The sequence below is a fragment of the Monodon monoceros genome, unplaced genomic scaffold (genome assembly GCF_005190385.1).
Source record: "Monodon monoceros isolate NGI ecotype Baffin Bay Population unplaced genomic scaffold, NGI_Narwhal_1 Super_Scaffold_16, whole genome shotgun sequence".
NCBI classification, from domain to species: domain Eukaryota; kingdom Metazoa; phylum Chordata; class Mammalia; order Artiodactyla; family Monodontidae; genus Monodon; species Monodon monoceros.
The window spans coordinates 94,000,409-94,062,619 of record NW_021703772.1 but is presented as its reverse complement, the minus strand read 5'-3'; the positions used below and the strand labels follow the sequence as shown (position 1 = coordinate 94,062,619).

The window sequence follows — 62,211 nt, the reverse complement described above, 5'->3', positions numbered from 1 at the left end:
TCCATTACTGTGATCTGTATACACAGTATAAATATGTCTTAGTCCATGCCCTTGCCTCATAGGGTTTAATAGGGTTGAATGTAAATAGGTAATTGCTCCGAAATCAGATACAATCATTCAGATTTTAAAGAATGCTGAAATCCCTACTAAGATTAAAAAACTAAACCCTACTTAAAATGGTGTTATGTTGATATACAAGTAAGTAAAATAAGGGACATATCCCTTAAATTTTTATCAAATATAAGGGAAGAACTCTGCAAACTGGAGAGAGAGAAGGAAGGTACACCCGCAAAGACCCTTCTAAACATGTTGGCCAAAGTAAAAGCTTTTATCTCAGCTGGACTGCATTTCACATTTATTTCAAAAACTTCTGAAGTAGCAGCTTGATTTTGACAAAGTCTGACAGACAACTGGTGTTGGAATTCACCTAAAGTTAGTTTGTGGTTGTGCCATCTTCAAATGACAGTAGCTAATAAAAAACAATCTGTAGACCTAGCTTAAGACAACAGGTGTCAGTGAAATTTAGTAGATGAATGGAGTCACAGCAACCGAAACCTTACCAAAAATACTCAGTCCACCAACTTAAGATCTTGTAATAACTCTGACAACTTGTCCCTGTTCATTTTTGCAAGGTTTTCCAATGTTCTGGGAATGAAAGTGAAGAGTGACCTTAGCAGGGGTGTCCTTCCTTCGGGTGAAGTGAGCAAAAGTGCCCTGGAAAAGTTTATGTGCTCACCCAGTCTCCGCTTAACAGATCAGTGAGCTTTTATCCCACCAGCTGGCTTAGGTTTAGCTGGTTCTCGATGCAGTAATTTTCTAATTCACGCTGTAAATACATGAAGACCTCAAAACACAACCAGTCACAGAGGAGGCAGACAGGTTTATGGAAGCACCTTGAAGAGCCCAATTTCTTGTAGGTGGAGACTTCTGAGGAGTTAGGGGACCCTCTGGTAATGAAACGCCAAGGCCCTTAGCTCTTCCTGTTAATTTTGAGGCCCCTATAGTCTGCAGCGTTAAGGTTGCTGCCTAAGTAAACTGAATCTAGCGTCTTTCTACTCCTTTTACCTTCTCACCTTCCTCTACTCTCCTTTGTAAGAATTAAATGTGTCTACCCATCAAGCAAGAAAATACATTTTATTCTTGTTTCTACAATTTAATGACATTAAAATTGACAGGCCAAAAATAAAAGGAAATATCGTATAAAGCAAGAGAGATTGTAGTTACAGGATAATCAAAACTATAAACACTGGAATAGGTTTTCTGTTGTTAACTCTTTAAGACAATTTTCTTATGTATATGGGTAATTGTGCCTGAAGCTTGAGAAGGCTAACCTGTAACAAACTTTTCAGTTAGTGCCACTGCAGGATCTGGTTAAATTGGGTTAGATTGACTTTCCAGTAGGAAAACAAGGGTCCCTTAGCCATCATTTCCGCAATGAAGCAGTAACGGAGTAATCTATAGTGGAGCTGGGAAGGAAGTCCTGATGTATGTTCAATGACTTCTCTTCAAGAAGGAGTGCTTCAGGAGCTGGACAGCAGAAGGTCACTCATGCTGGTCCCTAAGAAGGGGAAAAAACACATTAGAGTAAACAGCACCCAGTATCGTGCCTGCCAACTAGATTCAGTTGACTCAAAATGCCAACTTTAACAATGGAAGTACAGCCTCTGCCAGTCAAACAGATTTGGATTGAGTCCAGACTCCAGATTTTAACTGTGTGATCTTAGGTGAGGGACTCCAACTCTTTCCTCATCAGTAAAATGGGGATAACAACACCTAACTCACTGGGAGAGTGTGTTTTTAAATTTTTATTGCAGTATAGTTGATTTACAATGCTGTGTTAGTTTCTGCTGTACAGCAAAGTGAATCAATTATATTCGTATATCCACTCTTTTTAAAATTCTTTTCCCATGTGGGTCATTACAGAGTATTGAGAAGAGTTCCCTGTACTATACATGAGGTCCTTATTAGTTATCTATTTTATATATAGTAGTGTGTATATGTCGATCCCAATTCATTGAGAGAATTTTTTTTAATAATGAATTTAAAAATATATATATATTTTTTTCTTGGCTGTACCGGGTCTTAGTTGCGGCACGAGGGATCTTTTTAGTTGCAGCATGTGGGATCTAGTTCCCTGACCAGGGATCGAACCCGGGCCCCCTGTATTGGGAGCAGGGAGTCTTAGCCACTGGACCACCAGGGAAGTCCCCATTGGGAGAATGTTTAAAAATGCATATACAACTTTGAAACAGTGTCACATACTAATAATTCAAAAATTAGTACCTATTATGATTCAAAACCAGTCCCTCCTTTTCCATTGTACTTTCTATCAATTTGTTTGGGGTATAATCTATACACAGTAAAATTCACGCTTTTAGATGTACAGTTTAATGCACTTTTAGTTAGCATGAAATTTATTTTTTAAATTGAGATATCCAGGATTGAAAAACCTTTAAGAGGTAGACATTTAAATATGTTTTGCTGATTAATTTGAATAATTCCATTTGGGGCACTCTTGGATGAGCATAAAGGGAGGCAGTTACTTAATTAGTACTATTATGGCTTAGGTTTATTCCCCCTCAAGAAATCAAAAAGCTTTTGCCAATGAACTAGTCAATGAACTAATGAACCAGTCACTGTTTATTCCAAAGGCATTCTTTTCGTTAAACTGGCTATCTTGATCATTTTGGAAGCAGATGACCAGGTAAAAATGGAAATAAAAATAAAATACGTTAAAAAGCAAGTGACCGGGCTTCCCTGGTGGCGCAGTGGTTGAGAGTCTGCCTGCCGATGCAGGGGACATGGGTTCGTGCCCCGGTCCGGGAAGATCCCACATGCCGCGGAGTGGCTGGGCCCGTGAGCCATGGCCGCTGAGCCTGTGCGTCCGGAGCCTGTGCTCCGCAACGGGAGAGGCCACAACAGTGAGAGGCCCGCGTACCGCAAAAAAAAAAAAAAAAAAAAAAAAAAAGCAAGTGACCAAAAATCATTCTAAAATAAAAAACCTCTCCCCTTCTGGAGGCTCTTTCTCCTGCCTTCAAAATATGCAGAAATCTCGTTTCTCTTCAAAAAAATCCTTAAATGACTACCATTTCTAGCTGCCATCCTGTTTCTTCTATTCCTGCCAAATTTCTCTAAGTTGGTCAAACCTGAAGATTTCTTTTTCAACATTCACTAACCTAAATCCTTACCATTTGGCCTACTCTTCTCTATAGAAATTGCTCTTTTAAAACTAACCATGACCTTCTCCTTACCAAATTTAATGAGCTCACCCTCCTTGTCATCTCTGTAGCATTTGAAGTATTTCACTACCCCCTTTTCTCTGAAACAGTCTCTACTTAAGAGAAACTGTCCTCTTTGTTCTTCTCCCACACTGTGGCAACTCACCTCCCCTTTTTTCCAGTTGTGTACTGGACTTAATTCTATGCATATTTTGTTATCTTCTCCCATGAGCACTTTCAAAAACATTTTCCTCAGCCCTCTAATTTTTTCATGATTATAGCTACCAACCTTATGATTTTCAAATATGCACTTCCAATGTTCACTGATTTCCTGAGCAACAATTCCACAGCTTCAAATGTTTCCTTCAACTTCCTCCACTGTTCCTCTTTCACAACTTTCTATTACTTCTTCCACTATCCACGTTCAAAACCATGAGATCCTATCATCCTCTATCACCAAGTCCTGATTCACCTTCCTCTGAAATACTGATATATATTTTTTTAATGTTTATTTATTTAGCCTGTGCCAGGTCTTAGTTGCAGCATGTGGACTCTTAGTTGCGGCATGCGTGTGGAATCTAGTTACCTGATGAGGGATCAAACCGGGGCCCCCTGCGTTGGGAGCATGGAGTCTTACCCACTGGACCACCAGGGAAGTCCCTGAAATACTGATATTTTGGAATCTACACTCCCACTGCTTCCATCACCATCAAAACCCAAACTCTGGATTCCAGAATAGCCTCCATTCGAGGTCCCTCTACTGAATCTGCTGTCTGACCTGCCTCGCCAAAGACCTTTTTCTTCATGGCATTCTCTACCCCAAATCCTTTGCAGTCCTCTGGTCTTCACTGCCTATCTCAACAAAGTTAAACCCCTTGGCCTGACTTCCCAGAACTTCTGAGACCTGCCCATAGGAGTACCCCCAGCCATGCTTCTTACTGCTTCCCCAGATTGATTTCTGTTCAGTCCTTGTTCCTGATTTTTACCTAATCATCTCTACTTCTGAATCTTTAAGAGTGCCTTACCCCTTTATTTATGACTATCCACACCTCCAAGAAGTTATTGTCATAGACAACAGGCAAGATTCTAGAGTCCTTAGGGTCTCTGGCATAGAATTGCAGGCTTGCAATATGACACTCATTAGGTAAGGTGTATTAGTATTCTCCCAAAGGGTTGTTAACTGTTGAGCCCTAATTACATACCCCAAGCTGTGCTAAGCAATTTACATACACCATTTCTCTTACCCTTCACAACAACGCTGTTAATTGATTACTACTGGTGTGAGTTGTGTATTGCTTAGTTTATGAAGCAATGGTTCAAAAGGAGAGCCAGAAAAAAATATTCCACCCTTTCTCTCTAAAGCCGTGTGTGTGTGTGTGTGTGTGTGTGTGTGTGTGTGTGTGTGTAATGAGAACTAGAAAGAAAATGAGAATAGCAAGCACTTTCTGTGGATCAATAATAGATAATTGTTCAATTCAGAACAAAGCAACTGCAGTATGTTTAAGAGCTAAGACCAATCTCCAAGACTAGTACTGGTCTATATGATATTCCTAATACCTTTATGTCCCTTTTGTGAGGTGTTTATTTTTTGGTGGGGGGGCTGGGGGGGCAGCTCTGTGCCTGGAGCTCTGTCCGCAAAATCCATGCTGGAACGCTTACGGCATCTCTGCATGTAGGGGTGCCCAGAACTGCAACCCTGGAGTGTGCGTTGCTGCCCTGGCCTATGTGATCCCCTGAAATCAACCAGGACATGCTGATTGGTGTACACATGTGCTGGGAGAGGGAGACAGTCTAAAGCAGACACTCATCGGCAGACAGGGAGGCCTGCGGGTTCTGGAGGTTAACTGAGAAAGATAAAATGAACCCATTCAGGGAGCTGGAGGTTGCCATATATGTTTGCTGAAAGCTGGGGCACTAGAATTTTTCATCTAGCAATAAGAAAGCATACTTCCTTGAAAGGCAAGAAATTTTGTTTGTTTCAGGCCTTCCTCATTCTGCACATGCAACTGAATGTTGAGCCTCACTAGGTGGGTGGATTTTAGGCTGTTCTACATCATCGTAGAGGCCAGGTACGTAGGCTTGAGCACCCCTACCCTACTCTTTAGCTCTCCTCCACTGTACACATACATGCATATACATATACACACTTTAACCAGAGCCATCTCTCTGCCTTTATCGTTTATTCTTTGAATTAAGATTTCATATGAGCAGAGAGTGCCTGGATAAGAAAAGTTTGAAAACCACACAAATGAGTAATCTCTAAGCTCCCTACAGTTCTAACATTTTTTTTTTTTTTTTTGCGGTACGCGGGCCTCTCACTGCCGTGGCCTCTCCCGCTGCGGAGCACAGGCTCCAGACATGCAGGCCCAGCGGCCATGGCTCACGGGCCTAGCCCCTCCGCGGCATGTGGGATCCTCCCGGACCGGGGCACGAACCCGTGTCCCCTGCATCGGCAAGCCGACTCCCAACCACTGCGCCACCAGGGAAGCCCCAGTTCTAACATTTTACACAGAACTTTATTCCATAAGTACCAGGAAGCCTCAGGACAGGAGAAAACAGGCAACCTTCTGGGGCTTTTCTGCTTCCCCAAACACTACCCATTTGATGCTTGAAACACTCCAATTAGAGATTTGTTCCTTCGGCTCAAAATGCTTCCTCTCGCTTTAAATGCAAGTGTTTCTGGGGAAACAATACATTAACTCTGTCAATCATCAATCAATCAGTTCCTATCATTCCCTTGATACGAATGAATTTCTCATATACTCTCCTGAGAGCTGGTTTTAGGAAGGAATGAGAACACTGGTTCCCCGAGAGGGAAGGGAGGCTAAAGCATAGGTGATGTCATTTCACCATGGCTAGTCCCTGGGAAGATGTCTCATTGGTAAATAAGTAGATCCTTAACAATTTTTGCACACCCATTGACTTGAGGAAGTATTGTCTGGACCTGATAAGACATTTCATTGAGGCACTTCCCACTTGAAGCATTACCCCCATACCCTGGTACAACAAGGAACACAATCACCCAATATGGCCAATCATGATTTTTTTCAGCACAAAATCACTCCCTGCTTGATTTCATAACACAAGCTGAGCTTATAATGGGCCATAAATTGCAGGGGAAACGTCAGCTGCTTGGAATCTCTGGGGATTTATCCTCCTCCTGCTTTCAGTTTCTTACCCGGTGAGGCACACACGCACGAAGTCTGCTGCGTTTTCTGAGAAGTGTTCTGGTAAAGGAGGCATCAGCCCTCGGTGTGCGCCAATGTAAAACATGGCTGCCATCCTGTCCATGGAAGCTAGTGGGGGCTTCCCTGTGGCCATCTCAAACACAGTGCAGCCAATGCTTCAGATGTCTGACTTCCATCCATAGCCAGAGTCATTGATGACTTCCGGAGCCATCCAATACGGAGTCCCATGCATGGACTTCAGCATGTCACTGTGGGTACCATTTAAGCCAGCCCAGGTCAAACGCTTGACACAGCCAAAGTCAATCAGCTTTATTATTCCAGTTGGCATAAGCATAATATTATTTCCTTTGATATTTCGATGCACCACACAGTTCGCATGGAGATAAGCAACACCTTGCAGAATTTGTTTTGTATATTTACAGAACACCATCTCAGGCAATGGCCCAAAATGGTTTATAATACTAGAGATTGAGCCACCAGGAACAAACTCCATGAAAATGCTTACAATGTTCTCCTCGAAGCATGTCCCCAAATAGGCCACAGTGTTGACATGTTTCAGTGCTTTGAGCAAATCTACTTCTTCCTGCAGTTTCCTATATTCTTTTTCAGTAGTTAACTTATCAGAGGTATCCAAAGCCACCTGTTTTACAGCTATTAGCTGTCCTTGGCAAATAAGACCACAATATACCTAGAAGCAAACCAATGCCTTATTATTAAATGTAAATGATGACACTTGTTCACAAAATGCCTCCCGAACACTTGCCTTTCTCTTAGCTGATACATCCCTACCTAAATGCAAAGTACTTAAGCAAATTGAATGTTTCACTGGAGCCAAGATGGGGATAAATAAGTAGCATAGTGAATGTGTATCATAATGGCTTGGGTTCAGTCTTCTCTTTACCAATCTGTGTAAATACTATCTAAAGTGCTGGGAATTTAGATGATCTTTTATGCAATTCACAAAATGTAAGGAACATCTTTTGTTTTTGCCACTCAGCAATGATTCTTCCAACTTCTGGTAACATAACTTGAACCGTTGAACAAAGAGACTTCTTTCCCACAGGACTTGGACCTCAGAGAATTAGAGGCTTGAAATACAATGGCCATTGTACTACCCCGTGGAGCCTGAGAACCAGAGCCAGAAGGAGACACAGAGAGGCCAGATCCCCAAGGACATTGTTTGACCCCTGAAACCAGCTGTGCCCCGAGCCAGTCCTACTTCAAATCCTTCAGTTACATAAAGCTGTGGACATCCTTTTCCTCAAGCCACTTTAGGCTGGGTTTCCCATTACTTCCAACTGAAAGAGTTCTAAGTAAAAGAGTATACGGGGTGGGGAGGGCACTCAGGAAGATTAGGGAAGAGGGAGGAGTCGAGCAGGAGTGGAGACTTTTTATTTCAACATGTTTCGTGTTTCACTTACTGTGCCGTAGGCTCCCTTCCCAAGGGTCTCACCCTTGGGCCACAGGATAGGTTCTTCATACTTTAAACTGTTTTCAGAAAATGTCTTCTTTTCATGTGAGTTGAAAAATCTCTCCTCTTTGTCACATACCCCAAAGCCATTACTGTATCTCTGGAAGAATGAGACACAAAGAAAAGTCATCATTACATTCTGAGTCCTTGGGACGGAGAGAAAGGGTGGAGAGTAAGGTCTTCCTTTCTTCTAACTTAGGACCAACCAGAGAAGGCCAAGTATGCACCCCTAACCAATCACGTGGGAGGCCCCTTCTAGTTAGCTGACCTACAGCTTCCCCAGGACAAGAGCCTCCAATCAGGGCACACCTGAAGCCTTTTTTCCACTAAAAAGCTTTCCTACTCCTTGCCTGCTTTTGAGTCTCGGCCAAACACAAGTGATGGTGGTTGACTCCTTTGCTATAGTGAGCTCTGAATAAACAACCTTTGTTCTATTTCCACAACGTACTCATACACTCAAATATACACACAGGTAAGCACATATGCCTACACTTCCATACACATACACATTTACACACAAATATACATACAGATAGATACTGTCTCTCTTACACATACACGCACATACATTCACCCATGCACAGCCATGCAAGCAAGTCTAATGGTCAAGACCAGCTGCAATGGACTAAACATCCATGGTCCTCTAGACCCTTGCTACTCAAAGGAGAACCTACAGACCAGCTGTTAGACTTTCAGAATCTCAGGCCTCAGACATACCAAATCAGTGTCTACATTTCAGCATGACCCTCAAGAGATGTGCATCCACAGTAGACTTTGAAAGGCCTTCCCCTGGAAGTCAGGAAACAAGTATATTTTTGTACAGCTTAGACCATGTTTACCAATTGTTTGATTGGGACCAAAACTACTTTGTCTTGATCTCCTCTATGAGTTCTTAAAAATAAATGATGACGGTGATGTAGAGGCACGGTGACGGTCCTTAAGAATAAGACAGGGCTTCCCTGGTGGCGCAGTGGTTGAGGGTCCACCTGCCGATGCAGGGGACACGGGCTCGAGCCCTGGTCTGGGAAGATCCCACATGCCGCGGAGCAACTGGGCCCGTGAGCCACAACTACTGAGCCTGCGCATCTGGAACCTGTGCTCTGCAACAAGAGACGCCGTGACAGTGAGAGGCCCGCGCACCACGAAGAAGAGTGGGTCCCGCTTGCCGCAACTAGAGAAAGCCCATGTGCAGAAACGAAGACCCAACACAGCCAAATAACTAAATAAAATTTATTTAAAAAAAAAGAATAAGACATTGCACAGGATCTCCTTCCTCGGGAATGAGCACGGGTGCCTCCTGAGGGCCATTTGGGTTCCTCCTCCCCAGCCTCTCATGTTTCTGTCCAAACTGAAATTTAAGGATTGCTTAGAAATGAAAAAATCACAAAAAGTCAACTTTTGACTCTGTGATTGCAGGGTAGGGTTATGGGCTGATTGTATTTACTAGCTTGTTAGATTTTCTTGAATGCGAAATGGCAGGCTGGTGGACCCATCTCAGACACACAGGCATGCACACATGTACCCCCAACACCCAGCCAAGCCTGGCAGCCTCTGTGAATCACTGCCCACGTCCCAGCCAAGACCAGGTTCACCATGAGGGTGAAGCTGGCCTTTTACAACCAGGAATATTTCCCACTGTGTAGTAATTAAGAGTGTGGGGCTGTCCCCACCACTCACTACCTGCGTGACTTTCTAAACCTCAGTTTCCTCACCTGCAAAATGGGGACTTGTTATTACCTTTAGTATTGATCTCATGGAGCTGTTATGAAGTATAGAAAGAAGACAGTATGATGTGTCTCACTCATATGTAGTAAGTTCTCAGTAAACTTAGCTATGGTATAATTATTTACCTTGTGTATTCTTCTGATCAATTAGCTAAAATAATGATTCCTGATCCTGAAAGAGTGTGATATCACCTGAGTTAGTGTACAGTAAATAATGTTTCAGCTAAACCTACTGTTTGTCTTTAAAATTTAGTAGAACAGGGGCTTCCTTGGTGGCGCAGTGGTTGAGAGTCCACCTGCCGATGCAGGGGACACGGGTTCATGCCCCGGTCTGGGAAGATCCCACATACTGCGGAGCGGCTGGGCCCGTGAGCCATGGCCACTGAGCCTGCGCGTCTGGAGCCTGTGCGCCGCAACAGTGAGAGGCCCGCGTACTGAAAAAAAAAAAAAAAATTTAGTAGAACAGGAGGCTCATATACTTCAGTGAGAACTAAAACAAACGTAACCTTACTACCTGCTGATATTCTTCTTACCACCCCACTCCAGTGCCAAACAAATTTTTTCAAAATGTGTTCAGGATTGTTGTTTATGCTTCCCTGAGAGCAACAGCTAAGTCTTGTACCCGACCATGTCTTCAGTTCTTATCCCAATAACAAAAACACAGGAGGCATCAATAATATTTTTGTGTTAAAGTAAACCATTTGGGAACAAATGCTCAGGTGCAGGGAATCTTTGAGAAATGAGCTTTTCATGTTTTCATATGGTCTTTTGGAACTAGATGGTGAGCTACTTCGGGGGCTGTGTTAATTTCTTTCTATCTCACACACCACTTAGAGTAATGCTTTACCCATAATTACCTCCCTGCTGTTACTTGTTGATTGAAAACATCATCACTGAATATAATATCTACCTATTTCAATAAGTAGCTTTGCTATATTAATGTAACCAAAGTGATTCCATTGCAGTGTCAGGCTAGCTAAATTCTAGAAGTAAGGCAACATAATGAAAACGTCTTAGCACGAGAGTCAGGGGACCTGGATTCCAAACTTGCAACCAAACAATGAGATCTTGATGAAACTATTTAATTGTTTAGGGTTACTGATTCCTCATTTGAAAATAAGGGGTTTGAAACAGATTGGCTCTGAGATCCCTTCCCTCCCCAATGAATCTCTGATTGTAATTATACCCACCTGTATTTTGACAGTTGTCTCTCCCCCTAATTCTTGCATGGTATTTCCTCTCTTACTGAGGGCAAGATTTTGGCTTTCAGGATCTGTTTCATCTGCCATTATTTGGCAAGAGTTGTCATCTTTCTCATCAAGAGCTAGTAGTTCTGCAGCTAGACAACCTAACAGTTCATCTGGAGATTCTTCATTCTTTACAGGGTCTAGAATTCCTTGGGAAATTGAATCTGCATCATTTAAAGTTTTTCCAAATGTTTGACATGGAATTGACTTATTAGCCAAACTATCATGATCCAAAGAATGTGCCCAACGTTGATATGCTTGAGAAGATGCACTTTCTTGTTTCTCTTGGAAAGAGAAACTCATAAGTGTTTTACACTTATCTGAAACACTGTCAAACTCTACCTCGTTAGTTAAAATTTGATTGGCAATTAGTTTCACCAGGAGATACTATAGTCTGCTTTTCTTGCAGTACATGCTTGCTGGAACTCTTCTCACTGGGCAGTGCCCAGCTGTTTTCTGAAAGGACAAATGGGGTTTGGTGATTTGCTCTTCCAGTTCATGCAGATCTCTGAGGCTCGTGGCAAGTATCTGATTGCTAGAAATGTCTCCTTCGTCAAGACTTCCTCCACAATGGACAAATCTGAGACAGGAAGGAATTCGTTCTGTTCGGTGGACTGCTCATGAGTCTGATCCATGTTCATGGGCTGAACTTCATCTTTGGAAGATAGAAAGTCATTTCCTGAAGACTTTATCTGCTATTCTGGTTCTGAAATACCATCACCATTTTCAGTGTCATTGCTACTTACAGGCTGGCAACGCTTTTCTTTTTTTTCTTTTTTCTTGCGGTACGCGGGCCTCTCACTCCCGGGGCCCCTCCCGTTGCGGAGCACAGGCTCCGGACGCGCAGGCTCAGCGGCCATGGCTCACGGGCCCAGCCGCCCAGCGGCATGTGGGATCCCCCCGGACCGGGGCACGAACCCGCGTCCCCTGCATCGGCAGGCGGACTCTCAACCACTGCGCCACCAGGAAAGCCCCAACACTTTTCTTTAGAAATTAAACTTTTGTGCTTTTGTTTAATGCCAAGAGAAGACTTTGGGGGTTTAATATGTGGTCTTTTCTGAGAGAGTCTGGTTCGGCTCTTGCTGGTCCTCTCACTGTGTGTGAAGATCGACATTTATTGGTGATACATCTGCCCGATGAAGCTGAGCATATCTCTTGGAAATATTTGTTTTCATGCTGTTCAGCCTCTGGCATCTGACGATAAATAGGAGTCCTGAACGTTTCGTAGATTCCACGTCCATTTGCAGTTGAACTGATTTCTTTGAACATGTCACTGTACTTCAGATCTAAGTAATTTAGGCTCTGTTGGTTGAGCAGAGAGAGGAACAGAAGACTTTTTTATTCCTGGATTTTTACAGATGCAAGGGAGTGATTGCTTTTTAGGTTTCAAAGCCCGGTAAGTGGATTGCTTCTTTTCTATCTGTGGCGTTCTCTTTTGAAACGTGGGTGATTGCCGAGGTCTGGGGTCCACAAGCCCCAGAGCAGGAAAAACTTGAGTTTTTATGCTGGTTTTGTGCATGGTAGGCTTCATGGAACTTTCAGTGGAAACCATGAAATTCTGAGGTGTCCTGTTACTGGCCTTGGTCTTTGAATCCAACTTATTTCTCTGGGTTTTCATTTTATGCATGTCATTTCTTGGTCTGCAAGTATGTTGAAGCTACTGTTGTTATGAAGGATGCCCTTTCTTTTTTGGAGGCTTGGTTTAGTTGTTGCTGGTTCCTTGGGAGTTTCATCTCCAGGGAAAGTGATGTGGATAAGAGGCACCATCCCGTTCATTTCTGGTTTGGTTGCCTCTGCTACTGATATTTTTGTTTGTCTCCATGCTTCTGTGATCTTCTGGGAGCTTTTCAATGGGGTCATGAGGAACTATATTGGACAAACTTTTAAGAACAGTATACTCTTCTGAAATATGATTTGGCTCAATTACTTCCCCTTTATGTGCTGAAGCAGTTTTTGAATCAGCTTTATCATTTCTAGTCCCTTCATCCTGGCTTAGAGTCATTTCTGAATGCAGGGCTTCTTGGAACTTGACTGGTTTGATATATCCAGCTTCTGAATCTCGTTCATAGTTTCTTTCCTGATGAAAGAGATTGAGTGCTCTCTTCTGCTCTTCTCACTTCAGCACCATGGCAGTCAATATCCACTTCCCTATCGTAGGAAAATTGCCTTCCTTGAAATTCTCAAAGGACACCAAAGACTGTCCTTTTTCAAAGTGAGAGATTTCAATGTTGACACATCACTCTGTTTCCTTGGATTTCCTACTCTCCTGTCTCCAGGTGTTGTCTGTGATGGTGAGCCTTCCAAAAAAAGCACATGTTTCTGGACCAGATAGAGCTATCAAATGACCTGAGAGTCTGATCCCCTAACACCTTGAATGGTGCTTCCTTCTGCTTGTTTGATGGTCTAAACTCACCAGATCGACTAACAGGCTCTGAGAGCTTAGGTATGAAAGTTATGAAGCTTGGAATATTTCTTTCTCTCTCTTTCTGATCCTTATGATTTGGGGGTATAGTAAGAAGACAGGATCTCACAGGCAAGGGTGACAATGGTGGCTGAGGGAACTAAAAGGAAAGAGAAAAAGAATGAATGCAGAAACACATACGCATATCATATTAATAAAGTAATCTGAAGAAATTTCAAGATTCTCTTTAGGAAGTCCTTTAAAGTACAAAGTTATCCTGGAGATCACAGTTTTAAAAACTAAAATCTTATGCCTGGTGTTTTTTAAGAACCAAGGTAAGACAACACTTTTAAAAACCAATGTTAACATATATAAAGATTCATGGTTATATGTTTAAAATAAAGGCCCTACATTGTAAACAATAGAACTTTTAAGTTTTTTAAAATTTCTATTCTCTTTTCTGTTTACTTTCTGTTTTATTTCATTCTCTTTTCTATTTACTTTCCATAGAATTGATCTAAGATTTTTAAAATTCCCCCTTAGAACAGCTTAAAATTGCTGTTACATTTACTGTAATAGTGATCGTTAGGTTGCAAACCAACCCAGAATTTGTATTCAGAACACAACTGTTCCTCATTATTTGGCTGAATTGTTTTGTTGAGAGTGGCTTATAAATGTGCCTCACTATACACTTGAGAGTTAGCTCCCTAAATGGGTTTTAATTCTCCTTGGCCCTCCATTTTCAAATTAAGCAAGTTTATATTATTATCAACCTCTAGAGGTCAGTGTAACCCAATATATAATATTCAGCTTTTTGGTTGGTTAAGCTATAAGCTCTAACTTTACAGTTTTCACTGTGGCCTTCCCCCTCCACCACCCAACCCTCCGGGTATAGAGATTTGATAACTAATTATATCAATATTTATAGGCATAGATCACGAGTGGTAATTGAGAGCTTTATGTTTAATTTTCATTCTGTTGCCACCTGTGTGTAAGAAGACAGGAAAAGGAAACTGACACTAGAAACAGGCATTAGAAACAGGTGAGATGCAGTATAATCCCCTAGTTTCATTACCTAGATGACTTTCTTCCATCTCTCAAAATACAGATTCTCCCAGTGCTTAAACACCTCTGCAGTAACAGCCGTTATTTCATTTATTTACTTTTTAGGCCAATAAAGTCCTTTTTTCAACACTAAGCAGTACCTATGCATTTTCTCAAAGGCTCATAGAATACAGAAGAGTCAGTTGAGAGAATTGCAAGGCTCTTTCCAAACGCTTTACTTACAAATGAGACAACTAGGAAAATCTTTCTACCAATGGAAAAAGAATTACCTCATTTCTCAATACGTTAAAAGAAGAAAAATTAAATATGTCCAAAAGAGCTACTCACTTCATTATGTGGACAACGGGAAAACACCCCAGAAAAGAAATATACGTGTCAAGATATAATTTTCCCAGAAATTAGCTCCTCTATAAACTGTATGTGAGTTGTGGTTTTTCCAAGATATATGCTGAGGATTTGGGCTCTGAGGGTTTTTTTTTTGCGGTATGCGGGCCTCTCACTGACTGTTGTGGCCTCTCCCGTTGCGGAGCACAGGCTCCGGACGCGCAGGCTCAGTGGCCATGGCTCACGGGCTCACGGGCTCACGGGCTCAGCCGCTCCACGGCATGTGGGATCTTCCCACACCCGGGCACGAACCCGGGTCCCCTGGATTGGCAGGCGGACTCTCAACCACTGCACTGCCAGGGAAGCCCTGGGCTCTGAGTTCTTTGATAGGATTTGTCTCTAACAAGATGCTTTGGTTAATCCTTAAGTCAAAAATGCTCAAACTACTCTTACCTCAATTCTCCGGCTACTATACTTCATATTAGAAGAGGAAAACACTGTAACAAGAAAAATTATTATTTTTTAATAAGATTTTTTTAAAAAAAGATAAATTTATTTATTTCTGGCTGCGTTGGGTCTTCCTTGCTTCCTTCCTTTCTCTAGTTGTGGCGAGCAGGGGCTGCTCTTTGTTGCAGTGCTCAGGCTTCTCATTGCAGTGGCTTCTCTTGTTACGGAGCACGGGCTCTAGGAGCGCGGGCTTCAGTAGTTGTGACACATGGGCTCAGTAGTTGTGGTGCACAGGCTTAGTTGCTCCGTAGCATGTGGGATCTTCCAGGACCAGGGCTCGAACCCGTGTCTGCTGCATTGGCAGGCGATTCTTAACCACTGCGCCACCAGGGAAGTCCCCAAAATTATTATTATTATTATCAGATATTCTTAGTAGTAGAGTGAACACAGTCGGCCTTAAGCCAGGCGATGGCGATGGAGTGATCTTGGTGCTGAGGTTTGAGGAAAAGTTGTCAAAATGAAGAATTTTTCCAGGTGTAATCCACATGGCAGTGGGTACAGAATGATTGCACAAAACTACTGCCACTGAAGAGGGTTGTTGTTTTATATACAATGTTGTTTTTTATATATATCTATGTTATATATATCTCTCTGTTTTATATTTATAACATTTGCGTATATATAGTGATATTTATTTATTTTTATTTATATTCCTTTTGGAAGCACATGACCTCTGGATCAGAAAGCAGAGCACTTATCACCCACAGGGCATCCTAGTGCCAGTTCCCTGCAGCCCGATTTCCCACAGGTTGACACAAATGAGAACCAGGTGCTTACCTGCACCGGTAGTGAGGCTGCACCGTAGGAGGAGACCCTGAAATTATGAGACTCAGAGCTTATGTATAGAGTTCTGGCAGTTCAACCCATCTTCCCCTTCTGAGAAAGAGAGACCTTCACTATGAAATGTAAGCAAGTGTCTCCAGGAGAAGGGGGAAATGTGTCTCTGGGTTTTGTCTGTTTTTTACCCTATTAAGTAAGTAAACAGCTCTTGGCAAAGCCAGCTTCAGTCTTTCTGGAGCAATAGCTTATCTCTAACTTCCAAGGCATGTTTGCCATTCAGTCATCTTTCAACCTAGTCTCCTAGTGCTTTTTGCTCAGAAAACCCAGACTTTGCAGAAATGTGAGAGTATTTATGTATAATTGTCTCCAATCCGTTGTTTGAACTCAAACATGGGATAGATCATAAATTCTGAAGGAGTGTGGGGAATGGTGAGATGAGATTTACTAGGTAGGGTAAAACCCAGACGTTGTTTTCTTCTTACCAAAACATCAGAATGGTCCCTAAAAACCCCACTCACCATCATGGGTTGAAGCTGAAGCCAAAAGCTCCAATATGTTCAGGGTCAAAGCAGGCACATAAATGAATGAAGTGGGGTAAGTAGGGACAGTGGTGAACTGAAATTATGTGCCCCAATTACAGGGATATCCATTCCCCAGTTCTAGTTGGTGTTGTCCATTCCAGATGGGTAGTCCAGCACTGCTGGATCTTCCAATTGCCAAGAGAAGCCAGAGAGCTGGAGACTTTATGTGAAATCTCCTTCCCATCCCTTTTTAAAATACTTTGAAGGCCGAACAAAATATGCCTGTAGGTCCTTTTTGGCCACAGGCTGCCATTTTGAAATTTCACTTAGCGAGACCTCTCTGAGATGTACCACAGGTAGAAGCCATTCTCAGGTGAAAAATGGTCACCTAAGAGGATTCCAATAGGAGGGGGATGCGGACATTCCCCTTAGCCACAGCTGGCCAGAGCACCACCCCAATTCTTTTTTTTTTTTTTCTTTGCAGTACGCGGGCCTCTCACTGTTGTGGCCTCTCCCGTTGCGGAGCACAGGCTCTGGATGTGCGGGTCCAGCGGCCATGGCTTACGGGCTCAGCCGCTCCGCAGCATGTGAGATCCTCCCAGACCGGGGCACGAACCCGTGTCCCCTGCATCGGTAGGCGGACTCTCAACCACTGCGCCACCAGGGAAGCCCCACCCCAATTCTTTATCCATTTATTTAACCAATATTCATTGAGTGCCTACTGAGTAGCCAACACTGTCCCAGAAGATGGCAATATAATTGTGAACAACAAAGACAAAATTCTTGCCCTCATTGAGGTTGTATGCTAGAGGTTGAGATTTTCTGTTGAAAAGATATTACAAGTTAATACTAGAAATATAACTGAATATGATTTATAGTTGGGTGCTTATGTATAACACCCTGAGTTTAAAAAATTCAGGTATTATAAATATTTAGATGAGTAATATCCAGTATTGATAAGGAATGACGTGAGATATAAAGGCACTCTTAAACATTTCTGGTGAGAATGTAGAGGTAAGATCTTTCCAGTAGGTAATGTGGTAATATATATTGAAAGCCTTTTTAAATGTGTATAGAATTCCAGTTAAAAGATTAAATGTACAAGCTTTTCTCCACTCTCTCCACAAACCTCACTAAAATGATGGTAGACTAATTTTTTAAAAAGGTAAAGAAGGGAATTCCCTGATGGTCCAGTGGTTAGGACTCAGTGCTTTCACTGCCAGGGCCCGGCTTCGATCCCTGGTCTGGGAACTAAGATCCTGCAAGCCATGCAGCCAAACAAAAAAAATAAAAGGTGAAAGAACAGCAAAAACCTAGATGGTAAAATCACACATGCACGACATCAACAAAATTTTGGAAGGTGAAAACTATTGATGAGCTTCCTTGGTGGCGTAGCGGTTGAGAATCCGCCTGCTGATGCAGGGGACACTGGTTCAAGCCCTGGTCCGGGAAGATTCCACATGCCGCGGAGCAACTAAGCCCATGTACCACAACTACTGAACCTGTACTCTAAAGCCCACGAGCCACAGCTACTGAGCCCGCATGCCACAACTACTGAAGCCCGTGCACCTAGAGCCCATGCTCCGCAACAAGAGAAGCCACTGCAAGGAGAAGCCCGTGCACCACAACGAAGAGTAGCCCCTGCTCACCACAACTAGAGACAGCCCGCACGCAGCAACGAAGACCCAACACAACCATAAATAAATAAATTTATTTTTTAAAAAAACTGTATGGATGAATAATAACCAGCTTAGTAGTCAGCTTTCTCTGTTCTGCTCACTGCCTGCAGAGTGTAGAACTCAACAAGAAATAATAACCCCAGAAAGGAGCAGGAATTAAAGATACCAGGTACCTCTGAAGGTGGGCTTGCAGGTGAGTCTGAAACGGGTTGCTTCAAACTCTGTACAAGGAGTTGGTTCCAGATTCCCTGTCCTGTGTCCTGCTCCACTTGTCAGGGGTTGCTCTTCTCCATTCCTGGCTGGAAGTTTATTCTCTGAAGAGCTTGAAACAAAGATGCGAAGGAGCTAGGTACAGCTGAGAGCAGAAACCGGGTGCTGGAGTGAAAATGTGAGGATAAATGAAAGCCTCCAAATTGACATATGACACTCCAGCCTTATAACCTACAGGCAGGAGCTTGGATTCTCCTTCTCTCGGGCAAACTAGCTGAGAGAAAAGCCTACCTACGCATCCTGACACTAGGGGAATCCGTCACCCAACCATCCAGGTCTCTGTCCACTCCACAAGCCCCCTCGAGCCTCTGGCACTTTTTAGTCTCCCCCTCTTAAATACAAATAATCGCCAAGGATCAACTGATATATGGGAATAGCCTCTAACATGAAAATACACAGAACAAAACAGAAAGAAAGAAGAGAGCTCAGAGGAAATAGAGACAATGAAAAACTACCATTAATATCATTCATGTACCTTCTTCAGGAAGCTATGGGAAAATTTACCTTCCTAAAGTGAATGCATTAATCAAGAGAGAGGAAGCCGTGTACCCAGTACACAGGGGTTCAACACAGAGGGTAGCCAAGGGCATTTCCAGGATAATGATGAGGAACTCCCAAAGAGACAGCTGGTCAGGAGGTCCAACACAGAGTGAAAACAGGAGGGCAGAGCATTCCAGGAGCAAGGTCTTAGAAAACAAGAAACCAATGGATTACCTGGTGTGCAGTTGCTGTATTGAGGTACGTTTCACAGGTCCATCAGACAGGATGGGGATGAATTAGTGACAGATATACAGAAAGTAAGCAAATGGTGAAATGAGGTGAGTATTAAAGCTGGGATAAATAGAATGTCTCAAAAGAAAAGCAATGTAATCATAGCACACCCTGGGGCTCAGCTGTGAATGGTATTTTACCTAGTCATAATAAGGGAGACATTGAATATTAATTTTTTTTAAAGCACAAAGATTTCGAAGCTTGCCTGTGTGTATACAGAGTAATATAAAATTGTTAAACCCTAATAGATAATGCCTAAATTAAGCAATCAAGCAATGTAGTTATAAACATGTTATTTAGAAAAGTGGAATTACATTCTAGAAGAAACGGTCTTGAAACAGTATTTGTACTTCTTATTTCTTACTTTTTATTTTTGCTCACCTGTCTTTTCTGAATTTTTCTTAATTGACATATATATTGATTGTCTAAAATTTAAGATTGCATTTAAACAGAAATATTTTTAAAAAGGGAACAAACACCAGCCTGGTAAACCCAGCTGACTTCTTCAGACAAGATCATAACACCAATGGAGCAGATCCCATCACAGAATACTGACCTAACCCTGTTTGTTCTTGTTTGAATGTGCTACTTTTATTACGTCTTCAAGACTTTCTGTGGTTTGGCCAGGAGAAGAGGATATTTCCATAATGTCCAATTCAATCTCTCCATCCATCCTTCCTCCAGTTTGTACCTGAACCAACTGCCCTCCCTTTTCTCTAAATTCACCTCCACCACAAGACTAAATACTTCTCCTTTTTTTCCCTCATAACTAAAGTGGGGCTCAAATGGGCGGTGTGAGCTCTGAACACACATGACATGGTGCTTAAGCATGTTGGCTTCAAAGACAGGGAGTCCAGCTTTGAACCCAGCCTCTGTGACCCATCAGTTAATGTGACCTGGGCATGCACTTAACCTTCTGAGGCTCACTTTCCTTATTTCTAAAACAAGCATGCTAATATTACCTATATCAGTGAATATTTGTGCCTTGTGGTAATAGGCACTCAATAAATGGTGACTGTCATTGTTATTAATTCAATATATATTTTAAAATAGTTATGTGTCAGATCTGGAGCGAGGTGTGCAGAGGTGCGACGGTTTTTGCCTTTGTCATCTGGTGAAGACCAGCACATAAAAAGACAGTGACAATTCAGCATGATGGGTGTTATGTTGCAGACAAGGTCAGGATCCTATGGGAGTCCAAAGGCCTGGCGACTCCCCCAGTCTTGGGGACATTCAGGAAGACTTCCCAGAGGAGGGGGTTTCTAAGGGGAGAGCTGAAGGATGGCTTAATGTTCCGGCAGAGAAAAACAACATGTGCAAATATTCACATATTTGTTCTGGGAACAGAAGGCGTTTGGTGATGCTTATGTTTAGCACCTGCTGAGGAAGAGTGGCAAGAGAGGAGGCCGAAGAGAGGCTGTGGACAACTGGGAGTGAGATTTCTGGATTTCAAGGAACAAGATCCTGGGTCTACGTCACAGTCCAGACCTGTTGTTAACACTTTTATACACAGCCTATCGAAACTCGGCTTCAACATCATGTTAAATGAAATCAGCCAGACAGAAAAGGACAAATGTTGTATGATTTCACTTATATGAGGGACCTAGAATAGTCAAATTCATAGAGACATAAAGTAGAACAGTGGCTACCAGGGGTACGGGGGGAAAGTAGAAAGGAGAGTTAAAGTTGAATGGGTATAGATCTTCAGTTTTGCAAGATGAAAAAGTTCTGGGGATGCATAGTGGCAATGGTTGTGCAACAATGTAAATGTATTTAATTCCACTAAACCATACACTTAAAAATGGTTAAAATAGTAAATTTAATGTGATGTACATTGTACCACAATAAATTTAAAATTAAAAATTTTTTTAAAACACCACTGCATCATTTAAATTTCATTTGAGCTCTACCCTTGCACCCAAATCCTATAATAATATTCTATTTTTTTCCCTTTTTTTGGTGAGATGCTTCACATTTCCTCTGCTGTGCGATATCTCTCATTGCAATAAGCCAATAAATGCAAAATTTTGGACTACAGGTTTGTCCCTGGTGGTTTAGGCCACTTGGTTTAGGACAGTGGTAAGCAGACATCAATGAGAGCAACGTCCTAAGGGGAAACACTGGCACCAGTGTGCTATCTGGTAAATAAGTCTTGGGCTAGATAGAACAGCTAACTCAAATCTTGGAGGAAAGCATCCTCAGTGTAGGCCCCCCAAACTCCCATAGATAAAAATAAACCAAATATGAGTTCCCTGTAAAGATTTTCAAACGCTGAAGAAAAAGATCAGTAAAGAAATATTTATGGACCAAAGAATAAAGGAATAACTGTGTAATTAAATGAACTCACCTTCAGATTTTCTCGGCTGCCCCTTCAGAAAGTGAGGAACATCTTCTCTGGCTACAGACTCAGAGATGTTCGGTTCTAAGCAAGGTCTTGGCAAAAAAAAGCCCAAGTTCACATTGCCGAGCTACTGGTAATGTTCCTCTTTCTTCAGGAGTAAAGGCTGCCTGGTCACCATATTTGCCCTGGAGTCTACCATCTCAATTTCATTGGAAGTGAAACAGAATGTGCTGGTGCCCATTCCTGATGCACTGAGGTTATCTGACTAAAAGGCAGGAGAAAAGGTTTGATTTAAAAGTCATTCCAGCCCAACATCACTAGAAAGTTTGGAGGACTACTTCCAAACGGTGCTGCTGTGTGGAATGGCTGTATTCCTGAAAGCACAAGACCTCCCTGTCCTCTGAGTTGCTCCCCACCTCATCTGCCCTCTGCCCCTCGCACTTTAGTTTTCCCATTCCCTGTTTCCTCAAGCAGAGAAATCAGAGGGTTAAAGGGGAGACATAGGGGGGTGCATCCTTGTACTTCTCCAAAGGTGTTGACCAAAGGCCTTTGACCATTCTCCAAAGGCCCAGTGCTTCTCAACCTATCTTTGGTGAAGAATCCTTTTAAAATTTTCCATTGCATTGTGGGCTGAAAGTTTTGTAATATGTAATCAAAGTGAAAGACTATATGAAATGAACATATGAAAAATTAAAAGAAATTCAAAAACATGAAAATAAATTATAAGACACTGATGAAAGAAATTAAAGATGATAAGACTATACTATAAAACTACAGTAATCAAGACAGTATGGTACCGGCACAAAACCAGAAATATAGATCAGTGGACCAGGATAGAAAGCCCAGAGATAAACCCATGCACATACGGTCACCTTATCTTTGATAAAGGAGGCAAGAATATACAATGGAGAAAAGACAGCCTCTTCAGCAAGTGGTGCTGGGAAAACTGGACAGCTACATGTAAAAGAATGAAATTAGAACACTCCCTAACATCATACACAAAAATAAACTCAAAATGGATTAAAGACCTAAATGTAAGGCCGGACACTATCAAACTCTTAGAGGAAAACATAGGCAGAACACTCTATGACATAAATCACAGCAAGATCCTTTTTGACCCACCTTCTAGAGAAATGGAAATAAAAACAAAAATAAACAAATGGGACCTAATGAAACTTCAAAGCTTTTGCACAGCAAAGGAAAACATAAACAAGACCAAAAGACAATCCTCAGAATGGGAGAAAATATTTGCAAGTGAAGCAACTGACAAAGGATTAATCTCCAAAATTTACAAGCAGCTCATGCAGCTCAATAACAAAAAAACAAACCACCCAATCCAAAAATGGACAGAAGACCTAAATAGACATTTCTCCAAAGAAGATATACAGACTGCCAACAAACACATGAAAGAGTGCTCAACATCACTAATCATTAGGGAAAGGCAAATCAAAACTACAATGAGATATCATCTCACACCAGTCAGAATGTCCATCAACAAAAGATCTAGAAACAATAAATGCTGGAGAGGGTGTGGAGAAAAGGGAACACTCTTGCACTGTTAGTGGGAATGTAAATTGTTACAGCCACTATGGAGAACAGTATGGAGATTCCTTAAAGAACTAAAAATAGAACTACCATACAACCCAGGAATCCCACTACTGGGCATATACCCTGAGAAAACCATAATTCAAAAAGAGTCATGTACCACAATGTTCATTGCAGCTCTATTTACAATAGCCAGGACATGGAAGCAACTTAAGTGTCCATCAACAGATGAATGGATAAAGAAGATGTGGCACATATATACAATGGAATATTACTCAGCCATAAAAAGAAAAGAAATTGAGTTATTTGTAGTGAGGTGGATGGACCTCATACATCATACTTCACTCATACAGAGTGAAGTAAGTCAGAAAGAGAAAAATAAATACTGTACGCTAACACATATGTATGGAATCTAAAAAACAAAACAAAACACAACAAAAATTAAACCTACTAGACCTACTAGAGAATGGACTTGAGGACACGGGGAGGGGGAAGGGTAAGCTGGGACAAAGCGAGAGAGTGACATGGACATATATACCCTACCAAATGTAAAATAGATAGCTAGTGGGAAGCAGCCACATAGCACAGGGAGATGGGTGTCTTTCATACCAGTTTTATAGTCATCCTTGAGGGCAAACACCTAGCTGACAAGTTGGAGTAAGAAAAACATACAGCATACTTTCCTAATAACTAAACTGTCAGTGAAAAGGATGTTCTAGTAAAGGCTAGGTATAGTTAGTATTTTGCTGTGGAAATTAGAAAACTGGGCAGTGTATTCATGTGAACACGTTCTTAAGAATGACTGTACTTTTACAATCATTGAGGACTAATAAACCCAGGTTATTTTTTTTTTACCCAGAATATTTTTAAGCAAACTTAATGTGTTCAAAATCTGTTAATTGGTTGATTTCTTCTTTTATTTTAAAACAAGGAGCAAAGATACAATAAGCGAGTATGAGAAATACCTGCCTTTTTAGACATTGTGAAAAGTTAATGGCCCCTAAATGGAAAAAAAAAAATTTGGTCCTAAATGGCGGAGGGGAGGGGGAAAGATTATACAACATTCTGGCTCTGAAATCATCTTGGAACACGTCTGTTCTCTTTTTGTCTTTTGAATACTGTGAGTAGTCACGGGAGCCTCTAAACATATCCAGTGATCCAGGAAAGAGGATGCACTGTTAACATGTAAAAATAAAACACTTGTTCCCATCTGAGTGAATCTTTCCAGTAAGAGGATGCATTAATAAAATAACCGTGGGACTTCCTTGGTGGTCCAGTGGTTAAGACTTCACCTTCCAGCACAGAGGGTGCAGGTTCGATCCCTGGTTGAGAAGATAAGATCCCACGTGCCTCACGGCCAAAAACCCAAAAAATATAAAACAGAAGCAGTATTGTAACAAATTCAATAAAGACTTTTAAAAAATGGCCCACATCAAAAGAATCTTTAAAATTAATTAATTAACCCCACCAGAAAATGTTACAGTGGAGAGAAACTAAAAGGCAACATTTAAACACAACCAGAAACATAATTTCCTTGCAGAAGAGGTGCAAATGACATTCATAAAAGTTGGGAAATGACGATTAATTTGTTAATGTAAGTGCTAAGTCATTAAAATAAAAATTTAAAATTGGCCTAACCTAATTCATTCAATGAAGAAAAATTATTTTCTCCAGAAAAGTCTTACTTTTCTGTGTTTTCCACTTGTTTTATTTAAATTGATGGGAATCGAGGTTCAAAACATTTTGATAACCTCTCCATGTTTTGATAGTTTCCTAAATCATGATTTTCAACAGAGTTTTTTAAAACTACATTTTCCAGCCTTTTTTGCCACTAGAGTTCAGAAAGCTAACTTGAGACATGGATTCACACGGGTTACATGAGAAAAGATAAGGCGTAGGCATCATTTGCTGACGTGGGTGTCAACAGAGGAGGGAGATTCTGAGGTCAGTGTGGGAGCAGCTCCTGGTTGTGGCTGAAGCAGCGTGACCTGGGCGTCAGTAGCCAGTTTTGAGATGTAGCTCCAAGAATTCTTTCTGACAATCCAACCTGGGGTCTGTTCTTCTCCTTTGGTTTTTCAATGGTCTGTGAACTTTCTAGTATCTTTGAAAACTTCCTTGCTTCTTCACTCAAGTAGAGTAGATTCTGTTATCTACACTTAAGAATTCTGATGATACACAATTAAAAATAAATTAAGCCCAGAAATTTCAGAAAATAGGTTCTTATTCACTCATGAAAAGGGTAATTTTACACGCTCAATTTCCAGTCTATGAGGTTTGCATCTGATATGTTCTGGGAAAATAGCTGATTGAGGAATGCAAGATTTTTATACTAAGGAAAAAGATGAGGGATTTTGCGGGGGGATTTTATTTTACAAGTTACCATCTGTAAAAGCCCATAATAAAGCAAATGTATGCTGCAGGAATACTTAGTTGTTAAAAGACCAGGGGAGTTATCCAAACATTATATAAAGTTTATACATACTTTAGTCAGTGATGCTCCCTTTTTAAAAGAATAATACAATGAACAGATATAAACTAAATGTGCATATCTAGAGGTTCCCTGGTGGCACAGTGGTTAAGAATCTGCCTGCCAATGCAGGAGACATGGGTTCGAGCCCTGGTCCAGGAAGATCCTACATGCCGCGGAGCAACTAAGCCCGTGCGCCACAACTATTGAAGCCCACGTGCCTAGAGCCCGTGCTCCACAAGAGAAGCCACCGCGATGAGAAGCCCGCGCACCGCAACGAAGAGTAGCCCCCGTTCGCCGCAACTAAGGAAAGTCCACATGCAGCAACGAAGACCTAACACAGCCAAAAATAAATAAATAAAATGTTAAAATGTTCATATCTACAACAGAATAGTCACATGGTATGTGCATAAAGTCTTCATAACATGTGCAAGCACTTTAATATTAACAACCCGGAATATGTTATTGGTAGAAATATGTAAATGGGATTTAAAGAGATTTATTGCTATTTAAGATGTATACAATGCACAATAATACCCCACACAGTTTTATTTCAGGCTTTGTGACTTAAAAGAGTAACTAGCTCTAGTGAAGACTCTTATCAACTATGAGAGGAAAATTTAGAAACATAATTGCTTCTTTCAAATGTGTAACCCAAGTTATGAAAGCTTACAACTACAAGGGCCTAGTCGAGATGCTGCATAAGTGTTATGGTTCTTTATGAAAACCTAAAATCTTACAAATCGATTTTAAAAGAATTATAAGCACCTCAAATGGCAAGTCACTTCCAGATGGAGCAGAATAAACACATTATTTTAACCTCTTGGAAGATGATGGGGAACACAATCAGGCTTCTGAGAACTCAGCTTTGAAACCTTTGAAAGTCAAAGGCAGATCACATAGACTGTTTGGAAGGGGATCAGAACTTGTTTATTTTAATTAGGTCTTTCAGGGTTCATGGAGTTAATCATTTCAAATGTTATTAAATTATTCCCCGCCCTCCGCCAGGGGAGAGGAGATACCGAGTGAGTTTGAGAAAGACTGAAGGCTCCCCAGAAGAGGGCAGCATTACATAAGGGGCCAAAGGAGAGAGCAGCTAGGACAGCACTGTGGCATTCAGGGTGGCTGACAGGGATGAGAAAAAAGACATCCAGAGAGCAGCTTCCCTGGAGTGGCAGAAATGCAAATAGGAAAATTATCAGAGAGAGATTGGAGCAGTTCAAATAAACATTTCATTTAAGAAGTTTGTAGGGGGACTTCCCTGGTGGCACAGTGGTTAAGAATCTGCCTGCCAATGCAGGGGACACGGGTTCGAGCCCTGGTCCAGGAAGATCCCACATGCCGTGGAGCAGCTAAGCCCGTGCCACAACTACTGAGCCTGCGCTCTAGAGCCCGCAAGCCACAACTACTGAGCCCACGTGCCACAACTACTGAAGCCTGTGCGCCTAGAGCCTGTGCTCCACAACAAGAGAAGCCACTGCAGTGAGAAGCCCACGCACCGCAAAGAAGAGTAGTCCCCGCTCGCCGCAACTAGAGAAAGTCTGCACGTAGCAACGAAGACTCAGTGCAGCCAAAAATAAACAAATAAATTTATTTTTTAAAAAAAGTTTATAGGCGAATAGATGACAGACAAATGTGATCTCTGTGATGACTATTTTTTGAAGTGAGAATCTGCAAATACTTTGTGATCTGTTCAATGCAAGGACACTTATGAGTAGTACAGGATGACATATTTGGAACGGGCATTGTTCTGGAAAATTCCAGACTTATGACCTCCTAGAATACAAGAGTGCAACTTGGGGCTTTAGTTCTTTGTTCAGGCCCGCAACTCCCCCTCAAGGGAGGAGCTCTGGGATGACAGATAGTGGAGAAATGCTTGGTCCTGGAAGAGAACAGATCCCTGGAGCTGATGGAAGATCCTGAGAGGAAAGAAATGAGGAAAAAGATGTTATTAGACAAAAAAGATAGGAGATGAGGACAGTAGGCTGAGCTGGAGTGGGGTAGAACAAAGAGGAGAGACAGAAGAGGGATGCCCATTTTGGCTGGGCAGATTGACAAAACTCACTGATTCAGGTATGGACCAAAGGATAGGATTATGAGTGATTTTTCTTTTCCTTTGTGCTTGTCTGTGAGTTCAATGTTCCTGCACTGAGGACTACCAAAATTAGGGGGAAAATCCAAATAATCCATGTTATCTTTGTAACCATATCAAGGACAGAAGACAGATACCTTCTGTCCTGGGTTGCCAGTCTAGTCCATCACCACTTGGATCTCCTTTTTCACTAATCAATATGGAATGAGTGCAGACAACATCTTGGTCAAACTCCTGAAATATCATAAAATAGAAACTCAGTTGTTCAATGTAGTACTTGGTTGGCAGAGTGAATGTTGATTTTTTTTCTAGGCTAGAGTTTCACACTGTGGATTCCTTTTAAATCGGATAAAGCATTTACGACTAAAAAAATGGGAAACTATTCGCCTCCAGAGCACGAGGCTCAGACAGACACGGACGTGATTAACTGCATAATCAAAAATGAAGATCAAAGCTGAAATCACTGAGACACAGAGAAATTCAATATTTTCTACTTTATCATGTCCGTGTCCAGGCTGTTAAACTGCCCCAAATTCCATCTGGGTGGGTAACTGGAAAGAATCCTTTGGTCACAGTCCGTGAACAACCCCAAAGGAACATGATCTTTTCCATAATGCCTCCCTGGGGCATCGTTTGTAAATGATGAGGGTAGAAATCCCTGCCCCATATGGAAGCTGCAGATATAACCTTAGACTGAAAGGAGGCAGCAAAGCTGATTAAAGTTTTCACTGTGACAGCTTTTTGATCTAATCGTGGTATGCAACCTCTAAAGCTTTCGTTTTACCCTCTAGAAAATAATGATGCTGAAAAACACGGTTGAGAAACAGCTTGATTTATGAAAAGTACTCCTAACTGTCTAAAGAAGAAATGTTTTCTATTAGAATTTATTCTTGTTGATAGTTTCCTTCATTAGAAGTTGTTGCTGGTGATTTTGCCCTTTTTAATGTCTAGAACAGTGATAGATGCAAGTAGTAGTTAAAATATCCCGTCACAACCTGGATGTTACAAGTGGCTCTCTGGCTTCTGTGATCTGGTTGAACCGCCTACTTAAGGAGACTGTTGGATAAAAAGTCTTTGCCCTAAATGCAGATGTCTGTTGGACAAGCAGGTAGCCTTTATCACCAAACATCATCTGATATTTCATTTATTAATTCCCAAGAGAGCTTGGGAATCTTTTCTTTTTGCTTTGTTCATTTTAATTATCACAGAAAAAAATAAAAATAAAACCCTGCATTTATACTGCCATGAAAATATTTTAGGTGTTCAATTGTAATAACTTAGCAGTACATGATTTTTAAGATTTTTTTTTGATGTGGACCATTTTTAAAGTCTTTATTGAATTATTTTCTTTTTTTTTAATCTTTATTAGAGTATAATTGCTTTATAATGTGTTAATTTCTGCTGTGCACCAAAGTGAATAGGTTATATGTATATATATATCCTCATATCCCCTTCCTCTTGAGCCTCCCTCCCACCCTCCCTATCCCACCCCTCTCAACTGCTCAGTTCATTCATTAGCTGGTCCTTTAAGAAAAGTTGGAAGACACAGAGTGTGGGCACACCTACCTGCCAAACCCATAATGACGACTAGCATTTACACATAAAGTGCCAGACACTGTTGCACCTTTCACATATTAACTAATTTAATCCTCACAACAACTCTAGAGGTAGGAACTATTATTCTCTTTTGTACGTGAGGTCCAGAGAAGTTAAGTAACTTACCCAAGGTCACATAGCTAGCCTATGGTAGAGCCAGGATTCACACCCAGACTCTGTAGTCTGGTTACAGAGGTCTTAACCACTCTGCTTTCTTGTTACCATGAAAAACTTGAAACAGAGTCTCAACAAGAACCAGAAAGAAAGGAATCAATAACAGTGAGCAAAATTAAGAGGAAGAATACTCAAACCTGATTTATAGGTTTTGCACAGGAAAAGATAAAATAAAAGATGTGTGATGCCTACAATCTCCTGACAAAAATTTCTTCCATAGAATAAACTGAAAAACCATAAGTATCACAAACAAAAAGGGTGTAGGGAATAATGTCTACTTTGAAGGTTATCATGGAAATGAAGACAAAAGCAGAAACAGCTCAGAATTTTCTGATTTCTTTTAGAATACTAAATATGAATGACTTTAAGGATTGCTTGGGTGCTACAAGGAGGAAAATTAAAATAATGACACTCAGTTGTGAGTGAAGGAGAGAAAATGTTAGAATAGCACACCCCAAACATACATGGAGTTCGTAAACCATTGACAGTGATGCAGGAGGTGACAACAGACTAGATAGAGGGCATAACATTCTAATCTGTAAACAACAGAATGCCAACCACACAGAAAAGAGGCATAGAAATCATACGTAATTAAATTTAGAAAGATGATTCTCCTTAGATGAAAAGAGATTGGGAGAGGGTATAAAGAGCCTCTCAGGAGCAATCCTACAAGCAAGGCAGCTGCTTATATTTGTAAACTATAAAAACCTATTACAGACAACCCAAAAGAAAAGCAAGCTTTCATTCGAAGGAAAGAAGTAAAGAGTGACCTTGGGTTTTGCAATTTAAGCACTAGAGAAAGCACTGAGAAGAAGAGGCAAATTCAATAGTGAGAGTCTATTTCTCCTTCAGAAATGAGTTCAGTTATTTCAACCATAATAAGAAAAATATAGAGTGAAAGTTCAGAAAATGTTTTGCATGAAAAAATATACTAATATGAAAGGATTTTTAGTCTTTTTAAGAAAGAAAGTTCCTAACTATACCACAAAAAAAAAAAGTAAATGAGTTTTTGTTTATCAATTTCTGATGCATGACACACATTTTAAAGATTGGTCTCTAGGTATTTTATTCCAATTACTATGTAATATTAGTAATCAAAAACAATACAACCTTCAATGTTGGGACAAAGCCTACTACACAGCAAGGTTTCTAAGCCTCGCTGCTACTGACATTTGGGGCTGGGTGATTCTTTGCTGTGGAAAGGCTGCCCTGCGCACTGTAGGATGTTTAGCAGCATCCCTGACCTCTACCCACTGGATGCCAGCAGCACTTCTGCCCCGGTTGTGACACCAAAAATGTCTCTAAGCCTTGCTAACTGCCTCCTGAGGGGTAAAATCACCCCCTTTTGACAACCACTGTACTAAAGCAACTTTGGTGAGAAGCAGGCTAACCTCTTTAGAAAAGTTACAAATGCACAATAGTAAAATATTCAAATAGTATTAAAAATAAATGTTTCCATTCTACCTCATCCCATCCCATGCCCCAGAGGAGTTGGGATTTAACCATTTCCGTATTTTAATTTTTAATTAGTTTTCATTGTTATCTAACTTATACATTTTTTAGAAGTCAAATAATGGTTAAAAACAAAAACTTATAACAAAAAAGGTCATCAGTTACCTTCCCCACTCTTTCCCCCAGAGGCAGCCAGTTCCAGCCTTTTAAGTGTTTCTTTTGGTATCTTCTTCCATATCTCTAGATAATGTACTTATCCTGCTGTCACTAAAGTGATATATTACCTACTGGCTTCTTATTATTGCAGTTGACAATTTAATATTCTTATACTTTGCCTCTATCTTCCCAGTAAATTCACCCTCTTTTTCTTGTTAAATCAATAGGCAAAGTTCAAATTATGATTATTTGAGTATTGTACTATACTGTATGTATTGCACTGTAGTAGTGCAATAGTAGTGTAGTATGTTTATACTTTCCTGAGTAGCTTCCTGCACAAAACCCAAAACCCCCATTTTTATTTCATTCACAATTTAATTTAATATTTAATTCCTTTTCTTATATTTTTTAACTCAAATCTTCCAAACATCCTGTGGTCTTTTCACTTGGTTAAGTATATCAGATAATATATCAGTTCCATCTTCTTCCTGGAAATCTCCATTATCCTGTTCTCCCTCACTCCTCCCATCCCCCAAGGATCAGAGCTCTTTGTTCTCTAGACTTCATACGTGGCTGAAGTCCTGGGACTTGCTTTCTGCTTTATACCAAGGATACCCTCCTCTCTTGTGTTAGGTTTCAGATCCCCTGAATCATGGATCCAATTTTCCCCTCCATTTTTATCTTATTTCGTTAATTTAACAGAGCACATAGTAGCTTCCTTAAAAGGTGTATGAAATGTAAAATGTTTGAGCATTTGTGTGTCTGAAAAATGTCTTTATGCAACCCTAATACTTGACTTATAGTTTGTCTGGATATAAAATCCTAGGTTGAAAACCATATTTTTTCTCAGATATTTGAAGGCATACCCCTTCCCTTTAATTCATTTTTAAGTATAGCATACATTCAGAAAAGTGCACATATCATAAGTGTATAGACTAGTGAATGTTTATAAACTGAACACACTCATGTAACCAGGACCCGGATCAAGTAAAAGACTTCTTAGATGTAAAAATCAAGACGAGTAAAGGAAAAAGTAGGTACACTGGTTTTCATCAAAATTAAAAACTTCTGTTTGATAAAGGAATTGTCAAAAAGGTGAAAAAGTGCTTCCCTGGTGGCACAGTGGTTGAGAGTCTGCCTGCCAATGCAGGGGACACGGGTTCGTGCCCCAGTCCGGGAAGATCCCACATGTCGCGGAGCGGCTGGGCCTGTGAGCCATGGCCGCTGAGCCTGCGCGTCCGGAGCCTGTACTCTGCAATGGGAGGGGCCACAACAGTGAGAGGCCCGCGTACCGCAAAAAAAAAAAGGTGAAAAAACCTCCAAGTTTTTCTTATTGGCTACCAGAAAATATCTGCGAGTCACACATCATTCAAAATATATAAAGAATTCTCTAAACCCAACGATAAGAAAACAAACAATTCAATCAGAAAACGGACAAAATATTTGAACAATTTATGCTGATGGCAAATAAATTTTTTTTTTATTATTTTATTTTATTTTTTTTTGTGGTACACGGGCCTCTCACTGTTGTGGCCTCTTCCGTTGCGGAGCACAGGCTCTGGACGCGCAGGCTCAGCGGCCATGGCTCACGGGCCCAGCCGCTGCGCGGCACGTGGGATCTTCCCGGACCGGGGCACGAACTCGTGTCCCCTGCATCGGCAGGCGGACTCTCAACCACTGCGCCACCAGGGAAGCCCGCAAATAAATTTTTTTTAAATGTTCAACATTGGTAATTAGGGAAATGCAAATTAAAACCACAATGAGATAACACCATATACTTATTTTGGTTTAAATTTTTAAAAATGGTTAAAATAGAAAATACTGATAGAACCAAATGCTGGCAAGGGTGTAGAGAAACTGGACGTCTCATTTATTGCTGGTGGGAATATAAAATGGTAGAGCCACTCTGGAAAATTGTTTGGCAGTTTTTAAAAAAACTAAACATACATTTACCAAATGACCCACTAATTGGACTCCTGGGCGTGTATCCTAGAGAAATGAAAACATAAGTCACGCAAAAATTTATACATGAATGTTCATAGTAGCTTTATTTGTAATAGCCCCAAACTAGAGACAACCCAAATGTCTTTCAACAAGTGAATGGCTAAAAAACTGTGAAACAAAATATAATTGTAATAGAATACTACTTAGCAATAGAAAAACTATTGGTACACACAACAGCTTGGCTCTATCTCAAGAGCATTATGCTGAGTTGAAAAAGCAATCTTAAAAGTTCACATGTATGATAATTTCATTTATATGACATTTGTGAAATTACAAAATTATACAGTTGGAGAATAGATCAGTGGTTGCCAGGAGTTAGCAGGGAGGATGTGGCAGTAAAGAGAGGAGTAAGAGGGCGTTCCTTTGTGGAGACAGACCAGTTTTGTATCTTGATCATGATAATACAGGGGATAAAATGTCATAGAACTGTACACACAGGCACACGAAAACAGAAGAAGAAAAAGGAATGCATTCAAAGACTAGTGAAATCCAAGTAAGGTCTGTAGTCTAGTTCCTTGTAGTGTGTCAATATCAGTTTCCTAGTTTTGACAATCAGCTATAGTTATGATGATAATTCCAATTGGTGGTAGCTTGTGAAGGTTATACAGCACCTCTCTGTACTATTCTTACAAGTTCTTGTGAATCTATACTTATTTCAAACTAATTTTTTTTTTGTCCTGGTACGCGGGCCTCTCACTGTTGTGGCCTCTCGTGTTGCGGAGCACAGGCTCCAGACGCGCAGGCTCAGTGGCCATGGCTCACGGGCCCAGCCTCTCTGCGCACGCGCGGCACATGGAATCTTGCCGGACCGGGGCACGAATCCGTGTCCCCTGCATCAGAAGGTGGACTCTCAACCACTGTGCCACCAGGGAAGCCCTCAAACTAATTTTTTACTCAAATTTTTGTTTTTTGTCTTCTTGTTATTTGGGGATGATTTTTGGAAGGAGAAAGGGACTGAAAGATCTTACTCCACCATCTCCAAAACTCTTCGTATTGTTTATACATATTATAGTACATACCTCATTACCTTTTAGAAATAGACAATTTTGTGGTCATATTCTTTATTACCAATAAAATATAGGGTAGGAATTTCTCTTTTTTTGGTTGGGATCGAATCCAGGTCCCCACGGTGAAAGCACCGAATCCTAACCACTGGACGGCCAGGGAATTCCCATAGAGTAGTAATATTTTTGACAGTTTGGGCTATGTTAAATTTTATAAAAATTCAAAAGGTACACATGAGTATACCTTTTAAAGTTTTTCTCCAATTCTGTTCCTTTAGGTAACCACTTTACCAGTTTACTGTACCTCTTGGGAATCATTCCATAATTTTCCATGGGCACGATGTTTGTTACCACTACTGCTATTATACTTTATGGAGTCATTCATCATGGGCAGGGGGTGATGACCAGGGCCAAGAGGAGGTACCTCCTTTGTCGTACCCTGTGATGGATTTGACATGATCAGAATAATGATTTTCTCCTTTTCCACATTAACATACATAAAGACAAGCTACATTTTACTATTTAGTATGGATTCAACTGCAGTAATATTCTGTGGTATTCCATACACACACAAACACACACACACACACACACACACACACAGTGCATGAGACTCAGAGTTGACTAACTCATTACTGCCTTGAGATTAAACTCATGATAGACTCTCATTAATTGTACTTTAAGTTTCTTTATAATCACATTTAAATCTATAATTATAATATATGATTGTTATAAATATTCAAGCAACACAAATGAAGTAGATGTAAATACAGTTAAGTGTAGATGGAGTAGCTTATCCATTTTTCTGTTACTTTGTTTTTTTAAAGAGAGTTTCTTACCTCCCTGCTGCTGATGCTTTGCAAGATTATATTTTGGTTTTTAGTGACTGTCATCATATCAGTTGGAGAAGAGTTTGTATCATGACAAATGTCAAGCAATGATTCAGCATGTCTTTCTGCCAAAAGAAACATAATAATGTGTTTTGATGAGATGCATCTCCAGCAGTTTCACAGCAAGATCTAGCTCTAGGTTCTAAAATCAGTTCCATTTTGTCTAAGATTTTCTTGAAATAGTGGACTGGGATCCTGATGAAGCTTCAGGGCCACAATTTTCACAACAAGAGTCCACCTAGAGGGGTGGGATAGGGAGGGTGGGAAGGAGGGGGACACAAGAGGGAAGAGATATGGGAACATATGTATATGTATAACTGATTCACTTTGTTATAAAGCAGAAACTAACACACCATTGTAAAGCAATTATACTCCGATAAAGATGTTAAAAAAAAAAAAAAGAAAAATAAGGAAAGAGAAATTATTATCATACAGACAGGAAGGTGATGGATGGTAAAGTAAAAACATACAAAAATGTTTGTCATTAATATTAAGTGGAAATATAGAAGATAACATAGAAAATAGATTAAAGATATAAATATGTGAAAAATATGCATGTAAATGGACAAAAATCAAAAGAAAACATGGAAAATGTTTATGTGTTATTAAGATTATGACAATTATTAAACATTTAAAATTTATTTTAATGTAATAACAAAATAAAGGAAGGAAATAAAAATTGTCCTTAATTAAAAAAAAAAAAAGAGTCCACAGGATGAATGGGGTTTTGTCGGTTTATTTTTAAAAATGGGCAAAAGTTTCAAGCACACTTCCTGTCCAGCACTTGAAGCCACATTAAACTAATAAAGTTCTAAACACCAAACAGTGAATTTCCAGTTAGTTCCTGGGGGACATTGCTCTCATATTCATCCCTCTCCTGCCAACATGACTTCTTCAAATAAGCACAGGCTCGTCCATGAAAACTCCCTCTTGCAATCGTTCTTCCATTTATTCTAATAACTGAAACAAATTTGAACGAGTGATCTATATTCATATCCTCCATTTCTTCACCATATCCTCTTTCTTTACTCTTTGCAACCTGTCTTCTGCCTCTATCCTGCCATTGAAACTCTCACTTCCTTATCACATCTGCTTTGTAACCTCTTTTCCAATTTGACGTTGTTTCCCACTCCTTCCTTCTTGTAACTCTCTCCCAATTCTCCTCCCTTTCTCATTCCCCAGAGTCTCTATGTGCACAGCTCTCTCTAACTGTGGGCGCACCTCCTCTGTTCAGCCCCTGCAATTTTCTTACCATCATCAGTACTTTAGTGATCTTACCTACTCTCAGGTCCTCACAATCTCCTTGTAGAGAACTCCCAAAAGAATGTATCAACCCATCCATTCCCACAAGCCCTGTCCTACAGAAAATTGCTACTTTGAACATCCTAAGTTTCCATCAAATGTAGTGTTTTACAACTCATTACCTTCAACATCCTCACAAAACCAAAGTGTTCTCCTATTTTGTTGATTGTATTTCTATCTCCCCACTTCCTAGGGCTGAAACTTTGGAATCATGTCTAACTCAACTCCCTCAACCCTCGTCTCTGTGTCTCCTCTATCAATGTTACAATACTAAATTCTGTGAATTCTTTCACAATCTCTTAGACTCACCATACCCAGCACTTCTCAGGACCACTACACACCATGACCAAAGACTCTTCTCCTGGTTCTTATAACTGTACACAGGTACTTCTGTAGTTTCTTAAGAGGGCTTTCCTGGTATGAGTCTCTTCCTTCAAATACATCCAACACAATGACAGGTTAAGTTTCCTAAAACATGACTTTCATCATTACCCAGCTTAAAATTCTTTAGTGACTCTATTTTATTGGGAAAAAAAAATGTCCTTCAGGCTGACATTTAATGAGTCCTCAATGGACCCAGTTTCTTTCTTTCTTTTTTTTTCCTAATAAATTTATTTATTTTATTTATTTATTTTTGGCTGCTGTGGGTCTTCATTGCTGCGTGCAGGCTTTCTCTAGTTGCGGTGAGCGGGGGCTACTCTTCTCTTCATTATGGCCCGCGGACTTCTCATTGCGGTGGCTTCTCTTGTTGCGGAGCACAGGCTCTAGGCACGCGGACTTCCGTAGTTGCGGCTCGTGGGCTATAGAGCACAGGCTCAGTAGTTGTGGCGCACGGGTTAGTTGCTCCGTGACGTGTGGGATCTTCCTGGACCAGGGCTCGAACCCGTGTCCCCTGCATTGGCAGGCGGATTCTTAGCCACTGTGCCACCGGGGAAGTCCCTGGACCCAGTTTCTTTATGTATCTAATCTTCTGTATTCCTTTTTTCTGACATGAACTGTTGGTTCTAGTCTCCCATTTGCTCCTGGGATAAGCCATGCTCACTTACAGCATGATGCCTCTGCTCCACAAAATCAAATCTCATCATTTTTTAAGGACCAGATTGAGGCTCACCTCTTCCATGAAACCTCCCTGGGGATAACCTTTTTCCCTGCCAAGAAGCTTCCCAAAAAAAGCCAATCAAACAATAAAGTCAAGCAGCTTTCACAGTCACATGTGGTTCAGTGGCACTTTTTCTATTACACTTTTCTCTGTGGCTGTTTTTTTTGTCCTGCTCAGACTATATCTCTCTGCCTATATCACACCTTCTCTCTTCTTCTCTTCCTTCCTATCTTATCCAGCATTTGAGAACCACTGTAAGTCCTTCTTCCCCTTTCAAGTTTACAACAAGCTCTTTCTCCTCTGACTTACATGATGTGTCCCTGACTGTACTGAACACTTTCAAAAGTTTGGACCATGTCTTAGGCTTCTTTGCCTGCCTCAGAGTATCTAGTTTTGGGTCTTGTACAAAGTTCCTGCTCAATAAATAGTTGTTCACTTGATTTCTTTTTTAAAAATTTTATTGAAGTATCATTGATTTACAATGTTGTGTTAATTTCTACTGTACAGCAACGTGATTCATTTACACATATATACACATTTAGTTTGATTTCTTTAAACGGATCCATCAAATCCATGTAGAAAAAGAAAGATTTCTAATAGGGCTTTTGTAGTTAGAGAATTTTGAAAGTGGAATAGAAATATTTATCTGGTTTTGGCATAGAATTCATTAGAATGTCCAATAACTGCTGTTTCCTGAAACTTCCTATTTGTGACACATAATGTATTGCTGATTTTCCACTAAAATCACAGAGTTTAGGATCTCTAGGAAGAATAGAATCAACATCAAAGATTATTTAGTTCAATCTATTGAAAAAGAAAACCATTGACATGAAATAAATAAAAGTAATTTTATATAGTTTGGGGATAACAATAATGACTTCAAAATGTATGCGAGAGAGTGACAAATTTTCAAGATTTTTAAATGAGAAGATTATGCTGTATATCTTATGCCTCTCCCATTCTAAAAACCTTCTAAGGCAGAAAATTTCCAACTTTGGACAAGAAGTTTCATAATTCTTTAATAATGCCTAAATCAAGTAAAGATAAAAAACATTTAAAAAAATTTTTTGCGGCATGTGGGATCTTCCTGGACCGGGGCACGAACCCGTGTCCCCTGCATCGGCAGGCGGACTCTCAACCACTGCGCCACAAGGGAAGCCCCCAAAATTTTTATTTATTTAAATATTTTTGGCTTTGTTCGGTCTTCGTTTCTGTGCGAGGGCTTTCTCTAGTTGTGGCAAGTGGGGCCACCCCTCATCGCGGTGCACGGGCCTCTCACTATCACAGCCTCTCTTGTTGCAGAGTACAGGCTCCAGACGCGCAGGCTCAGTGGTTGTGGCTCACTGGCCGACTTGCTCTGCGGCATGCGGGATCTTCCCAGACCAGGGCTTGAACCCATGTCCCCTGCATTGACCGGCAGATTCTCAACCCCAGCGCCACCAGGGAAGCCCTAAAAAACATCTTGATTAACTGTTGTCTTATCACTGCGACATAGCTGACTTGATTGTTTTTTTTCTTTCCAATGGTTTAGTTAATTGCTTAGTCTTGATATTTCTTTTTCCTAATGCTAACAGCTAGCTCTTTTATCATTCAAAATAGTAGAATGGCCTAGCATCTCACTTTGAAATTAAACTGATATGCTTATTTCACAGGCTTTTGGTTGAATGGAGTGATTGTATCATAAAATCTTTCTCTGCGTGATTTTTTCATTCCTCTTTGCCTTGCCCTGTGACTGTGAAGCCCAACTGACTGGTCTTAGGGCTCCTTGAATCAGCACAAATCTCCTCTCTCTGCTGTACTGGATCCTAGAATTAGACATGAGCTCAGAGAGGTCCAAAGGGTAAATGATAGGAACTCTTATTAACAGATTATGGTGAGAGAAACAATGACTAAACTCGCTTCACTAGTCACATTCTGGGACCAGGAGCGAATTGATCATGGTTTCCAACCTAACACCTTTGAATTAGAATCTCTTTATTGCTATGGGACAGGGTAATGTTTTATGATCTGCAACAATATTCTTATGAACTTTTCTCCATCAAAAGTCATGATTCAAAAGAGTTAGCATGGGACCAAGAATCGATGGACTGCCACTACCTTGATATGTGGCCTTAAGCAAGTCATTTATCTTGTTCAGACCTTGTTTTGCTCATCTGCCTTAATTAGTGTTTCTTCACGTGGTGTCCTTTGATCTCCAGTATTCTGGACCCCACTCCAGGCCTACTAAACACCATCTCTGGGGTGATGTCCAGTAATCTCCATTTTTAACAATCTCTTCAGCTGTTGTTTAACGCTAAAGTTTGACGTAGCTTCAGACTTCCATCTTCATCCTATTATACTAATTGATCCTTTCACAATAGATCATGTTCTTGACTATACTTTTGTTCTGGAAGTTTCATCTTCCTTTTTTATTCCCAAAACAAAATTCATGTGAAATACTGAGAAAGAACTTTGGCCATCTTTTCTTATTTGATGACAAGATAAATAGGTAGCAAACAGAATTAGGAAACTGCAATTCTGACATGAAAGACTATTTATTAACCCTCTAATTTTTAAAAGAAATTGTTTACATCTCCTATCCTAAAAGAGCAGGCTGACATGTAATCTTTAGATAACTGTAAATCATTACTATAAATTGTTTTTGATAATTGACAATGCTTTCTGCAATAATTAGTAACATTTGGGGGGGTAGGGAGCTGTATACTCAAGAATTATTTGACATTCCCAGGAAGTACCAAAAGAGTAAGTATTTAAACAAGTAAAACAAAGGACCAATATCATAAGAATAATAGATAGCAACCTCTAACATCTGTACATCACTTTGCAACTTCGAAGTCCCTTTTGTGACCATGCATATGCGTTTCATATATATATATATATATATATATATATATACATTATATATATTATATATATACAGCATTTAATATATATTCACTATATATTTATATATATATAAAGAATTATATATATATAGCAATCTATACGTCTAGGTTTGCAAATGACTTTGTAAGTAACAATGGCAGAGACCCCCTTCCTTGGGTGCTGACTGACCACTTATACTCACGCGTGATGCCTGAGGAGCTCAGACAGAACCTCCGCATTTCTACAGAGGGTTAACATATCAAGACTCTCAAACAGGTCCACATCTCTCACAGCCAGCATCAGAGGGGTGAAGCCATGTTGGTTTGGGAAATTTATATCTAGGAACTCTTCAGATGCCTTTATTTTTATTTACTTATTTTTTAACATCTTTATTGGAGCATAATTGCTTTACAATGGTGTGTTAGCTTCCGCTTTTCAGATGCCTTTAAAAACATGAAACTTTATTTCTGTTACGTCTTTACTGCATATCTCTTAATACTAATCTTTGCATTTTCATTGTTTGGCCAAATTCTCAACTTTAAGACATTCTTCCTCAATATCTTGAGAGGGAACTGATTAACTGAAAGAACACAGGCCTGAGAGACAGACAGATCTCTGTTTGAACTTGAACTCCTTAAATTGGTTATTTAACCTCCCTGACAGGGTTATATCAAGGACAGTCTGTTAGAAGTTGATCAAATCACCCTGATGAAATAAGGGACCCCTAGTTAAATAATGAATACTTTTCATCTGGGACATAATCATACTAAAAAATTATTTGGTATTTATCTGAAATTCAAATTTAAATGAGTGTCCTGTATTTTTTTTTTTTGAGTGTCCTGTATTTTTATTTGCAAAATCTTGCAACCCTATACACTGAACTTCAGGGGCTTCAGCTGCAAAGTGGGAATAATAGTGTTTTCCCTGCAGGGTTGTTTTGATGATTGGAGATAGATAGAATATGAAAAGCACTGAGAAGAGTGTTTGCTTCATGCACAGTAAACATTCGTGGAATGAATGAATGATTTACAATTACAAGGTAGCTTATTTAACAGTATTTATATAGTCAAATGGATGTGAATATATAGATGTTATATGTTTTTTTAATGAAAGTAAAATTTAATTTGGATAATTCAGAACTGAGAAGCTACTGGAAGGCCAAATTATCCAAATTGTTTATTTTCTAGACCAAAGTAACTCATGAATTTCCATCTCTATTTCACTTTATGCCACGTCAATACAGTCGGTGTCTCTACCCCAGTTTCTCCAGGGACAGACTGGAGATAATGATATTACCTCAGAGGGGTGCTGTGGGAATTAATCAGTTATTATTTTTTTAATCTCTGAAAAGAAACCACTTCTTATACCAATGTTTATTATTAGTTAGAACTAACATGAAAGTTTTGAGCTGAGAATAGTTTTCCAATAGCACAGTAATTTGAGGATCTGTTGATTAAGCTCTGGATCCAGTTACAGGTACCAGTTTTTTAAAACTTAGAGGCTTACCTTGAGGAGTGAAAAATGTGGTTATGAAAACAGACATTGTCCCACTACTGGGCATATACCCTGAGAAAGCCATAATTCAAAAAAAGCCATGTACCAAAATGTTCATTGCAGCTCTATTTACAATAGCCAGGACATGGAAGCAACCTAAGTGTCCATCAACAGATGAATGGATAAAGAAGATGTGGCACATATATACAACAGAATATTACTCAGCCATAAAAAGAAACGAAATTGAGCTATTTGTAATGAGGTGGATAGACCTAGAGTCTGTCATACAGAGTGAAGTAAGTCAGAAAGAGAAAAACAAATACCGTATGCTAACACATATATATGGAATCTAAAAAAGAGAAAATGGTCAGAAGAACCTAGGGGTAAGATGGGAATAAAGATGTAAAGATGCAGACCTACTAGAGAATGGACTTGAGTATACGGGGAGGGGGAAGGGTAAGCTGGAACAAAGTGAGAGAGTGGCATGGACATATATACACTACCAAACATAAAATAGATAGCTAGTGGGAAGCAGCCACATAGCACAGGGAGATCAGCTTGGTGCTTTGTGACCACCTACACAGGTGGGATAGGGAGGGTGTGAGGGAGGGAGATGCAAGAGGGAAGAGATATGGGAACATATGTATAACTGATTCACTTTGTTATAAAGCAGAAACTGACACACCATTGTAAAGCAATTATACTCTAATAAAAACGTTTAAAAAATATATATATATATATGGTGATGGAGCTAACAGATTAAAAAAAAGAAAACAGACATTGAATGACAGCAACAACTGTTGAAAATACCATTAAAATAAAATTTAGTGTCTTCCAAAAATATTTCTAAACTTCAGTTTATGATGTATGGCAATTTTAGACTATCGTTTAGTACAACAAAATAAGTTAGAGTCCTTTGGATTTTGTTGTCTGTTTCCTTGAACTCTAGGTGACCAGAATATCTTTCACTTTTTCTTTATCTGTGTCTCTACCATAAGGGAATAGAAGAAACTTTCCTCGCAGCAATTGATTTTCTTTCAGTTGGAAAGTTATGTGATCTGACATTACCTCTGAAGGTAAATGCCAAGAGTAGGCAGTTGCCATTTACCAGTAATTAATGTCCTTGATTATGCATGTGGTTTTGCAAGTTACTTTGGGAAAGGGTCTCTATGGCCAGAAAATCTAAATAAGAAGATCAATACCCTAAAAAGACAGCATGTAAAAATGTATTCTCTTAGCATTTAAAAATGTATTCTCTTAACTTTAATCACAACTAAATATTATGCAAAGCATAGGCTCTCTGATTCCCTTTTCAAGATAAAGATAATAACTGCAAACGGTCCGAAGGGAGCTAAACAGCAATCGTACAAATGGCAATGATGTCAAGGGAACACCTGTGAGCAAGTTGACAGTGGTTCTCCAGGGGCATCCTTGGGAGCACATCATTTCCCAGGGGTGCCACATGACTTCTTCTCACATCCAGCCGGAAGAAGGTGTAAATAGGCTGCTGCTGTGTTCTTTTATTATTTTGTTTTCCACCCCAAGTGTCCAATTTAATTCTGTTTCTTTCTCATATTTCCTGCCTGAAACTTTCTGGAACTGCATTTGAAAAGAACTTATTTTTCTTTAAAGGGAGTCATACGTAGTCTGTTCCCTTCTCACCCCTCACCCACCCACCTACCCAAAGACAGGAGCAAACAGCAGATTAAATGACCAGCAAGAGCTGAAGTTGTTCAAGGTCATCTTGCCATGAACTTTGTAGAAGTTGCATTTGGGGAGCCTGGATTCCATTGATGGCCAAGAGTTGCCTTTGGACATCACAATTAGCCACATGGACCGCGGTTTGATTTCTGTAATTGCAAAGGGTGATATCTACTCCGTTTCCCAGAAGAAATCCAACAACCTGCAACACCACAGCATTCAAATTTAGCCTTTTTGAGTACCAATAGTGTCTTCTGGGTTGGGTAGAAAACTTACTTAGTGGGGCACAGCTCTGATTCATGATATAAGAAAGGAGAATAAGAGAGGCATAAAAATGAAGGATTGTTGTGGTTGCAGGTGACTGCTATTGCCTTTTTTTAAATTTGGGAAACAAAAAATCTCCATGATATGGTTAGTTTGGGGATACCTTTATTTTTATTTATTTATTTATTTATTTTGCGGTATGCGGGCCTCTCACTGTTGTGGCCTCTCCTGTTGCGGAGCCTGTGCTCCGGACGCGCAGGCTCAGCGGCCATGGCTCACGGGTCCAGCCGCTCCGCGGCATGTGGGATCTTCACGGACCAGGGCACGAACCCGTATCCCCTGCATCGGCAGGCGGACTTTCAACCACTGCGCCACCAGGGAATCCCCGAGCTTGTTACTTTTTAACGTGACATGTTGTTTTTAAGATTTAGCCTTATACTTATGTGTACCTCTGGTCGTTTGCTTCTAAAGGCTGAATGGTATGCATCCGCCATATTCAATGTCTCTTCCCTTGGTGATGGACGTCTAACTTGCCTCCAACTTCCCACTCCACAAACAACACTGTGGTAAATATCCTTGTTCAGGCCTTGTTCTGCACTGTGCAAAAGTTTCACGGAGTGAATGTGTGAGTGCATTTAATTTCACTAAATACTGCTGGGGTTGTTCTCCAGAATGACTGCACCAGTTTACATTTCCACCAGCAGTACCTGTCTCTTTCCTTAAAGCTCTTCTAAATGAAGCAGACATTTGGCTGATCGCTGTCACTTAATCATCATTATCCTAATCATTAACATTGAGTAGCAGGGTATTTGGAACTTTAAGAAAAGCTGAGGAGCAAATGATACACTCAGAATCAGGCCACAGGAAAATTTAAAACCAATATACGTGTCTATTCCAGCAAACTGCTTTGCAACTTGGATTTATATGCTTATTTTTGAAAACAATATTTGCAGTATCATTTCAGTTAAAAGAAACGCTTTCAGAAACAAAAGATAATTAAAACCTGTCCTTCAATAAAGATGAAAACTGGATAATCAAATAACAACTAGACTAGAAATACATATTTATATCACCAGCTCATCTATAAAGTGGAAATAAAACCCCAAAGGTATTTTTTCCCAAGCTTATTACCCCTAGCAATGAAATGACAATGCATGTTATGGAATTGTGGCTTAACTCTTAAGTGAGAGCATTTCAAAAGTAGTATCTACCTCAAAAATAAAAACTAAAATTAATATTTAAACCAACTGCAACCCAAAAGTTATTAAGTCAAATCACTACAGTACTGGGCAATGTGGTCATTTATTTGGTAATCTACTGTCTCATACACTCAGCAGTGACTGGAGGAGGAAAATAATAATTGAATTGACATACAGCAGTATCGCTCTACATAGGTAGCTCTTTCAATGAGAGTGGATGGACCCACCCGACTTTTTATTAGTAAGCTCCATTTCCTTTTCTGATCTTCAATCTGTACATTTCCATCTAAAGTTTTTCATGAAAGAGCTTTTCTCAATTTTTCTTTTAGGATTGCTTTGATCAACGATTTTTTTAAGCAATAACATTTCATTCCACAGGTACTGCTGGTTTAGCATCTATTTAAGCCCCGTTCTTGTATCTTTAATTGTATGTATGATTAATCTACAATACTTGTAAAACAAAATCTTTTTATTATACTTTACATATGATTTGGAATCTTATGTAATTAAGACTTAAAGCAATGGGAATCTCCTTTTATGTTAAGAAAATATAGCCAAGAACACAAATACTGAGTGGCACAAGAAGGTTTAAACCATGTGCAGTTAACACATATATAGGTGATTAAACTAAAATAAAAGCGTGTTGCCGGGTATAACTCCGTGGACACAAGTTTTTTTTTTTTTTTTCTTTTTGCGGTACGCGGGCCTCTCACTGTTGTGGCGTCTCCCGTTGCGGAGCATAGGCTCCGGACGCGCAGGCTCAGCGACCATGGCTCACAGGCCCAGCCGCTCTGCGGCATGTGGGATGTGGGATCTTCCCAGACCGGGGCACGAACCCGTGTCCCCTGCATCGGCAGGCGGACTCTCAACCACTGCGCCACCAGGGAAGCCCAACATAAGTATTTTTATATACTTTTCTTGTCCTTCCCAGTTTAGCCTACTGGTTTAGAGGCATTTATATAAAGTATTGGATGGGATTGTTTCAATATCTGAAAAGTCAAAAATAGCTTATTACAACGACTCTAAGGATATAATTATTTGAGATTAGGACACAGTTTCCTCTATCAGTTTACCTGATGTTCCTCCTTTGGGACATTCTTGGGGAGAAAAAAAAAAAGTTGCAACATTTGGTATTATCCAAAATGTGATGAAAAGTGGAGATTTGGCTTACCTGTGGTATGTTTTGCAGAGGAAGTTGGTACACTGTTGAAGGAACACCAAGCCAAACAGCAGTCAACATCATTCTAATTCATCGTGGCACTGATTTCTGGGACAGCTGTCAACCCACACTTCAACAAGGGATCCATTTAAAAGCAGCATAGATATCGATTTTTTCTTTGATTATTTTCCAGTGGTTCACAGCTCACAGTACTTGAAAAAAAAAAAGATATTTCAAGCTGGTTCTGCGTGCACAAACCCTTCAGTTAGCTGCAGGGACTGCTTAGTTTACGGCCTGTCACCTGGGCAACCATCCACCGTGCAATTAGCTTGGAGATTTGAAAGCAGTACAATTTCATTCAAGAAGGAAAACAAGTGTGTACACTCTTCGAAGTTGCTGTTTAGACGCTTAAAAGAGTTCGACCCCTATGGACTTTCACGGTTGGCACAATTGCCATTATCACCTTATCCACTGAGATTTTTTCCAGGAAAGCTGTACCTTTATAATTGCTGTAATGTACCCAAAAAGGCCCCTTTCCAAATCTGAATATGGGTTACAGAGCGAGAATCCCATAGATTACCCCCAAAGTCGTTGTATTCTTAGAGTCATGCTTGAGAAATCACCAGTGAATGGAAATTCTTATGTGAGAACATATTTCTTGTCTAGACTTGTGCTATTCCAGAGCGAAAGCTTCAGTAAATGGACTGGATTTTCGTCTGAGTCATAAATGGTAATAAATCCAGCTGAAAGAGACTTTAAACTGTGGTCTACAAAACATACTCATGAGGAAGTAGACTCAGGGCACTCCAAAACATAAGGTCACCTGGCATCCCTGTGCCGCCAAATTCTTTTCCACCACTTACTGAAGGATGCAGGGGTTTCTCTTCTAAAGATGTACTTAATAACACTATATATACTCAACTGAAAAGGGTTTAAATATTTTATCATAACAACAACTAACATTTATTAAATGCTTCCTAGGTTCGTCCTTTACATGAATGATGTCATTGAACCCTCACAACAACTCTATGGAATAGATACTATAATCACCATCTTTCCCATGTTACAGATGAGGACAATGAGGCTTAGACATTTTAAGCTAACAAATGGTAGAGCCTGGGATTAAATCTAAACAGCCTGGGGCTTCCCTGGTGGCGCAGTGGTTGAGAGTCCACCTGCCGATGCAGGGGACACGGGTTTGTGCCCCGGTCCGGGAAGATCCCACGTGCCGCGGAGCGGCTGGGCCCGTGAGCCTTGGCCGCTGAGCCTGCGCGTCCGGAGCCTGTGCTCCACAACGGGAAGGGCCACAACAGTGAGAGGCCTGCGTACCGCCAAAAAAAACAAAACAAAACAAAACAAAAACTAAACAGCCTGACCACCATGTTGAAATATTCACCACTTTTACTAAGCTAACATGCAACACACACACACACATTTACACACTCGCTCACACACACTTCTCCAGTGAGTGAACACGACAGGGTAAAAACCACTCAGAAATTGCTAGGTTTCTGTATACTCTTTCATCAACCAATTCAGCCTGACGCAGATTGACACGAATCCAAGTACAAAGCAGTTTGTTACTGTTTTACTTCCTACATCCTACCTTGTTTCTACTCCCAGGAGGAATAGTACTCTCTCTTAGCTTTTTTGTCAAGAGAAAGTTACAAGTAACTGTAGTTTCCGATGTTTAGCACTTCTGCAGGGTTACCCTTGGGTTCAAGATGGTCTGCAATCCATGAATCTTTCACTTGGTTCCCCAAAGAGTGATCCTCCTCCTGTGTCTCGTTTTGAGAAATAGTCATTCATTCAAATCATGTTTTTTCAAGAAACTCAGTTTTTCAGAAAAGTGATGAGACAAGCATGCAAAACTAGGGCAGTATTAGGTGATAAGGCCACCAGAGAGCTGTGTAAAATGCTCTAAGGAAGCGCGGGAGAGGAGTGTCTAAGTTTTGGAGGTATACCATGTTCATAATTAGGAGGCTTGGTGTTGTAAAGACATAAATTCTTCTAGAAGTGTCACAATCAAAATCATAAAGTTATTTGGGGAGCATTAACAAGCTGATTTTAAAATTTATATGAAAATTTAAAGGGCCCTAAATAATGAAGATACTCATAAAGGGGAATAAGGTGCTATTTGAATGGAATAGCAGAGAGATCCCATAAACACACCCATACATACATGGTATACACACTTGGTGTGCAACCGGGGTAGCATTGCAAATAGTGGGAAAAACATGGTCTTTTCAATAATGTGGAGCCAATGCGGTAACCATATGGGAAAAATAGATCTTCTCCTCACACTATATGCAGAAATAAATTCCATTACTTCAAGACCTATATGTGAAAGGTAATACTAAAATGCTTTTAAAGGGATTTCCCTAGTGGTCCAGGGGTTAAGGCTCCACACTTCCACTGCAGGGAGCGTGGGCTCGATCCCTGGTCGGGGAGCTAACATCCTACATGCCCCGTGGTGCGGCCAAAATAAAATAAAATAAAAAGACTTCCAGAATAGATTATAGTAGAATATCTTCATGAGCTCAAACTAGGGAAAGATTTCTTTTTTGGGGTGGGGGGAGAAGATTTCTTAAACAAGACACAAAGTACAGTAACCATAAAGTAAAGTATTGAAATTTTGACTACATTAAAATTAAGAACTTCTGTTCATAAAAAGACACCATTAAATGAGCGTGACAGGCACAGATGTGCCACTCAGAGCCCGCTTCAAGAAATGACTTGCTGCCCAGCTGCAAGGAGTGTGGTTTGATGACCGCCTCCAGCTATTAGCTTCGTCAAGTTTGCCTAGCTGTGGAGCCAAGGTCATGCTATTCTTGAGGTGGTCCCCAGGCAAAAACTCACCAGTGATAGTCAAGGTCACTCTCCTCTTGGGGGGGTCCCTGGCCAACGACTAACTGAACACGGCAGTGGTACAAGGGGCTTGTCATTTCTGCCCAATGGAGGACTCATATAATGGAATATTTTTGTCCCAGTGCTCCCCGTGGGCTGGCAGAGACTCTCTGAGGTTGGAATTTTTGTCTGATGGCAATCCCTGCCCAACCTTACCTCCTCCCTTGTCCTTCACCGGTGCTACTCCTCAGTAACATCTTTTTCACTTTCAATTCCAGCTCAGGTCTGCTTTGCAGAGCACCAATTTGCCAAAGTTAACAGGCAAGTCACAGAGTGGGAGAAGATATTTGCTGCCTATATAAACAATATTGGGGTCATGCATAGAATATATAAATAAATTCTAGATGTCAATAAATGACAGACAGCCCTATAAAAAGTAATTTTAAAACTCAATTTTCCACTTTCACACACACACAAAGGATATCCAAATGGCCAATAAGCAAAAAAAAAGTGCTTAACCTCACCAGCAATATGGAACTGCCAATTAAGATCACAGTGGAGGGCTTCCCTGGTGGCGCAGTGGTTGAGAGTCCGCCTGCCGATGCAGGGGACACGGGTTCGTGCCCCGGTCCGGGAAGATCCCACATGCCGTGGAGCAGCTAGGTCCGTGAGCCATGGCCGCTGAGCCTGTGCGCCTGGAGCCTGTGCTCTGCAACAGGAGAGGCCACAACAGTGAGAGGCCCACGTACTGCAAAAAAAAAAAAAAAAATCACAGTGGAATACTCCGTACACCCATTGGAATTGCAAAAATTTTGTAAATCTGAAAATTCCAAGAGTTGGTGTGGATAAAGAGCAATGAGGATTCTCATAAACTGCTGGTGGGAATATAATTTGCTAAACCCCTTTGAAACACCAGCATTATCCAGTAATTTTGATAACACTCTTATCCCATAACCTAGCAAATCCACTCCTAGTATCTCTCACAAATATATACCAGGGCACAGGTACAGGAATATTTACAGCAGTATTACTCACCAAAACCTGAAAACAATCTAAATGCCCATAAGTAGTTGAAGAGCTAAATAAATTGTGTTATATTCATATGAAGGAATACCACATAGCAATAGAATAAATGAATTACTACTAGGCATAGCAGTGTAGATGAATCTCGAAAGCACGATGTTGAACAAAAGAAGTAAAATACACGCAGAAAAATAGAATGATTCTATTTAAGGCAGGCGGCACTAAAATATATTGTTTATGGATAGAATTTTATTACAGGTAATAAAACCACAAAGATTAACAAGGAAATCACCCCACAAAAGTCAGGATAATACTTGTGTCTATAGTGAGGTGGGTCTATAATTGATAGGCGGCACATGAATGCTGGAAATATTCTATTTCTATTTCATCTGGTTGATATGTGGATGTTTGATTTATGAAATAGTAAGAAAACTAATGAAATTTTTCTTACAATTACAGAAGATACACAGGAGCTGAGACCTGGCAGATGAGAATGAACAGGTCATACAAGAGCCTGTGGAAGAGCATTCCACAGAGAGGGTGTTGCCAGTGCAAAAGGCTAGGGAAAGGGAAGAACTTGAAGCTCTGTTCAAAAAACTAAATGGAGGTTGTGACTCAAGCACATTGATTAAAGCAGAAAGTGGTAGTGTATGAGGATGCATAGCAGGGTAATGCCGGACCATGCAGGTCACAGGGAGGAGTTTGAATTTTATTCCAAGGGCAATATAAAGCCATTGATTTTTTTTAATTAATTAATTTTTATTTTTGGCTGTGTTGGGTCTTCGTTGCTGTGTGCGGGCTTTCTCTAGTTGCAGCAAGCTGGGGGCTACTCTTCGTTGTGGTGCGCAGGCTTCTCACTGCGGTGGCTTCTCTTGTTGTGGAGGACAGGCTTTAGGTGTGCGGGCTTCAGTAGTTGTGTCTCACAGGCTCTAGAGTGCAGGCTCAGTGGTTGTGGCACCCGGGCTTAGTTGCTCTGAGGCATGTGGGATCTTCCCGGACCAGGGCTCGAACCCGTGTCCGCTGCATTGGCAGGCGGATTCTTAACCACTGTGCCACCAGGGAAGCCCCCATTGATGGGTTTTAAACAGGAAACTGACATGGTCTGCTTTCCTTTTTTTTTCAGAAGGTCATTCTGGTTGATGTATGGAAAACGAATTGGAGGATGGATCCACTTCTAGAAATGGTAAAATAGCTCCTGTTGGGATAGGAAGGGATCAAGGAAGACTATTAAATTTGGGGCTTAAGCAAATGTAAAAATGGGATCTCATTTATCAAGATGTAGATAGTGGGAGAGGAACATTTGGGGCAAAAAAATCAAGAATTATTTTTTAGACCTACTTAAGTTTGAGATGTTTGTTAATCTTCTAAAAATTGTTATAAGTAAGGCAGCTGGATGCAGAAGTCTGCAGTTCAGGGGCTGCTTTTTGGGTAGGAGATAAAAATGTCAGGGTCATCTACATATAGATGACATAAGATCACGTTTGAAGGTCAATGGTTTGGACCCTTTATTCTTTTCTAATGTAATCATAAAGGCTATACATTTTGGGAACCCCCTAGTGGTCTAGTGGTTAGGACTTCGTGCTTTCACAAAAAAAAAGAAGAAAAAAAGGCTATACATTTCCCTCTAGGCACTGCTTTTGCTGTATCCCACAAATTTTGATATGCTGTATTTTTATTGTCATTCACTTCAAAATATGTTTAAATTTCTCTGATGATGATTTGTTCTTTGATACCTGGCTTTCTTATAAGTGTGTTGTATAATTTCCAAAGAGTTGAGAGTCGTCTATATATGGATGTAAGGTTAAATTACCTGAACGTGTACCTGAAAGAAAAGGAGGGCCCACTCATTCATTCATTCAACATCATATCTTGAATGTCTTTTTTTGTGAAAAGCTTTATTCTAAGCACTGGAGAAACGCCAGATAAACAAGATAGTAGGATAAATGAATAAATAATCAAGGTATTATACCATCAAATGGTTATAAATGCCATGAAGAAAATTAAAGTGACAGAGACTGATAGTTGTGGGTAAGAGAGTGTTTTATTAGATTGTATGCTCATGGAAGGTCTCCATTACAGATAAACATTTGATCTATTACCTGAATGAAGAGAAGCAGCCAGCCCATTGTAGAGTGGGTGGCAGAGCATTCTAGGCAGTGGGAATAGCTGGTACAAATGTCCTAACGTATACATAAATATAACATGTTAAAGTTACAGAAAGAAGGAAGATGGTGAAAGTATTAGAATGGAGATTGGAGAGGTATGTAGGGGCCAGATCTTGAAGGACCTCATAGACATAGTAAGGAGTTTGATTTATTCCAAGTGAAATATAAAACCATCAGAGCATTTTCCTCAAGGGAGTGACAAGGTCTGATTTGGTTTTATAAAATATCGTATCAATAGTTCTACAGAGAAAAGATTGTAGGGTGCAGCAGTGGAAGTCAGAGGTGAATGTAAAAGCAGCTGGTGCTTGGTTTACCATAAGTAAACCCAGGGAGTGGAAGCTTTGAAGGCAAAGAATATAACTATAAGAGTGCTTTTGGTTGAAGGACATTCTTATGAGTATATTTTTGTAAAAACTAAGGCAGAGTGAAATATAAGGCCTTGGGAAATGACTGCTTGCGTGAGGTTTCTATTACTTCTTTGGCACAAAGAAAGCAATTTGGAATAACAATTTTATAGGCTATGATTAAAGATGCTCAGAACCAAACTTCTAATACTTCTATTTCCTCACCACTGGCCACCTCTGATCATGGTTAAATATGGAAAAACTACAGGCTTATTTTTTTCTCTTTCCCACTATGGAGAATCTGGTAGTGTTTGGGAAGATGTACACGTATGGGGCCTATTTCCTTTTTTTGTTTTAAATAAATACATTTATTTATTTTTGGCTGCATTGGGTCTTCGTTGCTGTGCAGGGTCTTTCTCTAGTTGTGGCGAGCGGGGGCTACTCTTCATTGTGGTGTGCAGGCTTCTCACTGTGGTGGCTTCTCTGTTGCAGAGCATGGGCCCTAGGCACGCGGGCTTCAGTAGTTGTGGCTTGTGGGCTCAGTAGTTGTGGCTCGCAGACTCAGTAGTTGTGGCACAGGGGCTTAGTTGCTCCGCGGCATGTGGGATCTTCCCGGACCAGGGCTCGAACCCGTGTGCCCTGCATTGGTAGGCGGATTCTCAACCACTGCACTGCCAGGTAAGTCCAGGCCTATTTACTATTTATTGAATAAGTATTAAGCAGGAAGAAGTTAAGACAGCTGGCCTGTCATCAATTTCTCTCCTATTACTGGGAGTGGAGAGGTCTACATACTCTTAGACAAAGAAAGAAAGTAGATGACCCAGTATTGTAAACATGACAATAACTGAACCCCTTGGAAGATACATGGTTATTTGCTAAGAGGAGCATCCTTGTTCATGGAATGCTCTTTACACGATATCCCTACTTATTTAGGATTGCTTATGGTGAATCTATGAATTTAAGGAACATGGCTTCCTGAAAAATGTTACAAAACTATTCAGCTATATGCCCATAAAATGGAAATGTTTCATTACAGAGAGCTTATGTCTTACATGGGAAGAAAGGACCTGGGAGCTACCCTCAGTTTCTCAGACCTCTCCCTGCTTTGCCTGTTCCTGTTGATTGATTATATTCCTGAAATTATTCATAAAGCTTGATACTGGAAGATATCTTAGATTTGCATGAGTCTGATTTGACAATATGATCCTTCGTGTTACACACACACACACACACACACACACACACACATATTCAGCTACTGGATGCCGTTATCTTTGAAACATGCCTTTTGAGTTCCCACCTGTAGGTGACATCAAACACTGATATTTTGAGACAGAAGAGCAGAAAAATTAAAACAATAAGCAAAGATTCTGGGGACAGCAAGGAGCCCTAGAAGAGGAGTCAGGATTACTGAGCTCTCATCTTTAATGTTATCTAGCTGTGTGACTTGGGCTTAGTTTTCCTATTTATAAATTGAAAGTGTTGTGTAATATGATTTCAGAAACCACCTCTGGTTCTAAAAATTTGGGAATCCAAAACAGAAAGTAAGAAAAATAATTTCATTGTATGAGAAAAACCAAGGAATGAGGGACTTCCCTGGTGGCGCAGTGGTTAAGAATCCGCCTGCCAATGCAGGGCACACGGGTTCGAGCCCTGGTCCGGGAAGATCCCACATGCCGCGGAGCAACTAAGCCCCTGTGCCACAACTACTGAGTCTGCGAGCCACAACTACTGAGCCCACAAGCCACAACTACTGAAGCCCGCGCACCTAGGGCCTGTGCTCCACAGCAAGAGAAGCCACCGCAATGAGAAGCCTGTGCACCGCAACAAAGAGAAGCCCCTGCTCGCTGCAACTAGAGAAAGCCGCGCATACAGCAACAAAGACCCAATGCAGCCAAAAGTAAGTAAATAAATAAAAACAAACAAACAAAAAACAACCAAGAAATGAGAAATAACACTGGGATCAAGCCTCCCTCCGGTGGTCACCACGTTCAAAAGCCTGCCCTCATTCAGCCATATCCTCAGGGCCTTTGTACTCCCAGGTTCTTCTTGCCTCTCAGATCCAATATGTACTCCTCCAATCCACTTTATTCTCCCGTCATTTTGTACTTCTATTATGACAGAGGCAGCCTTGTTTTAGAGTTATTTTTATCTCTCCATTAGATTCTAGTTTCTAGAGGACAAGGAATGTGTTTTAATTATCTTTGTTTCTCCTATTGTGTTTATGTGTTTTACCCATAGCAAGTTCTTGGTGACTATTTCTCGAACTGGATATATGCCCAGGAGAGCGAAAAAACTGAAGAATTTTATGTAGTGGCACTTTGCTTACTATAGGCACTTTGCTTACTCAAGTTCTCAGTAGAGCTATGTTTTTTGTTTGTTTGTTTTTATTACATTCTGGTGAGGTAGAGAGGAGGAGAAAGAATCTCAGTGAGCAGTAGTAGCAAATGAGATGCTGTAAGGTGGGGGGGACCTGAAAAGGACAACGGTTAAAGTTTTGAATCTAATGTTAGCTATAAGAATGCATTAATGAATAATTGAAAAAATCTGGGCAACCCCCATGTATTGAGTAGGAAAGGATTAAAGGATTTTAAAGTTCTAAAAAGAGCTCTTCTGCTGAGGCAGCAGTGGTTTGGATGTGAGCTACCTCTTCTGCATGTTAAGCATGACCTCTTTGTCCCCTGCAGCACAGTTGTAGAAATAGGTGGAAGCCTCTTCAGGAAGCCCATGAAGGGGGCTGCTGCTTTTAAGGAACACACTTTTCCTAAGAACACTTTCTCCCAAATCTCTTCTTTTCCACTTAAAAGGTGGTGGAGGGAGTGGAGGGTTGGGGGGTTGGTGAAGGAAAGGAAGGAAGATAAATTGGGCATCTTGGTGGGTGGAGAAGAGAGACAAAGGAGATCACTGAGGTCCAAGGGGCGTAATAGTCTAGAGAAATTTGATAGAGAGAGACCAGGGTTTTCTGTGATGCTGAATGCAGGGGGTGGTGGTGTTTTCGTTAACTAAGGTGTTTTGTTTTACAGCCCAGAAAGAGAATGTGAGCAGGGACAGCTCCAGTTCTATGAGATGAAGCCAAAAATGACATTCCTTAAAGCCTTGGCAACAAAAATGGTTTAATGTCAGCTTCATCTGGACAGATTTTATAAAAAACACAGAGTCTGGGCTGAAAAACAAGTGAAAGATTTGAAATCACTCTTTATAGGGGAAGGATATGAATGGCCAACAAACACATGTAAAATTGTTTAACCTCACCAGGGATCAAGGAAATGCAGATCAAACCACTTTTTGTTCAGCATGCTGGCAAAATTTTAAAAGATGCCTGATATTAAATGTGTGGGGAAATGACTATTCTTTTACACTCTTACTGGGTATATAAATTAATAATGCTCTTTTTGGACATTGCAATCTGGTGCTATCTATTACATTTTAAAATGTACGTACTCTTTAACCCAGCATTTCCATTTCTCACTATTCACCCTAGAGTAATTCTCACACATGTTCACAAAGATGTAGGTATAATGAATTTTTACCCGAGGTTTTTTTTTTTTTTTTTTGGAGCTCTTTTATCATGGAAAATTTCAAACATGCAAAGTAAACATGTTTGTTTACAAAGTAGTAGTATAATGAGCCCCCATGCACTTGTCACCCATCTAAGGATGTTATTAATAGCTTTAAATAGTAAATAGTCTACATGTCAAGTCATGGGAGAAAAGTAAATAAAAAGTAGTACATCCATACTTTGAATTTTGGAATGCTTTGCAGCAGTATGAAAAAGGTGGAAAGAGCTTTATATAACTTTCTAAATGGGTTCCAACACATAGCTAAGTAAAAAAAACTGAGTTGCCAAATAACGCACGTAGTATGATACTGGTAGTTTGAAGAGGTTCAGAGCACATGCTCAGGAGCCAGCCCTACCACTTAGGAAGTGTGTGACTTGGGCAAGTTACCTGTTCTCTTTCTGCTTCAGTTTCCTCATCTGTAAAGTAAGGATGAATGAAAATAATAGTATCTACCTCATAGGGTAATTGTGAGAATGTTTGGCATGCATTAAGTACTAGACATTCTTACTTGTACAAAAAATTGATCAAAAGAAGGTAAAACCCTATATTTTATATTTACAAATATTTATGTAAAAGCATATTTTTTCTGAAATTATTCACACTTAACTGGTATTAGTGATTTTATCTTGGGGGTACGGGAATTGAGAGGACGGTCAAGGAGGCCATTTGTTTTATGTATATAATTTGACCCTTTTACTATGAGAAGACATTCCTATTACTTGTATAATGCTTAGACAAATTAAACAATTCCCAGGCTCTACCTTTGGAGATAAGTAGTGATTTAAATATTTCTTACTTGGAAGTATATTGCAGTATATAGATGGGCAAAAGCAAAGAGCAGGGATAAATGGAAGATATAAGATTCACTGCAGCAAAACTGCAGAAGCAGTTGAGATGGAAATTAGTCCATCTAGTCTCATTATAAACTAGACTGAAGTGGACGGTGAAAGGGATTTGAGGAGCGGATCTGAAGAGCAGATAAGCACACATTTGGAGATATTATTAATGTAAATGTAGTTAGTGGGACTTACTAATATTTTGCATTTATTCATCATCTGTGGCTAGAATAGTTCTTATCCCTCACGAGGAAAGATTGGAGAGTAAATAAGAATATGCCTGTGTAAAATATGGTAATTGTCCATATATACCCAACACCCGTAGAAGAATATGCTTATTCTGTAAACTTGTACATAATTCTTATGATTCTTTTTTTTTTTTTTTTTTTTTTGTGGTACGCGGGCCTCTCACTGTTGTGGCCTCTCCCGTTGCGGAGCACAGGCTCCGGACGCGCAGGCTCAGCGGCCATGGCTCACGGGCCCAGCCGCTCCGCGGCATGTGGGATCTTCCCGGACCGGGGCAAGAACCCGTGTCCATGCATCGGCGGGCAGACTCTCAACCACTGCGCCACCAGGGAAGCCCTCTTATGATTCTTTTTAATTAATTCTTTTGTTTTCCACATTCTGAGTTCAAAAATACATTAACCTTAAAATATTTTAAATAGAAAAACATTAACTTGGGCAAACTAAATCAACCTGGCAACAGGTAGTGTCCTTGCTGGATCTACCAGGTGAGAAGTTAAGTTACAACTTTAGGAATTAGAACTAGCTGTTCTTGACTTATTATTATCATCTAGAAGGACTTCAATTAATTTATACTTGAAACTTCCTAAAGGCAGGCACCTTGTTTTTAAGTTATCGTTTCCCATTTTCTAAAACAGCACCAGGCACCTAACAGCTGCTTTTAACAGGTGTTTATTGAATGAAGAATGGAGTGAATGAATGGTAAGTGAAGGAAGGTTTAAATCACTTCTCTTGAAATTCTCTGGAGATTCCTGCCTTGGTGAGTGTACCTCTTTCTAGTTCAAGAAATAGTGGACTACTTATTTAGGATATATGATATTGCGTGTGTGTGTTCAGAAAGGTCACTTGATTATTTCCCCACTACTAATTTTACAAAGAGCTTTAAGAAGTTGGATAATCATCATGCATCCCTTTCTAAATCATATTATAGTTCTTCATGTCTTATCTCAGACTGTGGACACCTTGAGGGCAGGGATTATTATTCTTTGAATCACTCCGTACAATTGACCATGACATGCCATGACAGTGGCTACTTGATAAATATTATTGAATTAATGAATGAATAAATGCTGATAATTTTCATAACTTTGATTTAGAGAATTTCTCATATTTTGTTCTCATATTGTGTCTTCCTCTTCCAGCTGTACCTTCTATTGCAACTGGTCTCACAGCTGTGTTGTAGAAAATTCCTGATTCTCTTTGCACTGAGGGCATCAAGGCAGGTGAGGATGGTGTAATCCCACAGCTGTTGCTTCTCTCACAATGTGTGCTCTCTCACTAAGACCTAATTAAATGGTGATGCCCCTACATTCCTCTGGGGACTAAGCCTAGGGTAACTTTTCCAGGCTTCTAATCTCTTAAATTGCCTATGCGTCAAAATTCTCCCCGTGGCCATTATTGGTAACACCTTGAAATAAGTGAAAGTTAAACCAGAGAGGGAGTACACTTGCATGGAAAAGCCCTTGCCTTTGGACTTGTAGCAAAATAGCTCTTAATACTGAAGAAACAAAATCTTTTCTGCTTCGTGAACCAGTGAAAATCTAATAAAAGCGTGTCTCTCCAGAGTACTTTACATTATTAGCATCCTGGCTTCACACTTCACTTTAACAAATAACTTACTTTAAAAGTTTCTCCAGGGAGGAGACAAGGAACCAAAAATATCTTGGAAGAAAACTTTACCTAGCAACTTGATCAGGCTGTTTCATACAGTTTCTGAAATTTAACCTCATGTAGCAAAGTGTTTGTGGCTTTTTTAGTTTCTGATTTTGGTATGTACAGAAACTTCTTCATGGTTAAGCAAGCAGGGTAAAAGAGTAGTGCCTTACATGTGAATAGCACTTTATGGCTTTCATTATATAAAGCATTCATTATAATTGCTACTATCATAATTGATCACCTACTACAGGACATTGTGCTAACCATTCTACATATGTACAGAGAACTTAAACTTTGCCACAGTCCTATGTGGTAAAGAAGTATTACAAATCCTATTTTACTAATGAAGAAACTGAGGTTTAGAGGAGTTGTGTAATTTGCCCAAAGTCATATTGTTAGTAAATGGCTGAACCTGGATTTGTTTGACCTTAAAACCTACAAACTTATTTCACTTGGAGAGAACCTTAAAAAGTTTTACGTGAACAGCTCTTTTCCTTTCATATGTACCACTGTCCCAATGTCTATGTCTGTCTCCAGCTTTTTCCTCCCTTCTTTCCATTCTCAAGAAAAGCCAACCTCACAACATATCCTTCTTTCCCTCCTGCTACATGTGCTCCGAATTCCTGGTACCACCTTGCTCCACAACTCCAGGGAGCGCTGTCCACAAGGTGCTTTCTGTGGGTGGCACCTCCTGAAGCAAGACTTCAGCATGCCATGTGAATGCTGCCCCCTGGGGTTGTGTGACTGCCAGCTCTGTGGAATTCCTGCCTCTCACCTTATCAAGAAATTCAGTCTTGCATCTCCCCTCCATCATCAATCTCTCTCTCATGCTCCTAGATTATTCGAATTAGCATACAAACATAGCCACTATCCTCTACCTTAAAGACACACAAAACCCAAGAAACAACACCAACAATCACCCTTGACCTTATATTCCTCTTTCACCTGCTTTATCAACAGCAATCAATATATTTAAAAAAAATATTTACTTATCTATTTATTTGGCTGTGCCTGGTCTTTAGTTGCAGCATGTGAGCTCTTAGTTGCAGCATGCAGGATCTAGTTCCCTGACCAGGGATCGAACCTGGGACCCCTGCATGGGGAGCACAGAGTCTTAAGCACTGGACCACCAGAGAAGTCCTAGCAGCAGTCAATATTTACCATACTGAAACATTCTCCTTTCTAGAGTTCTATGCCATTACTCTTTCCTTGTTTTCCTATTTCTCTACCCACTCCTTTCCTCTCTCACTATATACTTTCCTTTATCCATTCTCTAAATACAAAATTTCTTCAAGCTTTTTATGAGGCTCCTCTTCTTCTTTCTATATTCTCTTAAGTCTTCTCATCTGTTCTTGTGATTTAAAATACGCCCAAGTGCATATCTTTACCCCAGATCTTGCCTCTGAGTTCTATTCTTACACCCAATGTTCTCCTTTACAACTCCCCTTGAATATCTTACAAGCATGTCAAACTTAACGCTTCCCAAACCAAACTCTAATTTTCTTGCTCCTTCCCATCTTCATCTCAGAAAATGGCATCATCCTCACACAGTTGCTTAGGCCAGAATCTTGCAAAATATCTTTGATTCCTACCTTTCCCTTATCCCTGCATTTAATCCATCAAGTCCTGTCTATTGTTTCTCCAAAATACATATCAAATCAGTTTACCTTGTCTGCTGACCCCCCTAGTCAAAGCCTCCACACCATCTCTCTTTGGATGCTTTAATAGTCACGAGCTGTTCCTATTTCTTCTTTTGTCCCCCTCCCCAATCCATTCCTGTAGCATCCAGATTTTTGCAAAATGTAAATTGGATCACAATACTCTCTTGCTTAAAACATTTTAGTGAGGTCCATTGTGCTACACATAAGGGCCATACAGAAGGCCCTATATGGTCTGGCGCATGCCTACCTCTTCAACTTCATTGCAACCACTGTGCTCTAAGTGTCCTTTTTCAGTTCACTAGACAGATCAGACTTTCCTACCTTTAAGCCTCTGGATATGCTATTCTCTGTCCTTAAAGGTCTTCCCTGCCCCCAACCTGGCTGCCTCCACCTTATCCTTCAGCTGGCCCCCAAGATTCTTCTTGTCAAGGTCACCAATGACCTCCACGTTGCTAACAGTGATACTGACACATGTAGCATCTCCTCTTTTTGTTTGTGCAGTATTTTCCAGTTTCCCTACTTGATCTTGAGTTCCTTGAAATCAGGGATTGTATCTGCCATATGTCTTCATTTCCCTGCCGTCTACCATAATGGTTGGCTTATAGTAGGTATTTAATAAATGCTTATAAATGAATGAAGGTGGAAGTTCAGACCTCTTGGGAAAGATTGCTGCAGTAGTAACCCCCAACTCCCACTAGTGTAGTGAACAGAAACTAGAAAGAATATTAAGAGACAGGGATTCAAGTCTTGGCACTGGCAATAATTATCAAATTCTTCTGACCTAAGTTAACTCATCTGCATCATCTACATCACTAAATTTTTGATATCTTACTCTTAAGATTAAAAATTTTAATTGCTAAAGCTGTATTTCTGAGTCCTCTACCCACGAATCCCTTCTTGTGAGTTGCAGAAAATCAATAAATGAGATTTAATTTTTAAAAAACTTTAAAAAACTTCATTTTTTAAATTTATTTATTTTTTGCTGCATTGGGTCTTCATTGCCTTGCACGGGCTTTCCCTAGTTGTGGCGAGCGGGGGATACTCTTTGTTGAGGTGCATGGGCTTCTCATTGGGGTGGCTTCTCTTCTTGAAGTGCATGGGCTCTAGGACTGCGGGCTTCAGTAGTTGTGGCACATGGGCTCAGTACTTGTGGCTTGTGGGCTCTAGAGTGCAGGCTCAGTAGTTGTGGCGCATGGGCTTAGTTGCTCCATGGCACGTGGGATCTTCCTGGACCAGGGATCAAACCCGTGTCCCCTGCATTGGCAGGCGGATTCTTAACCACTGCACCACCAGGGAAGCCCTTTAAAAAACTTTTAAAAAGCTTTTAATTACGAAAAATTTCAGGCCTAACAGAAGTAGGGAATAGTATAAATACCCAGGTAACCATCAGTGGCTTAAACAATAATCCACTCATGACTAATCTTGTTTTATTTCTAGCTCTATCCACTCCTCCCTCCCCTTATTTTGAAACAAATCCTGGACATGGTATGATTTCCTCTGTAAATATTTCAGAATGTATGAGATATAATTACTAACTGCTAGCTGGCACTCCTTCTGTTCCTCAATGACTTAAAAAGTGTTGTGTTCATTGCACAGCATGTTGCTCTTCTCAGAAACCAGATAAATAGCATAATGATTTTATTTGATGACTTACCCAAACTAAACTCTCTGAGGGGTAGGGGTAAGGGAGGGTGGTTATTATGGCATCTAGCTCAGTGCCTTGCAATCAATCAACAGAGGTGAAAAGAAAAACAGAAACACAAGCGATGTGTTTTAGGTTTTTTAATACACTGGTATACCCACATGAGTCTAGGGCCTTGTCTTACCTCTTTGCTTCTGTTCCCTTCCTGAATTCATTGCTCTACAGGAAAATTTTAAGTTGTATTAAATCAGCCAAAGAACGGGG

The 62,211-nt window shown here is 40.3% G+C and overlaps 1 protein-coding gene across 1 annotated transcript; it reads right to left on the bottom strand.

Annotated features, from left to right (window-relative positions):
• Window positions 1–1,491: 1,491 nt before the first annotated feature.
• MAP3K19 (mitogen-activated protein kinase kinase kinase 19) lies at window positions 1,492–37,956 on the bottom strand. The gene is given in 19 exon segments (XM_029225998.1): window positions 1,492–1,558; window positions 6,397–7,094; window positions 7,828–7,977; window positions 10,792–11,229; window positions 11,231–11,334; window positions 11,337–11,405; window positions 11,408–11,611; window positions 11,827–11,947; window positions 11,950–12,145; window positions 12,147–12,483; window positions 12,486–12,658; window positions 12,660–12,920; window positions 12,922–13,000; window positions 13,003–13,118; window positions 13,120–13,409; window positions 15,092–15,135; window positions 27,749–27,845; window positions 34,837–34,955; window positions 37,938–37,956. Coding segments are annotated over 19 exon segments (3,582 nt in total).
• Between the last annotated feature and the right edge of the window lie 24,255 nt (window positions 37,957–62,211).